General features: G+C 41.7%; 1 protein-coding gene and 1 long non-coding RNA gene across 14 annotated transcripts; one reads left to right on the top strand and one right to left on the bottom strand.

Annotated features, from left to right (window-relative positions):
* Positions 1-26,095: 26,095 nt before the first annotated feature.
* Positions 26,096-60,422, bottom strand: LOC112652480 (uncharacterized). The gene is made up of 3 exons (XR_003131496.2): positions 60,238-60,422; positions 58,512-58,609; positions 26,096-26,505 (listed from the first exon to the last, which is right to left on the bottom strand). It is a non-coding gene; the product is annotated as an uncharacterized LOC112652480 (long non-coding RNA).
* Positions 60,423-60,487: 65 nt separating this feature from the next.
* Positions 60,488-65,446, top strand: TEX51 (testis expressed 51). Of its 13 annotated transcripts, none has more exons than XM_025436000.3 (8): positions 60,488-60,734; positions 60,834-60,908; positions 61,138-61,227; positions 61,382-61,489; positions 61,584-61,667; positions 62,807-62,882; positions 62,969-63,077; positions 63,847-63,982. In XM_025436000.3, the coding sequence occupies exons 1-7, from the start codon at positions 60,533-60,535 to the stop codon at positions 63,042-63,044; spliced, it is 711 nt and encodes a 236-aa protein (XP_025291785.3). In that variant the 5' UTR covers positions 60,488-60,532; the 3' UTR covers positions 63,045-63,077; positions 63,847-63,982. The 13 variants fall into 13 exon arrangements, with proteins under 13 accessions (XP_025291785.3, XP_025291786.3, XP_025291788.3 ...); XM_025436001.3 differs by lacking the exon at positions 63,847-63,982 and adding an exon at positions 63,820-63,844; XM_025436003.3 differs by lacking the exon at positions 63,847-63,982 and adding an exon at positions 63,429-63,640 and having other exon boundaries at positions 61,472-61,489.
* Positions 65,447-72,089: the final 6,643 nt, after the last annotated feature.

Raw genomic sequence — 72,089 nt, 5'->3', positions numbered from 1 at the left:
CATTCCATAAACCCATAATCCCAGGTTTATTTATATAGAACAATGTAGATAGACCAATGTTTCTAGATCCTTCTAGAAACATTCTTATATAAGGACTTCCTTATATCTCTACAAGAAAATCCTATGAGTTCATACAGCAAAGTTTAGAAAAATTCAATGGTGCCTCTCCTGCTTCTGATGGGGGCTCAAATTAGGGAGCTGCTACCAGCACTGTCCTTCCCACAATATCACATGGAAGTTACACATCAGACTCTGGTTTCAAAGGTGAGCTCCAGTGGTTAGCTGTGTGACTTTCAGCAAGTTGCAACCCCTCAGAAAGCCTCATCTGTGACTCCTCTGTGGAGTGGGATTAAGATCTATTTCACAAGGTTGATGATGATTAAATGAGACAATGTAGGATCACTTACTACAGTATCTTTAATAAAAGCACTAAATATACAGGTACTAGCCATGAAGATACATATTTGATAATATGTAGCTATATTGGTTCTGGGATACACATAATAATTTTACAAACACAACACAAGGCTGGTTCTATTTCCTTTCCACAGATGTAATCCATCCCTTAGAATAGTGACTAGCACATGACAGACATTCAGTAAACATTCCTTGCACCTATGAATGAGTGAATGAATGAATACATATAGCTTAGGTACCATGGCTTCATTCTGATTTTCAGTATTTTTTCCCAGAAATATCCACCATCTCGAAACTAAATAACTACTATTATTTTCATACATATTTTTATATTCTGCTATAAATGTATTCATTCAAACTTTTTTCTTATGTGGTAATATGCATAACATAACATTTATCATTTTAACCATTTTAAAGTATAGTCCAGTGGCATTTAGTACATGCACAATGTTGTGAAACTATTTAATTCCAGAGTTTCTTCATCCCAAATGGAAACCCCATCCTCACTAAGCAGTCACTCCCTATTCCCCTCTCATGCCAGCCCCAGGCAACCATTAATTTGCTTTCCCTCTGTGTGATTTGTCTGTTCTGGATATTTCATATAAATAGAAGCATGCAACATGTTGTCTTTGTGTCTGACTTTTCCTTTTTTTTTTTAAATAAATGTTTCATTTATTTTTTTTTGTATTTTTTTTATTGGAGTTCAATTTGCCAACATATAGTATAACACCCAGTGCTCATCCCGTCAAGTGCCCCCCTCAGTGCCCATCACCCAGTCACCCCATCCCCCTGCCCACCTCCCCTTCCACTACCTCTTGTTTGTTTCCCAGAGTTAGGAGTCTCTCATGTTTTGTCACCCTCTCTGATTTTTCCCACTCATTTTCTCTCCTTTCCCCTATAATCCCTTTCACTATTCTTTATATTCCCCATATGAGTGAGACCATATAATGATTGTCCTTCTCCAATTGACTTACTTCACTCAGCCTAACCTCCCCTCCAGTTCCATCCATGTCAAAGCAAATGGTGGGTATTTGCTTATTCTAATGGCTGAGGAATATTCCGTTATATATATATATATATATATATATATATATATATATATATATATATACCACATCTTCTTTATCCATTCATCTTTCGTTGGACACCGAGGCTAAATGTTTTATTTTAGAACAGTTTTAGATTTACAAAACAGTTGTAAATATAGTAGAGAGTTTTTGTATACCTTACATATGGTTGTAGATGTGTTTTAAATTCATGTTTTTTTATTTTTATTTTTTTATTTAATAGACTTTAAGCCATTACAAAATTTATCCTTTATGGTACTCTAACTTTTCCATCTTTGGCCAGTGGGAGCCCATTCAAGTTGGCTTTTTGATTGATATATTCATGAACTTAAAGAAAACCAGTTTTTGGGATAGCACCCAGAATGCAGCTGATCATTAGGAAGTGTGTCTGTATAGTTTGGGTGGGGAAAGAGAGTTGAGGGCAGTAAATATTTTACAATTGTAAGAAAAAATGAGATGCTAATTTGATTTCTAGGGAAAACAGCATTTTATACAATATGCTCTAGAGTTTCAAACTCTGCCAGCATGACTCCCACTGGGAGGAGATTCTGTCCTTATTAACAGATACAGGCTGGCCTTGCACCCCCAGGCTGTGGGGAGCCAGGGCCTGCTGAGCTGCTCAGCCCATGGTGATTAAGCAGGCCTCCTGCCACCTCCCCCAGAGCTCATCAGCCTCAAGCCTTTGGGGATGATTAGAAAGGGCTGCAGGGCAAGAGGATTCCTCTGCTCAGTTGGCAAGAGCTGTTACAGTTCCTCACATGCATCCTGCATCTAAGGAAAGGCATGGGGGAAGTTGTCAGACGTGAGCTTGCCTGCCCAGTGAGCATCCTCTGCCTCATACGTGGAGGGGAGGCAGGCCAGAGGACCAACACAGAGAAGGAATCTGCCCAGGAATAGGCTTTGGGTTGTAGTTTTTCAGTTGTTTTCTCCTTTGATCCTCACAATAGCAACTTATAAGTGTTCTGTATGGTCAAAGATAGATGCTGTGGCATAAGAGGTGGTAATGACACTGTTCTTGTCCTCAAAGAATTTGCAAAGAAGCACTTGCAAGAAACTTGCAAGGAAGCAGCACTGCCAGTCTGTTTATGAATGGTTAATAGTAGGACAAGACCAGAAATCTTGTCTTAAGAGCTAGATGGTGCCATGAGAATACATGTAATATTTGTAGTAGGAAGTCAGAGATAGAGGCTGCATCTATGTTATAATCAGCAGCATCACCAGTAGCAAGACTGTTAGGCTGTGGTGTGCTCCCATGCTGGGGCTGGCTAGGAAACACCTCTATGGTACACGTATGGTCCCTGATCTCTTCCCAGAACCATCAGCAATGATGATAATGGAGATTCACAGTGGCAGAAGCCATGGGTTAGAGAGAGTGCTTAGACATTCATGTGCACAAAGCAAGGAGGTGTAATGGTTAGCACGGGGCCTGGGACCTGACAGATCTATTGTGTGACCATGGGCAGTTCTCCAAGTCCTTGACATCAGATGGAAATATCTTCTCTCTATGGGTTGTTGTGAAAGTACACTGAGAACATGCTTGAGCCTAGCTCAGGGCAGGTGCTCTGTGATGGTGGTTGACACTAGTAGAGGTTTACTGAACATACCCAAGAGTGATGATGAGAATCATTGCTAGTTCCCTTCAAAGGAAATGTGTTTCAGTGGGATAGCTATGATCACTGTGATAATATAAATGCATAGTGAGTCTAAGCATGCAACTCAAGTGTCTGCAAGACCACAGAGAAAGAGGAGAAAGGTCTGCACCCAATGACAATGTGAATTCCTAGTGCTGCAGGCTCTGGTCTCCAGCTTTGGGTATTTAGTGGTGCGGATGCTGTGTTTCCCACATATGTCTAGGGACTGGATTTTGTGCCACAGCTGACAGTGGTAATGCCAAAGGAAGGGGAATCTTTAGGTGGCCTTTCTTGGGTAGGCAGAGCACCTAGCACATGAGACTGACCCACTAATGATTCAACAGATCTATCTTGTGAGGAGGACCTGAGCAGAAGATAGGGTGAATCAAGGCTTTACCTTTAGGGGCCTTTCCAAACTTTTGGTGAAGTAGGACACAAAGATAATTCATGAAAGATGATACATGATTAGGGCATTTTAGAAGAGGAAGCTCCGAGCTGTGCCTGAGTGGACAGGTAGGATTAGTATGGAGGAAGCAGAGAGGAAAGGCATTCTAGATGAGTGACATGAAAATGTATTAGACTTGAATCAGGAGACCTGGTTCTAGTCTTGGTTCCACAACTCACTAGCTATGTGACCATGGTCAAGTCACTTAATCTCTCTGAGCCTCAGTTTATTTATAAAATGGACATGATAATACCACCCCCATAGGGTTGTCATCAGGGTTAAATGAGCTGCATTGATAAAGCCTGGCACCCAGAAAAAGTTAACTCCATGGAAAAAAAAATGAGCATGATGCAAACAGGCCTTAAGTCAGAGTCCATGGGCACAGCCCAGAAGCGGACTTCTGAAATTACATTTAAAAGTTTGTGTATTTGTTCTTTTCTTTTTGCTGGACTAAATGTTTCATAGATTTATCAGACTTTCAAGAGTCTGTAAATTATAAAATATAAAGAGTCATTGCTATAGAGATTTAGATTTTAAAAAGTATATTTGCTCATTATCTTATTTGAGCTTACATGAGCCCCATGTGATTTGTTGAGAATTATTATTATTATTTATATACGATTGTTGAAATAACATTCTCAGAGAAACCTAGGACTGTCATGGGACTCCAGACTTCTGTGGGTAGCTTCTCCAGCATGTAGTACCCCATGTGCTTCTATGGTCTGTGGGGAGCTCATGGCCTAGGCAAAGTAGGTCAGCATATTCTATCTCAGTGGCCACTTTGGTTCATGCATGAACATGCAGTCCAAGAGTCTAATCAGAGTGAATTCTCCAATTTGTCACCATGAATTCCTGGATGCATTTTCTGTGTCTTCCCATGGACTGTGTTGTAGGCAAAGGTGAAGCTTGGGATTGCCACACCCAATTTGTTCCTATAAGCAAAGAAACCTCGGGAGTAAGGTTGGCCCAGAGAAGTAAGATGGGCACAGAGAAGAGGAGGTATATTCCTGATCAAGGTGCCCAGATTAACTCTAGATTTCTTCATACATATGAATCATAAATTCCCTTCAGTAGGCCAATTTAAGTTTTCTATTATTTACAACTGAAAATCTCCCAGTCAATATAGGTGTTTTGGCCAAGATTACACAACACATTGGTGACAAAACTAGATCATGAACCCAACACCTTCTGGTTCCCATTAATGACCATTTGGCTCTACCTTCCACCAGTTGGTCATGACCATTCCTGGTTTTGTTGACAGTTCAGCCTGTCTTTGGGTGAGAAGTTCCTGTGAATTCACTTCTTGATGAACAAACAATGCTTTTAAAATCAGGTTCCTAGGTGACCTCTCTCACAAATCCAAGAGAGAACTTATGAAACTAGAATTTGGTGAACTGGTCTATTCTGGCTGGGATATCTTGATCTCTCAAAGTCTGAATGAAAGGAATAAGCAGCTGCTATTATGCCCACACTGCTCTTTCCTCCTTTCATCAAATGCATATTGAGTGCCTCTTCTGGGCAGGATCTGTGCTAATTATGGGCTGTATTAGTAATTAAAGCATATACATATCTTCTTTGTGGGCCTTACAATCCAGGGGAAGACTTTCTGGCCTTGGCGGGTATATGGAGAGGACCTAGTGGGTATATGGGTACAGGCAGGTGGGACTCATTTAGACCAGGGAGGTGTAGCATCTGGAAATCTGCCAGAGCTGAGTAACCTGGGGCTCTGTGGGGGAGCAAAGGTCCACCTTCAGCTGTGGGAAAGCCTTCATACTGTGCCTATTGCATGGCCTATGTGCTATAGTGGACTGACACTGGTTGTACTGTGGACAGGACATTGGCATAAGTGATTGGACCTTGGCAAGTATATTAAATGGTCAGAACCTTCGTTTGCCATATAATAAATGTATACATTTACTTCATAGTGTTCTCATGATTATTAAGATAATGTAGTTGAGTATATGTTCTAGTAACTAGCACATAGTAAGTGCTCTGTAGATTTATGTATCATTTTCTGTCACCCTTATAGCAACATACCCCCTCCTTCATAAAAATATCTTCCAACAAAACCCCTAGACTAAACATTATTAGGAAAGAAAATTACTATTTTCTGTATCATCTCATCCCTAAGTTACAAAGGTTAATCTCAAGGATTTATTTGCATGGTATATATCTTTTGGGTTAATGCTTTCATTTATTGCAGTACATGTGGAATGAGCCAAGGGGAGGGCTATAGAAGAATGAGCTGACCTGCACTAAACGTGGCTCTGTGTTTATTAGCTGCTGTGTGGCCTTGGGAAAGACACTTCATGACTCTGAGCCTCAGTTTCCTCTTCTGTAGAATAGAGATTATTTTTACTTACTGCTGAGAATTTGGGCATAGATTTTGCTAGACTTGGGTAGAGGTCAGTTTTTTTTGCAGAAAGGCAACCTCATTGTATCAGATGTTTGTTTCATTCTCTGTATCCTCTGTTTTCTTGGATGTAAGTGCATTTTTTCCTCCATCAGAACACTTTGGAATTAGGAGCAAAGAGTTGGAGGAGTTGGAGGCTATGAAAGAAATTCAGCCTACTTCTTGACACTGGAGTGGCCAGCATGGCTTATAAGATTTATGGAGACTTCACCTGTCAGGTAAAAGCATGATGATTTCATGACTGGATGCTTTTACAGGGCTGGTGGATGACCATAGCCTTGAATGGGACATGGCCCCTGAAGAAGCAGCAGCTCTGCTTCTGCGTAACTCTCTACATATGGCCTTACTGGAGAATTGGAGGCAGCTCAGCTTCCTGTATCCATAGGACAGTGTTATTATACAATCAAAGGAGAAATGGCTAGAAATGCATTTTAAAAATACCTTGTGTTGGGTACCTGGCTCAGTGGTTGAGTATCTGCCTCTGGCTCAGATCATGATCCCCAGGTTCTGGAATTGGATCCAGAACCCCCATCAGGGTCCCCAAAAGGAGCTTGCTTCTCCTACTGCCTATGTCTCTGCCTCTATGTGTCTATCATGAATAAATAAATAAAATATTTTTTAAAATACCAGATGTCCTCTCTTTTCATCACTTAAGATTTGACTACAGGTTAGAGATGGTGGATTCCCTTCTCCTCATATCAGATTGGAGGATAATTCACTCTCCAGTGATAAGGTAGTTTTTTTTTAATTGAATTTAGAAATCGGAACATAACAGTTTGGATGTCATATCATAACCAGAAAAAAACACAAGCATATTTCCTTCTCATTACACTGGGGCTGAGGTGTGTGTGTAGGTCAGGAAGGGTCTGATTAGTTAGAACAGAGCATGCTGTGGGATGAGCATGACCTCATCCTTGTCTCTGGACATGCCAGACTGGAGCCATAGCTCATTTCAAATGATTTTCTGAGTCAAGTGGAAGATAACACATAAGTTGGGTGTCCCATATCAAAGTGAAATTGTGTGCTTCTCCTCCAATGTCTTGGGAAATCTTTGAGATACCTAAAATGTACAGAAATAACCAAGATTTAATAGTTGTGCCAAAAGAGTGATGAGAGTGCAACTGTTTTAGTTTTGTCATGTGATGTGTGTGTGTGTGTGGAGGCTATGTCTTCTTTTGAGTCTTTTTACTTCCAGAGGAGGATTTATCCCACCTCTCTTCTTTGAGTGTGGGCAACAGGGAGGAAACAGAGAAATGGACACACAACAATGGGTCTGTGTGACAAAAAGAGAAGGCAAAGCACAGAGCCAGGGAGAAGAAGAGAGGAGAAGAAATATGAGCACAGAGAAAAAAATTCTAGCAGAAACTAGCAGAAAGAGGGAAAAGCTACCCATTAGAGTGAGGCTTTTAAGAAGATGAGTTTTCCCCATTCCTATAAGGTGACCAAAGAAGGGCCAGTGTACTCACAGTCAGGAGGCCCATAGTGGGGTGATGAATAACCAGGGAGAGCTGGGCAAAGGTAAGAAGTTGAGGACAATGGGAGAGAGCAAGAAGGAGGGAAAAGTCAATACAGGAAACTTCTGCCTCTAGCCACTGTGGAACAAGGGCAGGTGAATGACGGCGTGGGGCCAGAAGTGAAGGGACACAGAAGAAAAGAAACATCCTCACTGGCACTGTCACCCAGAGTGATGTTAACCTTGTGTCCCAGGGGAGTGATGAGAGAAGATGAGGCTTTGGTCTTCTGAAGCTACTTTTCCACCTACATGCACTGGGGTCTTAAAGGGGCAGGTAGCATCTTTACCTGGCTTCAGGTAAGTGGCTATAGCCACTCCCCAGAGGCTGGCCAGCTATGCTTGCCCTTAACACTAGTGTGTGGACAATCAACACTTGTTGTTCATTGACACTGAATCTTCTTGACTGACAGGTTATGGACTGTCCCTGGAAGACAAGGGGGTGCACAGGATACCCAGATCCACGGCATTTTTCTCTGGACTTAGACCATTCCCATGTTTTGGAGCACCTCCTTGCAAGATTTCCAGCTGTCTTATGTTTTGGAAAATGCTTTCAGTTATAAAACAAAACAAAAAAACTCTCTCATTATGTAACAAAACTTGCTGGCGCCCCAATGCTGGGAAGGTGGAGTTGCCCATTTGCCAACATTTGTCGCCCATTTTACAGATGTAAAAACTAATGCTCAGAGACCCGAAGTAACCAGCCTAGGGCACACAGCAGTTAGCAGCTGTGCAGGCTTTCAAGCCCCCAGCTGCCTGACCCTCTCTGGGCAGAGGGGCAGCGGAGGAAGGGTGTGGGTGGGGATGGCAACCTCTGTGGCTGGTCCCAGGCTGGCCCCCCGAGGCCTGAGGGGGCAGAGACACCAAGCAATGGAGGGGCACTCTGAGGGGCACTCTGAATGCCCAGTGAGGGACCAGGATGTTGGGAGAGGGCTCCAGGCTGCCCATGCTGCAGCTCCAGGACACAGCCCCATGTAACCGAGGCTTCTTCTGAACAGGGCTGCCAGGAAGAAAGAGGGTCAGTATCCGAGCCAGCGGGAGCGCAGGGCTACTGCCTTTCACAGGGAGATGACAAAGTCTGGTAACTGGGTCTGAATCCCAGTCCCACCTGCCTTTTATGGACAAGCCTACTGTATCTCACTGCAGCATTAACTAATAAAATGACATGATAAATGAAAAAAAAAAAAAAAACTGGCCTCTTTTCTGTGGCATGTCAAGGAAGCCTCAGCAGGTCTGCAGCCTCCTCTCTGAACTGGCCCTGCACCTTGTGGGATTAGCATGGCTCCTGGTAAAGTCTTCTTTCCTTTACTCATCCAGCTGGGCTCTGCCAGTTCTAGGTACACAGGGCCAGGCCACAAGGTTCCCTTTGGCTTTTTGAAACATTGGAATTTATGGCTGAGAGGCAACTCTCTATTCTTTTTCTACAGTCTTGAGTTCACTTTGCTTCTTCTGAAAACAAATTTCTTCTGAAGGCAAAGGAAGCATCAGTGATTTAATTGCTAAATACAAAGGTCCACAGTCGAAGAGTTTCTTAATAAGAAAAGAGGGTCTAGGGATCTTGGTGCTGACAACATAGGTCTCTTCTTCCACATAGACATGGCCCTGAGTTGCCTCAAATCTTAATTCTTCAGATGCTGCAAATGTGTTTTCCCCTAGGGTGTGTGTGTGTAAATGTAAGGAGGTACCAACAGCAGAGACAGTTAAGTGCTCACTAATTTCCAGGAGACACCACTGGACTACATTTTCCAACCTTGATAGATGCTGAGTGTGGCCATGCAGTTGGGTTCTAAGTAATGGAAGCCATATGTATCACCTCTAGGATTCAGCATCCCAGACTTCCCCCTGTGCCCCTCCATGACCTTTCCCCTTTCTGACAGGTGGAACAAAGGTGACCCTGAAGGTACCTCCTTTAGCTGGGTTCCCTGAACACAGACTTTGAGGAGATTGACATGTTAGGTGGTATTGCATAGAGCTCTCAGGAACCACACATGTGCAGAAGAGCATGACCAGACAGAGTTCATATGAATTCAGTCTAAATAGAGGCCTTATCTGAACCAGGGGCTGCTCTGAAGCTAGGCTGGCCTGGCCCCTTAGAAATGTCCTGCATTAGGGAAAGGAGGCTGGAACTTTGTATTCCAAGTCACCAGATGTGAGCTCTCTCTAGAGGGCAGAGGATAACCTCAGGTAAGGTAGCACCCTTTAGCTATACCTCAAGAGATCTCTGCTGTGAGCCCCCTCAAGAGAAAACACTCCTTAGCACCTAGGCCCTGAGGCACCTGGGTAATGTACCTCAGTACCCACTTCTGTGTTGAAGGTGGCAGAGCACTGTTGGTCAGAGTCCGTGAGTGCTTGTGTCTCCTTTCTTCCGTGGGAGGTGGGATAGAAGATGAAGATGTGAGAGGAGGCAACACCATTCTGGTTTCTGCTGAGATTTTCCCTTTAACTTTCTAGATGTTCAATGAAAATATGCCTGTCAGAAAGAAAAGCAATCACCATAAATATTCTGTAAAACTAGCTAAGAAGGAAGCTGCTGAAAGAACAGAAAACCTACAGTATCCAGGGCTTGACACATTGTGGCTTCCCCCCAAATAGCCAGGTTTGGCGACCTATACATGGACACCTCTTTTAATCTCTTGTTATTCACAAGTTAGATGTTAGCCTTTGCTTGGCATACTCAGCTCCTGGGTTTCTTCTGATGTTAGCTTCCATATTTTTAAATAATATACTTAACATAGCAGTTCCCTATTTAGTTTATCTAGTATCCTTTATTCATTACTATAGAGGAGAAACTTTTAGTACTCGAACTTTAGGGTCTGCATTACCTCCCTTCTCCCACCATTCAATCAGTTAAATAATAATTTTTGATTAAATCATTATTCAATGTTTACTATGATTATATAAATACTATTCATAGCTGATGCTACTTGTGTGCTATGATTACATTCCATTTTTTTTGCAGTGTTTAACTTTTCTATTAGTTGACTTTTTACTTTAAGAAATTGATTAGTTTTCTATCTACCTGTGACTAATTCTTCCCATACCTATCAGTTATGTAAAAGTCTCTCTCAATCTGGTCTGGCAATTAGGTACTCTATTAGTTCTTGGGAGCTTCCCTCTTGGAGACTTCTGCCCTCAAACTTCCATCTGGAAAGGTTGTTTCAGGCTACTCACATGGCTATTGCTCAGGGACTTCCCTTCACTGTGCTTGTCTGAGCTTTTTAAACTAAGAAAACATTTGAGATATGAAAAAATTATATATTGGCTCCAAAAATAAAATCACAAATTAGAAATAAACGAACACTTAACTAAATAGCATAATGTCATGCCATCTCATCAACTGCAGCTCAACTCAACATTCCTTGAAATGGCTCTCCAACTCTGATCCAGTCTGCATATCTGGCTGGATCCTGAAAAGTCCCTAAAGATATCCCCAGAGAAGTTCTCCAGTTTTTTCATATTGGTGGAGCTGCTATGACAAACAGAAAGATCTGGATATATGTGGCACCTATTCAAAGCTACCCTCACAGAGAAGTTGAACTCAATGGGAAGCCAAGACTTCATAGGGTTATTTTTTTGCTCTTCCTGTAACTGACTCCTTTGCTTCATCTTCTTATCTTCCACTGTTATCAGTGTTATTCATTTGGTGTGATCCACCATGTATTTTCTAAGTTTCGAGTCATTTCTTAGGTCCATCCTTTTCTCTCCTTCTTAGACAAGGGGTTCTACAAATGGTCTTTTGAGTGTTAACTTTATTGACCAAAGTGGCCTCCATCTTCTTTCTCTCCTTATGCTTAGCTCCTCTTCCAACCCCAGGAGGGAGGCAAGATTGAGAAAGCAATCTTTTAGGGGGCACATGAGTGGCTCAGTTGGTTGAGTGGCTGCCCTTAGCTTGGGTCATGATCTCAGGGTCCTGGAATCGAGCCCTATGTCAGGCTCCCCACTCAGTGGGGTGCCTGCTTCTCCCTCTCCCTCCACCTCATCCCCCCTGCTTATGCTCTGACTCTGTCTCTCTTTCAAATAGATAAATAAAATTTTTTTAAAAAGAAAGCAATCTCTCTAGTTGTTCATTCCAATAAGAGTATTGTCACATGGTGTTATGATTATCTTCCCTTTTCTCCCCAGATGCATTTTCTACCCTTCTTCACCATGCTTCCAGTGCCAAGAAGTCAACCTGAATGGATTGCATCATAGAGCCTCTTTTGCCCTCAGCTTCCAGTTCAATTTGGTCAGTGGGGGCTCTGTAGATGAGTGAGAGTATGGGACCTTCAGTCACAGTGATCCCTCAGCTAGCATTTTTGAATCTGGAAACTGCTCCCTCTCCTTGCCAGCTAGCCATGTCACTGCTTACATCATGAAAGTGAAGTCATAGGCATGAACCTTTCTGTAGATGTTTATGTAGCTGCTCAACCTCAAGAAAGAAATGCTACATTCTTTTAGTGACATCATTTTTATTTTACATTTCCTATTTTGCTGAGAATTCATGTGTTGAATTTCAGGCAAATTGGTCTTCCTTCATCCTCCTTGGGTTTAGACTTACTTTGTTGTGTTATAAGCTTGGGAGTTAAAAGTCTCAGTGTTAAAATGCTTATGACAGCTCCTAGTGATATACCTTTGATTCCACCTGGTCCCTGGTGGTCAGTCCATACAGGCCACTGCTAAGTCATCCTTGTGGTTCCCAGAATCATTTCAGGTGGCTTTGCAACCCTAAACAAACACATGACTTTTTTTGCTCTGACCTAATCCTGAGGTATGCCTAGGAAAGAAGACAGATACTATGTTCAGCTCTTGATTATCTTAATGCTAGATGAAGAGCCTATTATCTTCCCCCCAGAAGGAAGCAGTTTTGCTTTCTTAAAGAATTCCAAAATGTCAGTTCTCAAACCTTCCCCCTACAATAGGAAATCTTTCCCCAATTTGAGTAATAAGGGGTGGGAAACCCTGTTCTGTGTCCCCCTGGATGCTCCTAAATCTATTGCATATGCCCTCAGCAATTTCTCTTCCCTTTAGGGCTTATAGCCCCTTCAGGGCTTATAGATTTTAGAAACCCAAAATCCAGAAAGGGAATGGATAGTCCAGAGGTGAATTTGGAGGGATTGAGAAAACCAAAAGGAATATTAAAAGAGGAAAATAGATTACTTTAAAATTTTTCTATATTGCTCCCACTTTACACCCAACTATACCCTCTTGGGTAACATGAGGTAGAAGTGTTAAGAAATGGTGAAAAATAAATGGTTGAATGCTCCATAGCACAGAAGAGAAAAAACTAAGGGTGGATATATTGTGGAAGAGAGGCTGGGGAAGGGCCCCTTGCGGGGATGGAAGGCTGGAGCTCAGGTCTACTGAGGGGCAATGAGGCCTGGAGCCAGAAACATTCACCAGGAATGAAATCCCAGGTCAGAATTGGTTAAGACTGACATCTACTTAGAGAGGCCAGCATCGGTAGAGACAGAGAACTTGCCACCTTTATCTGAAAAAGAGAAAGGACAGCCTTATCATTTTGAAGGTTGAGCCCAAGTCCTTGGAAACGGGCAACAATATCAATAATAACTTTTATGAGGGTGCTCAGTGCTGCTCATTTAATCCTTACTATAGCCCATTGAGGTACTGTATATAATTATTCCCATTTTTTGATGAGGAAATTGTGAACAAAGAGCTTTTTGTCCTAATCAGGATTGCAGAGTTAGTAAGTGAAATTCTAGGACTTATCTGCAGTTCTCTCTCTCCTTCTAAATCTGGGTCTCAACCATATATTTGTGTTACCTGCTCTTATTTTTTTGGAGCAGAAAAATAGTGTGGTTGAGTTGATGACAGCTTCAAGAGTGAGATAATAGTGAGTAAATAGTGATAATAAATGATAGTAATGAAATATATTAAAGACCAACATCACCAGAAATCTCATGCATGCCAGAAACTTTCAAGACTTTCTATACATCCTTATTTCCCTCTACACTTTCAGAAGTAAAGTCTGAGTCACTCGGTTATGAGATTGTCTTGCAGAAAACAAATTAAACAACCCCCACTGCTCTTACTGTCCTCAATTTGAGTTCAATTAGAGTACTGGTTCTTTAGTACTTACTCATTCTTGGCTCTACTTGGACTCTATTCAAAAGTTTCTCTAGAATTTATCTCCAAAAGAATTCTGTTATGTTGGACATCAGAAAAATGGAGCAGTAGCCAGCCCCAAGCTCTTCTCTCTCCACACAAGTTCCAAAAAACAAGCAAAAATGGTCAAAACCAGTGTTGTAAAAACTCTGAAAAAACAAAAAGCTTACATCAATCAAGTGAAGGCAAAATCAAGAAAAAGTCCATTTAAAACCGGGAATTCAAGAAAGTATCTGTCAAAACACTAGGTGACTACAAGCTAAGGAACAGGGATTTTCATGACCATACACAACAAAGAATACAGTCTATGAAAAAATTGTTATGACATTAAATAAACAGATGACTACAACCTTCAACAATCAAGAAAACACAACAAACTCTGAGGTAGGGAGAGAATCTCATTTTCAGAGTTCCCATATTATAACAGTCAAATGTTCAGTTTTCAACAAGAACAACAAAAACACAAGGCATACAAAGAAATAAGAACAATGCTCCTACAAAGAAATAAAATAAGTAAAAATAAATCATCCTTGAGGGAGATTAGCATTGGACATACTAGACAAAAACTTTAAAACAACAATCTTAAATATGCTCAAAAAGTAAAAGAAAGGTATAGAGGATTAAAAGAGATCAATAAATAAAGTATGAAAAAGTGATACTATCAGTAAAGAGATAGGAATTATTTTTTAAAAACCCATAAGTTCTAGAGGTTAAGAGTACAATAACTTAAAATATAAATAAAGTGTTCAATAACAGGTTTAAGCAGAAAAGAAGTATCAATGAACTTAAAGATAGGACAACTGAAATGATCAAATCTGAAGGGCAGAAAGAGAAAGAATGAAGAAACATGACAGAGCTTAGGTGATATATATGACACCATTAGGGAGACCAATATATGTATTATGAGAGTCCCAGAAGGAGAAGACATAGAGAAAGAAACTGAAAAAAATATTTGAAAAAATAATGGCCCAAACCTTCTCAAGTTTTATGGAAGACATGAGGCTAAACATCTAAGAAGCTCAATAAATTCCAAATAGTATAAAATAGAAAAGAGACCCACACTGAGACACATTGTAATCAAACTATTGAAAGTCAAAGAGATGATCTTGAAAGCAGTAAGAGAGAAGTCACTCATTATACACAGATCTTCTATAAGACTAACATCTAATTTCTCATAAAAATCATGCAAGCCAAAAGGAGTGGAATGACATATTTAAGATGCTGAAAAAAAACAACCTGTTACTTTAGAATTTGATATTCAAAAAACTGTCCTTGAACAATGAGGGAGAAATTAAAACATTCCCAGATAAAAAAAGAAAGCTGAGACTTTGTTGCCACTACATCTGCCCTACAAAAAAAAAATACTAAAGGGAATCCTTTAGGTTGAAATGAAAAGACACTAGCTAGTCACTGGAGGTTGTATGAAGCAGTAAAGATATCCAGTAAAGGTAAAGGACAAATATAAAAGCCAATATTTCTGTATTTTTGGCTTTTAAATCAATTTTTATTCCCTACATGAATACTATGCATAATTACATGCAAAAATTAGATAACCTATTTGAAATAGCTATCTATAGATTCAATGCAATCTCTATCAAAATTCCAATATCCTTGTTTTTTTCAGAAGTGATAAAGCTGATTGTCAAGTTTCAATGGAATTGCATGGGGTCCTGAATAGCAATAACCATTTTGAAAAGATTTGAAACAAAGTTAGAAGAAAACTTTTTGGGCAAAAAAGTTTTTTGACAAAGTTAAAATATCTCATATTTTCTTTCCAATTTCAAAACTTACTACAGAGCTACAGTAAATGAAACAATGTAGCAGTGGCATTCTGATAGACATATAGACTAGTGGAATAGAATTGAGGATCCAGAAATGAGCCCATTCATCTATAGGCAATTGAATTTTGACAAGAGTTGTAAGTCTTTTCAATAGGAAAAGAATAGTCTCTTCAATAAATGAATTTGGATTTCAAGTGTAAAATAATGAAGTTAGACTTCTACCTCACATCTTATACAAAAATTAACTAAAAATAGATTATGACCTAAATGTAAGGACTGAAGCCCTTAAAATAAAACAGGGATTAATCTTCATGTCTTGCAACTGGCAAGAAATTCTTAGATATGACACTAGAATTGTAGATAATGAAGAAAATAAATTGGCCCTTGTCATAATTAAAAACACTTGTACTTCAAGGGATATTTATCAAGAAAGTGAAGTGAAAAAACACAAAATGGGAGAAAATATTTGTAAATCATATATCTGATAAAAGTTTCAACAATGAGACAGATGACCCTAGTTATTTGGTAGAATAGTTGGGAAAAATGGGTAAAGGACTTAGACATTTCTTCAGAGAAGATATACACATGGTCAACAGGCATAGGAAAACCTTCTCAGCATCATTTGTCATTAGGCAGATATAAACCAAAATCACAGTGAGGTACCACTTCATATCCACTATAATGACTATAATTTCTTAAAAAAAAAAAAGCAAAAAGGGGGTGGTGCCTGGGTGGCTCAGTTAAATGTCTACTTTGGCTCAGGTCATGATCCCAGAGTCCTGGGATCAGGGCTCCTGCATTTAACTCTCTGCTCAGTGGGGAGTCTGCTTCTCCCTCTCTTTCTGCCCCTTTCTCTGCTCATGCTCTCTTTCTCTCTCTCTTTCTCTCTCTCTCTCAAATAAGTAAATAAAATATTTTTCAAAAAGGGAAAATAACAAGGGTTGGTGAGGATGTTGAAAAAATTAGAAACCTTATACATTGCTGGTGCATTCTTTGTGGAAAATAGTTTGGCAGTTCCCCAAAAACCTAAACATATGACCTAAAATTTCTACTTCCAGCTATATACCCCCAAAGAATTGAAAACAGGAATTCATACAGATATTTGCATGCCAAAATTCATTACAGCATTATTTACAATAGCCAAAATGTAGAAACAGTGCAAATGTAGAATAACAGAGCCAGTATCTCTCTGCTTTCTGATGAATAGATAACTTAAATGTGGTATATACATACAATGGAATATCTTTCAGCCATAAAAAGGAAATTTTAATGCACGGGATATCACAGGTGAATATTGAAAACATTATGCTAAGTGCAATAAGCCAGACCAAAAAAGGACAGATATTATATGATTCCACTTAAATGAAGTATCTTGAATAGGCAAATTCATAGAGACATTCTGCCATGAACACAGTTGCTTTCACAGCATATATTCCCTCATTCTTTCTTCCTAGTACACGCCCAGTTTGGTTCAGGAACAGAACTCTCCTGGGTTTCTCTCAGTAACCAGCACCAAGAACTGGACCCAAGTAAGAGTGGCTCAATCATGCTGTCCCATCTGGATTGCCTGTGACTGGCTTAGAAAGCCAGGGTTAAGCCAATCAGTGCACAGGATTCTTTGAGGACTGTTATTTGTCCAATGTGGATGCTCACACAGCCTAAAATGGTTCAGTCAGACTGAAAGGAAAATAGATTTATTACATTATGAGAGGTTTACTTTCTCTCTTCTTTCCTCTCTATGAACACGGGAATATTTCTTGGCTAAGTACACCCCCCATGGGGTGGAGTAAAAGTAGTCCTTTGAAGGGTGAACGATCTTTTCCCTTCTATTCATCCATATCTCACTATGAATATTCTAAAAACAATTGAGGCACTTATGTTTTGGATTTATATCATATAGGTTGCACTGTATGTCCTACTCTGTCCAAGTTGGGTCGGGGCATAACTGAGGCTCCTGTCAGGGAATCAAGGACATCCTTGGGGATAGACCTATTTTTTCTTTGCTGCTGTGGAAGGTGAGCCCCCTCCTCCTCTATCTGGAGCCTTGGAGATTCTTTCCAGCACAGCTAACAGAGTCCCTGTGAAATAAGTCACAGGCACTTCCTGACTTGAAACTGATCATTTGTTATGACATTGCAGAGTATAATACAGAGAAGAAAGCAGAGAGATACTAGCTCTGTTGTTCTAACAACCTCATATTCTGAGTACGCAATATAGGTGTCTGTTGAGCTCCCTGCTGTGATTGATTCTGCCTAGTTCCCCAGTGTGTCTCCGCCATTGGACTGGCAGGGGTCTGTCTGGGCATGCTCATCTGGATATTTGTTTCTTCTTTTGTTCTACCTTCTCAGTGGATGAAATGGCAAGGGGGCTCACATCTTCACCGTTCATCCCAGTGTCTCTTACTTCATTGATGTTAGCGGTGAACAATGGAACTGCCACTCACAACCATCCTACTGACATCAATCAGATTCCCTGAGGAAAAGAGGTGTTATTGATAAATGATGTCGGGACAACTTAGTAGCCATGTGGAAAAAAAACCCAAAAAAACTAAAACCACAATTTCACTTAATTTTTTTTAACCACAATTTCACTTTACCTCAAAATAAATTCCAGATGGGTAAGAGTTTTTAAAAATAAAACAAAATAAAACTATGAGAAGAAACTATGCTGATAAGCTTGCACATCTTAAGAAAATGGACTCATTTTTTGAAATTTTATAAATTATAATTGAAGGAAGAAGAAATAGAAAATGGTAACATTTCAACAGACACTAAATAAATAGAAAGGATAAATACTCCTTCCTCCCCAAAAGACCCCGATGCAGGTAATTTGTGAGTTCCAGTAAACTATCAATGAAGAGATGTTTCCTATCTAATTCCAGTTTTTTTTTTTTTTTCAGAAAGTAGAAAAGAAAATCAAGTTGTCCAAGCTCATAGTTTAGCTGCAATTCCAAAACTGTATAAGAACAGGACAAAAAGAATTGTAGACTTATTTTACTTTTTAGAATAGACAGAAATCTTAAACAAATTCAACTTGCTTTTTTAAAAGATTTTATTTATTCATTAGAGACACAGAGAGAGAGGCAGAGACACAGGCAGAGAGAGAAGCAGGCTCCTCACCAGGAGCCCAATGTGGAACTCAATCCCAGGACCCCAGGACCACAACCTGAGCCAAAGGCAGATGCTCAACCACTGAGCCACCTAGGTGCCCCAAATCCAACTTACTTTAACAAATTCATTCAATATGCTCAAAAAAGGTTTATCTCAAGAGTGTAAATATAGTCCAACATTAAAAAAAAACTCTTTATGTAATTATGTCAATATATATGCAGAGACAAATTGATAAAGCTTAACGCTTCACTTTTTTCTAACTTAAAAAATGTACTGACAATATACTTATACAAGTCTATACAAGTGTACAAACCAAAGAATACTAGCTCAATTAATTTTCATAACCTGCAAGTGTCCATGCAACCACCACCCATAATCCTCAGTGTCACCCTGGACAAGGACAATCACTATCCTGGCTTCAAATCAGCAGAACAAATATATATTATTCAATAAATGTCAATATTGAGACAACTCAGTAGCCATGTGAAAAAATCAAAGTTGGATTCATAGTTTATCTTTGTCTTTGCATAGTAAGTGAAATCATCCCGCCTGTCCCCCTTTGTGTCTGGCTTCTTCCTCTCAGGTTGCGAGTCATCGGATCCATCAATATTGCTGAGTTCAGTTGTAGTTTATTCATCCATCATGTAAATATAAGGCATTTACTTACCAATTAGGATAATTTGATGAAAATGTAGGTTGTGTTCATTTGGGGCTATTAATAATAATGCTGCAATAAATATTTTCATACATGATTATTGCTAATTGCTAAACTTGTGTATGTATTTCTTCTGTATGTACCTTGGAGTGGGATGGGATTGTGATTTTTTTTAAGGATGTGCTCTTGGGAGAAATGAGGAAGATAGTGAGGTGAACAAGATAGAGAAGAAGAACCCAAGTAAGGGCATGATGTAAGCCAAAGTCCTGTGGAGCAGAGCTTCAGTGACCCCACAAAAGACTTTGGGGGCATAAAATATGCCTCTCAGTTGTTCCAACCTCAGATGGATTTGCTGGGATTTCATATTCCTGAACCATTTTTGGCTAAATGGCTGCCATGGGGAGCATTTCTGGCTCCTTGTCCATGGGAGCTACATGGTCTCAGCAGTATAAGACCCATCATTGCAGATGTGGGCAATTGGGGGAAAATACAGTGAAGACTGGGAAGCAAAGACAAGGGATGGAGGGGTTCTGGGAGGAGCACTGACAGTGTCTGCTATAGTGGTTGTGCCAGTCTACATTCTCAGCCAGCCACATTGTTGTTAACACTTGCTGCATCTTGTATTCTGTTCAATTTAGCCATACTAGGAAGTCAACAATCATTTAACAATGGAAAATACTTTAGAAAAGTAAAACTACAAAAAGATTTCTTTGATAGAGTTTGCAAACCAAAGCCAACAGCAAACATCATACTTAATGCAGAATTTTTAGATGCATTCCTTTTAGAATCAAGAAGAAATTATGGATGGCCTCTCTTAATGCCAGATTTTATATAATATTAAAATCTCAAAAAAAAAAATCTCAAAAATACTATCCAATTGGAAAAGGAATAAAAGTTATAAGAACTAGAAGGAGAGGATAAAACTCCCCTTACAGGTAGATGTACATATTTCCTGTGTAGATGATTTTCTATATAGGAAAGATGATTTCTGTTGAATCAACAGAAAATAATTAAATCTACTATGAACGGTCATTGGGGTTGCTGGATGCAAGGTCAACTTACAAATATCAATAGCATTTACCTTCAACATCAATAACCATAAAATATACAATATAAAATAATAATATTCACAATAGTTTTAAAGACTATAAATTATTTAGAAATTGACAGAAATTACACAAAATATCAATGGAGAAAAATGTAAAAGTTAATTAAAGAACATAAAACATCTGAATAAATACTCATGACTGGATACATTAACTTCATTCATAAGGGTCTTACTATTCTATTATTCTGTCAATTTAATACAATCTCACCCAAATTCTAGCTTGATATTCTGAGAACTTCAACAGAATTATCCCTAAATTTATAGAGAAAAATGAATATTCATAAATTTTAAAGATTTAGGGAAAAAAGAGCAAGGAGAGGGATTTATCCTACTATTTATGAAGAAGTAACAATATTACCATAATCACACCAATGTGAGATTGATGTAAAAACAGGCAAATGGACCAATGGGACAGAATAGAGATGGTTCAGGGACAAACCCACATGTATATGGTATTCTATGACAGATGAACATAAATCGGCAAGTAGATAGTACTGGGAAAACTGACTATCTACTTTAACCCATTAACAGGAGGGGAATCCAGATGGATTAAAGGTCTAAATGTTAAAAGTAAAACTATAAACTTAATAGAAGATAGAAGTAGGGGATCCCTGGGTGGCTCAGGGGTTTAGCGCCTGCCTTCAGCCCAGGGTGTGATCCTGGAGTCCCGGGATCAAATCCCACAACAGCCTCCCTGCATGGAGCCTACTTCTTCCTCTGCCTGTGTCTCTGCCTCTCTTCTGTGTCTCTCATGAATAAATAAATAAAAATCTTTAAAAAAAAAAGAAGATATAAGTATGGGAGAATAAGTATGACAAATGAGGTCATACCTTTTAAAAAAGAACAGATTATTCTCCGAAAGGGAAATTCAAATGCCTCTTAAACACAGAAGAAAGAGTTTTAAAAAAATAGAGTATTTATTTATTTTTAATTTTATTATTATTTTTTAAAACTTTTAAGTAGGCTCCATGCCCAATGTGGTGGGGCTTGGGCTCATGACCCTGACATCAAGAGTTGCATGCTCTATGGACTGACCCAGCCAGGCACCCCCAGAAAAAGACTTAACTTCACTCAAGTTGAGAAAATTAAGTTAAAATTATAATGAACACATTTTCCCCCACTGATTGGATTGGTGAAATGCTGAAGTTCAATAAGGCTGGGCCTCCTGAGTGGAGTTGAGTATCCAACTGTTGATCTTGACTGGGGTCTTGATCTCAGGTTCATGAGTTCAAGCCCCATGTTGGGGTCCATGCTGGGTATGGACCCTACTTATAAAAAAAATTAAGAGTTAAATTGCAGACAATATAATTCACCTAGCTGGTATAAACAGAAATGGTTTTGTGCAAGGAATTAGGTGCTTACAAAATAGTTAAGAATCTAAGTAATGTCCCAGAAAAATTCCCACACCCAGGGTTACTCTGTCAAGATGAAGAAGTTTGATTAAGCCACAGAAGCCATGGCATTCTGAAGATCTGTCACCATTGCTACAAAAGTTGTCAAATCAGGAGACCACTTAGTAAATTTGCATAACGAAAACTGGTGCAGCCCTCTGAAAAACAGTATGGAGTTTCCTCAAAAAGTTAAAAATAGAACTATCCTACGATCCTTTAATCCCACAACTGGGTATTTACCCAAAGAACACAAAAATACTAATTTGAAGAGATATATGCACCCGTATGTTTATTGCAGCATTATTTACAATAGACAAACTATAGGACCCCCAAGTGTCTATTGATGGACAGAGAAAAGGTGATATATATATATATATATTCACTATGGAATATTATTGTCATAAAAAAGAATGAAATCTTGCCATTTGCAGCAACACAGATGGACTTAGAAAGTATGATGCTAAGTGAAAAAAGACAAAGACAAATACCACATGATTTCACTTATATGGGGAATCTAAAATACAGTGGAATATAAAATCAAATATATACAAATCAAATACAGAATATAAAAATCAAAGCGAACAAAACAAAACAGAAATAGATTCACAGATACAGAGAACAAACTAGTGGTTGTGGGAGGTATGGGGATTGGTGAAAAAGGACAAGGGGATTAAAAGGCACAAACTTCTGATTATAAGATAAATTACAGAAAGATGCAATATAGGGAATAGAGCTAATAATATGCAATAACTTTGTATGGTGACTAACAGCAGCTAGATTTCATAATGTATATAATATTGATAATGTATGTAATATTAAATCACTATGCTGTACACTTGAAACTAATATAATATGTGTGTAATATGTATGTCAACTACTTTGGTGGAAAAAAACAAAGCTACCACTACAGCTGTTGGCTCTAATACCCCAGCCAAAAGAATGTCTCATGCTCTGCCGCTCTAATTATAGGCTCCAAACCAGTCTGTGGTACATCTGACTGGTGGCACGTGGCCATGTCTGGAGCCATGGTATGTGAAGGGTGTCATTTTCCATTGGCTCTTGCAGGCATCACTGAGGGGGGCTGCCCTTGCTAGTCTACAGGAAACTGGTGGGTTCTGGGCTTGGGTACTGTGAAGGGCCAAATGTTTCTCTTCTGATTACTCTGTCACAGATACAGAGTGAATATAAAAGTGTCTGCAGAAATCTGTCCAAATACATTTCTCTTTGCTAGTGACTTTCTGTGCTTGCTTATGAACCTGGAGAGATATAAGGGGTCAGAATAGTAGCATTGCAGAAACCTCCAAGGTGATCCCATCGAACAGAAGCACATACCTACATCTTCTGCTCTTTATGGGAAAAAAAAATAACACAGGTCAAAAGAGCCCTGTACTGTGTCAGAAGTTCTGAGTTCTAGTTTAGTCTCTGTTGTACTTCCCCAGGGCCAGGGATAACTTTTCCCTTCTGGGCCTCAGTGAGGTGGGAGACCAGAACAAGTATTTCCCCTGCATGTTAAAGTCACACAGTCTTGAGGTAAATGGACTCAGGGAAACATATTAAATGAAACATAAAAGTAGAATCGCTCTGGTCAAGTTGAGGGGAGCCCGGTGTGTGGAGGGGAGCTCTGGCTTCCTGCTCCTCTCAGCTTTTGTAGTGAGCTTGAGAAAGCTCTGCAGAGCTCAGTTTAAAAGCCATGGGACTGTCCACTTTCCAAGGTGACTTCCAATCCTAAGATATTGTCTATATGTCTTTTGCAGCTAAGATTCCAAAGGTCAATTCGATCAGAGGCAGCAGCAGAAACAACCAGGAACCAATCGACACACCAAATAGTACCTAGTTCCATGTTTGTGGCAAGGAAGACTCTGCTCTAGACCTTCAGGTACAGAAACCATCATTGTGTTTTCTCTTTGTACATTGAACTAAATCAGACTCGTGGAGATATGTATCCTTAGTCACTGCTGGAGTTCCTTGTTTCTGTCTAGGAATTCCTACAAGCACCCCAACCTTGCTGGGGTTGTTCTCTTGCTGAGGCAAGAGAACTTGCCTCTTCTCAGCTGCCTCCACTGTTCACACTGCTCTTTGCCTCCACCATCCAGGGCTTAGAAGTGTCCAGCAGGAGCATCACAGTCAATGCCTAGTGCACCACTGCCTGAGAAGCTGCATTTCTCAGAGATTTGACTCTCTGGGAATATTGCAGCTAAATGCAATGTGAATCTCTGCTCTTTCAGAAGCCTCCAAACTCCTGGGGGAAAGCTAACCCATCCCCCCTCAATTACCCACCTCCTTCTCTCCTGCCCCCCTCCATCCCTGCCTGGTCTACTGGACCTGGATTTCTCAAATAAGACATGGTACCGATTGACTTCAGGGTACCTGGAAACTTCAGTTTGAGACACCAACTGCAAAAGGCTTTCAAGACCCCAGAACATGGAACGTCAGGATTTGTTCTGTGTAAGAGAGGAGAGTTGGGGAAAAGTGGTGAATGGTGAAGCCCAGGACTTACACTTTCATTCCACAAAATATCTCATGAGAGAAAATTGGACTAAAGTATAGGGCTATATGTGCTCAAAAACATTTGTAAAATAAAAGTTTAAAGAATAAAAGAAAAATCTCTCATAATTTTCACTACCTGGAAATAACATACTTGGTAATATTTTGGTGTGTTTCCTTTCAATTTTTGTTCTAAGCATATTTTTTCATCATTAAGATCATACTTTATAAGCATTTTTTTTTCATTCTTCTCTGTATTTTAAAAATATGTACATTTTTACAACTTAGCTTCTTTCACTATCTGACAAATGTTTGTTGGGTTCTTATAGTGTAGACTCTGGGGGTTCAGTGGAGAACAGTAGCCCCCACTGTTCTTACAATGACTTACAGTCCTGAATCCAGGGGGCAGGGGCTGGGGGCACTGCCAATCGGGGGGGGGAGGGTTATCCCAAGTCAGTGCCTTCTATGAAGGGAATGCAAAATTTTGTGTGTGTATGAGCATGTGTATTTTTTTCTGAAGAAAGGCTCACAGCTCTCATTAAATTTTCACAACAACATAGATAGACCTAGAGGGTATTATGCTAACTGAAATAAGTCAGACCAAAAAAGGGAAAAGCATATGGTTTCACTTATAGGTGGAATCTAAAATAAGCCAAACCAAATAAACAAACAAAAACAGAAAAAGACTCATAAATACAGAGAACAACCTAGTGGTTGCTAGACAGGAGGAGGGTGGAGAATGGGCAATTTAGGCGAAGGGGATTAAGAGGTACAAACTTCCATTTGTAAATCAATAAATCACAGGGATTAAAAGCATAGGGAATATAGTCTACCTTGTAGTAACATGTGATGACAGATGGTGACTATGCTTATGGTGGTGGGCACTGCATAATGTATAGAATTGTCAAATCACTATGTTGTACACCTGAAGTTGATACAACACTGTATGTTGACTATACTTCAATAATAAAAATTAAACAAAAATTTCAAAGGACCTCGTAAAGCTGTAGACTGCTGATTTACAGGGCTGGAAGGTTATGGGCTGGAATAGGATGGCCCAGAGAGGATGAAAAGGGTCATGTTGAGGTGGAGAAGTTGAGGAAGCCAACTGAGAAGAACAGGTTGTTGAGGCAAGTGGAATACCACGCCTCACCCGGATCCATCATGGAAAGAGTGAAAAATAAGTGAGGGAATAAGAGAATTTCAAGAAAATTTTAATTAAATGAAGGAGTGAAAGGTGCTTGGAGTGTACCTGTGCTAATCCTAATGCAAAGAGCATTTTTCTCTTCTGGACATCCTCTGAGCCTCCTGGCTCCTCCTGGGTGCCAATGCCATTTTCCCAGGGATAGAATGATTCAGTTTCTCTAGGGACAGAAGTCCCCACTTTGGTCCCAGGGCATGCATCAGCAGAGAGTCCTGTCAGAACCTGTGATTTCACAACAGACACCTGTCCAAATGAATGTATATTTTTCCCACGATGTTTTTGTGACTTTTCCAAATTGCTATCCTTTAGCTATGGACTGCATTTTCAGTTTGGAAGCTTGTTCTGGGCAATAGACCTAGTATGCCTTCCAGTTCTCAGTGTCCCATGAAGTAGCTCTCTGTTAGCATACATATAATCAAAGCAGAAGCCTCATTTTTCTTTTCAGTTTTATGATGCTTGTAGGTCACTTTTGATCAGGGATCTGGTGCCATTCTTTGAACATGTTGATAAATGCCCATATTTAAAACGGGCTTTGGACAAAGATGCACGATAAATACTTAATTCAAGCTGGGACTCAGGCATCAACTGAGTACCTGTATTCACCCAAGCAGTGAAATATTTAATGCCATGTTGTTAAGCTGCACATTGATGTACACATGTACACATGGATGACATACTTATTCACATCTATAAAGACAAAAAAGACACAAATGAACCACTTTATTTTTTTTAAGATTTTTTTATTTATATATTCATGATAGAGAGAGAGAGAGAGGCAGAGACACAGGCAGAGGGAGAAGCAGGCTCCTGACGCGGGACTCGATCCCGGACTCCAAGATCACTTTCTGGGCCAAAGGCAGCCGCTAAACGGCTGAGCCACCCAGGGTTCCCCCAAATGAACTACTACTTTAAATTGATTGTTTACTTGAGCCTAGATGAGTGAAGACAGTTGAGCAAAATCTCTGTGAGTTTCTGGAATTGTCCATATAGATGCAATGAGGTGAGGCAGGCCATACTGTCTCTTCACCAAGTCTACCTGCCTGAGGTGTTAGGAGTACTGATGAACAGATTTCTGCATGATGAGGAAGTCACAGAAATAGCCAAGTGGCTCAGATTATTAGTGCTGGAGCTTTGAACTGGTTCAAGATTAGCTTTAATTATTAACCTTCTTTAATATTTCAGAGTGTCTATAATAAAAGAAGAATGGTACATTTAATTTATAGTTATGCAGTCAGAAACTATTAGACCTGAAAAGAACTTAGATTATTTTGGGGTATGGGAGGTTCACAGGTTTTTGCATTCTCCAGGATGCTCAAGGTACACCTCTGTTTCTCTTGACATCAGTGTTCTTGAAGGCAATAATTCTTGTGGTTGAAGGGTGAGAGTGCAAAAGGGGGTGGGGTTTGCATGCTTCAGAGTAACAAAGTCTTCCAATGTTGCCTTGAGTTTCAAAAATGCCTCATTTAGGGGATTCCAAATTAGTGAATTTCATCTGGAATAAGTTCATCATTTATTTTGTTTATTTAATCTTTCTTACTACATAAAGAAATAAGAGGCTAATGACTCCCTCTTTGATATCTTCACCATTAATCCCTTCCCTGAATTGCAAATTCATAGTGTATGTCTAACTGGCATCTCAAAAATTGCTTTGGCTGAAACAGGACTCTTCATTTATTCTCTCCACTCATTAAATCTATTCTTCTATAAGTTCTCACTACTGCAAGAAAGGATACCACATTTTGTGCTGGAGGCTGGAAGGGTGGTCCACCCAGGGGTGGTCCATGTGCCAGGTGCTGGTGAAATATTTGGTAAGAGCACCACTTATGCTGTAATAATAATAATAATAATAATAATAATAATAGCCCAGAAAATTAAAACTCCTACTTCAAAAATAAGAGTTTGTTAAGAAGAATGTTGATATTATGTGTTGGTTGATATTAGCTGAAAGTAAAAAAAGAATAGACTCAAGAAATCTGGGGACTGCTTCTTGATTTCAAACAATAATGTTGGGAAATATTTGAGGAAAAAGGCAATTAAAAGTCAGACTTGTAGCAAATACTGAACTGAGGGTCGCTTATCACATCAGAAAGAGAGACAGACAGACAAGGAGGGAGGGAGGGAGAGAGAAGCATTTCTCAAGAATTCAGGTGTGACAATGGCATATGGAGTTGATGAAAATTAAATTGGTAAGAAATGGATTATGTTTTTGGCTTTTTGAGAGAGATCTATTGCCAAAAATCTGGACAAAATGGTTTATAATGAGACTTAAAATGATCTTTGGACCTCCAACTTTCTGTAAAAAAGGAAGTAGAATGAGGGGCTCAGCCTTGAAAGGACACAACCTCTAACACCCTTTTTAGGTGTTGCCAATGAGAACAACATAAAAGGAAGGTCCTCTCCCGAGGGCAAAGGTGAGGGACCCCAGAAGCCCTGCCTGTGAAGCCCCACAGAACTAGGATTTAATTAAGGAACATTGCCCTTAGCAGGTAGGGGTTCCACTTAAGTCTACCCAGCAGGACTTCAGAATCTCAGTGGATGTTTCCTAGTGGGACAGTATGTTGTCCCACCCATGGTCCTCAACTATGTATGCAGTAGGGGAGGAGGGCAACTTTTATTTTTTGGATTATGGGTCTCAGATGAAGAGTAGACACATCTGGGCTCAATGCACAGACAAACTAGCATTATAATCTGGTGTGCAGAACTCTGCAAGAGCCTGTACTTTGAGCGTGGTGCCCTGATACTTTTTTTTTTTTTCAAAAGTAGGATTTATGTTTTATTCAGAGTTTACAATTGATATTTCAGAGAGAAAGCGTTTCACTAAAGACCTCCATGGAACCTTGCCTTCCATGACTACATGCTTACAGAGTTGGGATTTGTCCATATAAAAAGAAAATCATGTAGAGGCTCATTGCACAGGCTGTGGCCTTATCTGTTTCTTTTTTTATTTGTTTTTATTGAAGTTCGATGTGACAACATACAGTATGACACCCAGGGCTCATCCCATCAAGTGCCCTTCTCAGTGCCCATCACCCAATTACTCCAACCACTGGCCCAACACCCATTCCACAACCCTTTGTTCATTTCCCAGAGTTAGGAGTCTCTCATGTTTTGTCACCATCTCTGATTTTTCCCACTCATTTTATCTCCTTTCCCCTATAATCCCATTCACTATTTCTTATATTCCAAGTATGAGTAAAACCATATGGTGATTGTCCTTCTCTGATTGATTTATTTCACTCAGCATAATACCCTCCAGTTCCATCCATGATGAAGCAAATCGTGGGTATTCATCATTTCTGATGGCTGAGTAATATTCCATTGTATATATAGACCACATCTTCTTTATCCATTCATCTGTTGAAGGACACTGAGGCCCCTTACACAGTTTGGCTATCATGGACATTACTGCTATGAACATTGGGGTGCAGGTGCTCTAGTGTTTCACTTTATCTGTATCTTTGGGGTAAATCCCCAGTAGTGCAATTGCTGGGTCAGAGGGTACCTCTGTTTTTAACTCTTTGAGGAACCTCCACACAGTTTTCCAGAATGGCTGTATCAGTTCACATTCCCACCAACAATGCAAGAGGGTTCCCCCTTCTCCATACCCTCTTTATTTATTGTTTTATTTTTTGTTGTTGTTTCCTGTTTTATTAATTTTCACCATTTATTGTTTTCACCATTCTCACTGGTGTGAGGTGGTATCTCATTGTGGTTTTGATTTGTATTTCCCTGATGGCAAGTGATGTGGAGCATTTTCTCAGGTGCTTGTTGGCCATGTCTATGTTTTCTTTGGTGAAACTTTTGTTCATGTCTTCTGCTCTTTTCATGATTGGATTTTTTGTTTCTTGGGTGTTGAGTTTAATCAGTTCTTTATGGATCTTGGATCCTAGCCCATTATCTGATATGTCATTTGCAAATATCTTCTCCCATTCTGTAGGTTGTCTTTTAGTTTTGTTGACTGTTTCCTTTGCTGTGCAGAAGCTTTTTATACTGATCAACTCCCAATAGTCCATTTTTGCTTTTTTTTTTTTTTAGATTTTATTTATTTAATCATAGCAGACACAGAGAGAGAGAGGCAGAGACACAGGCAGAGGGAGAAGCAGGCTCCATGCAGGGAGCTGGATGTGGGACTCGATCCTGGGTCTCCAGGATCACTCCTGGGGCTGAAGGCGGTGCTAAACCACTGGGCCACCAGGGCTGCCCTCATTTTTGCTTTTGTTTCTCTTGCCATTGTAGATGGATCTTGCAAGAAGTTACTGTGGCCAAGTTCAAAAAAAGTGTTGCCTGTGTTCTCCTCTAGGATTTTTATGGATTCTTGTCTCACATTTAGATCTTTCAACCATTTGAGTTTATTTTTGTGTATGGTGTAAGAGAATGGTCTAGTTTCATTCTTCTGCATGTAGTTGTCCAATTTTCCCAGCACCATTTATTGAAGAGACTGTCCTTTTTCCAGTGGATAGTCTTTCTTGCTTTGTAGAATATTAGTTGACCATAGAGTTGGGGCCATTTCTGGGTTCTCTATTCTGTTCCATTGATCTGTGTCTGTCTTTGTGCCAATACCATACTGTCTTGATGATCACAGCTTTGTAATACAGCTTGAAATCCAGCATTGTGATGCCCCAGCATTGGTTTTCTTTTTCAATAGTCCCCTGGCAATCCGGGGTCTTTTCTGATTCCATACAAATCTTGAGATTATTTGTTCCAATTCTGTGAAGAAAGTCCACGGTATTTTGATAGGGATTCCCCTAAACATGTAAATTACCCAGGGTAGCACAGACTTTTTTTTAAGATTTTATTTATTTATTCATGAGAGACACAGAGAGAGGCAGAAACACAGGCAGAGGGAGAAGCAGGCTCCATTCAGGGAGCCCGATGTGGGACTCGATCCCGGGACTCCAGGATCATGCCTGAGCAGAAGGCAGATGTTCAACTGCTGAGCCATCCAGGTACCCCAGACATTTTCACAATATTTATTCTTCTGATCCATGAGCATGGAATGTTTTTCCATATCTTTCTCTCTTCCTCAATTTCTTTCAGAAGTGTTCTGTAGTTTTTAGGGTATAGATCCATTACCTCTTCGATTGGGTTCATTCCTAGGTATCTTATGCTTTTGGGTGCAATTGTAAATGGGATTGATGCCTTAGCCTCTTTCTTCAGGCTCATTGTTAATGCATAGAAATGCCACTGATTTCTGGGCATTGATTTTTGTATCCTGTCACATTGCTGAATTACTGTATGAGTTCTAGCAATCTTGGGGTGGAGGCTTTTGGGTTTTCTATATACAGTATGATGTCGTCTGCAAAAACGGAGAGTTTGACTACTTCTTTGCCAATTTGAATGTCTTTTATTTCTTTTTGTTGTCTGATTGCTGAGGCTAGGACTTCTAGTACTATGTTGAATAGCAGTGGTGAGAGTGGACATCCCTGTCATGCTCCAGATCTTCAGGAAAAGGCTCTCAGTTTTTCCCATTGAGAATGATATTCGCTGTGAGCTTTTCATGAATGGCTTTTACGATACTGAGGCATGTTTTCTCTATTCCTACATATTGAAGAGGGTTAATCAGGAACGGATGCTGTATTTTGTGAAATGTTCTCTCTGTATCTATTGAGAAGATCATAGAGTTCTTGTTTTTTTTCTCTTGTTGAGGTGATCTATTACGTTGATTGTTTAAGTGTTAAACTACCCTTGCATCTTGGGGATAAATCCCACTTGGTCATGGTAAATAATCTTTTTAATACACTATGGATCCTATTTGCTAGTATCTTGAAAGAATTTTTGTATCCATGTTCATCAGGGATATTGGTCTGTAATTTTCTCTTAGGTGGGGTCTTTGTCTGGTTTTAGAATCAAGGTAATGCTGCCTCATAAAACCAGTTTGGCAGTATTCTGTCCCTTTCTGTCCTTCAAACAGCTTTAGAAGAATAGGTATTATTTCTTCTTTAAACCTTTGACAGAATTCCCCTAGGAAGCCATCTAGCCCTGGAATTTTGTGTCTTGGGAGGTTTGTGATGACTGCTTCAGTTTCCTTGCTGGTTATAGACCTGTTAAGATTTTCTGTTTCTTCCTCTTCCAGTTTTGGTAATCTGTGATTTTCCAGAAATGCATCCATTTCTTCTAGGTTGCCTGATTTGTTGACATATAGCTGCTCATAATACGTTTTTTAAATCGTTTGTACTTCCTTGGTATTGGCTGTGATCTCTCCTCTTTCATTTGTGATTTTATTAATTTAGTCTTTTTTCTTTTAAATAAGACTGGCTAGTGGTTTATCTATCTTATTAATTCTTTCAAAGAACCCACTCCTGGTTTTGTTGATCTGTTCTACAGTTCTGATCTCTATTTCATAATGCCAAACACAGCCAACCACTGCACTGGTCTCACCAAATGGATGGAAAGCAAAATTGCATCTTTGGCTGCTTAGTGTCTTTGGGTGAGATTCCTTACTATGGTGAATAAGGTCTTCCTCAATCTCTCTCATTTCAGTTCCTGCAATGTGGACATCCAGGAAAGTGCTATATAAGAGTTGCCATTCCCCCAGCACAATTGAGAAATAGAAAGGGGCACTGTGTCTCGAGTGAATGAGTGAAATGAAGAGAGAGGTAAAGAGGGCAAGACCTGACCTTTTTACTCTGAATAAAATGGAGAGCCATTACATGGTTTGAACAGAAGAATCAGAGTGTCTGGTTTCCATTTTCAAAGATCCTTCTGCTACTGTGTGAAGAATGCACTGCAGAAGGACAAGGGTAGAGGCAGAGACAAGCTGGAGGGTGTTCAGTAAATGAGGTGGGAGCTGATGGTAGGATGGACCTGGTGGGAAAAGTGGATGCTGGATTTATTTGGAAGTTGGAATCCATTAGAAAGGATTAATACCCACCATTTTCTTCCATGTGGATGGAACTGAAGGGGATTATGCTGAATGAAGTAAGTCAATTAGAGAAGGACAATCGTTATATGGTTTCACTCATACGGGGAATATAAGAAATAGTGAAAGGGATTATAGGGGAAAGGAGGGATAATGAGTGGGAAAATTAGAGAGGGTGACAAACCATGAAGGACTCCTAACTCTGGGAAATGAACAAGGGATAGTGGAAGGGGAGGTGGGCAGGGGGATGGAGTGACTGGGTGATGGGCACTGAGGAGAGCACTTGACAGGACGAGCACTGGGTGTTATGCTATATGTTGGCAAATCAAACTTCAATAAAAAATAAATAAAAATAAAAAAATTTTAAAAGTTGGGATCAACTGTCAGAACCTCTTGACAGGTTGGATGAGGAATATAAAAGAAAGAATAACTTAAAAAAAAAAAGAAAGAAAGAATATGATCAAGGATGATTTCAGAATGTTTCACCTGAGCAAAGTCAAATGAATTCTTTTTTTAAGTTCTTTGCTATTAATATAAGACAAAGTTTAAATGTAATGGTCAATACAGGTTGAAGTAAAAAGTTGGAGAAATATGTGCCTTACAGACACTGATGACATAACTACAGTAATAGAATAGCTTTCAAGACATTGACAGAGATACAGAGGAACACGTCACAATGTTCAGAATATTAATTCTCCAGGAGGACATAACAATCCTAATATGTGTCCACCTAATCACATAGATTCAAAATACACAAAATGACAGTGAATGGATCAAACAGAAATACAGAGTCACAACTAGAGTTGGAGATCTTAACAATCCTCTCTCAGTGAATGATAAAAAAAATGAGATTTTAAAAATCAGTATAACATAAATGAATAGAACATCACAATTAACCAATTTTATCAAATTGGCAATTATTGGAACACTAAACCCAGGAAGTTCAGAACACACTTTCTTTTTAAGAATGTGCTCATGGAATATTCACCAAAATAGACCATGTATGTGGTGGTACATATAATATGTCCCAAGAGATGACAGAGTCCATTCTTACCTACTCTGGAATTAAATTAAAAATAAATTAGTAAGCAGTCATTTTACAAATTAACTAGAAAATACCTCTCCATCAGAATCTCTTGAAACCAAGCAATAGACTTTTATATAACCCATGAAACTAGGAAAAACTGAAAGGAAATTAGAAAATACATTTATCGAAATGGTAATGAACACCCAATATTTCAAAATGTGTGAAAAGGAGTTATCGCAGTACTTAGATATAAATTTATTATTTTAATTCCACATATTAGAAAACAAGAGTTTTAAATCAGCTTCTACCTCAGAAGTTAGCCAAAGAAAAGCAGTTTAAGTCCAAAGCAAATAGAAAAGTAAAAAAGTCATAAAGATGAGAGGGTAAGAAAAATAAATGGAATAGAAAACACAGTAGCTATTTAAAAAATCAGCAAAATCAATTTTTTCTTTTTAAAGAAAATTAATAAAAGAGCAAGAATGTCAGAAACAAAAGAAAATAAAACACAAATTACCAGTATCAGGAAGGAAATGAAAGTCTGAAATGTCCTACAGATGTTAAAAGAAGTTTAATATTTTATTTATTTATTCATGAGAGACAGAGAGAGGCAGAGACATAGGCAGAGGGAGAAGCAGCCTCCCTACCAGGAGGCTGATGGGGGACTCCATCCTGGGACCCCAGGACCCGGCCCCAAGCCAAAAGCAGATGCTCAACCACTGAGCCACCCAGGCATCTCTCACTCTCTCTCTCTCTCTTTTTTTTTTTTAACATTTCCAACTCATTTTATGAGAATAACATAACCCTAATAAAAAATCCTACAATAATATTACAAGAAAAAATATTACAGACCAATATTCCTCACGAAAAGACACAAAAATCCTTCACAACATATTAGCAAATCAAATACAGAAATACATGAAAAAAGAATATATATTGTGACCAAATGGAATCTAACATAGGGATGCAAGGTTGGCTCAGCACTGAAAAATCAGTATTATTCAATGTATTAACAGAATAAAGGAATAAAAACCATGTAATATTCTCAATAGATTCAGAAAAAGCATTTGATGAAATTTACCATCTGTTCCTAATTAAAACGCTCTGCAAAGAGGATAGAAGGCATTTCCTCAACCTAAAAAGGAGTATTCATGAGAAAAACACACAGCTAACATCATATACATGATGAAATATTAATCCTTTGTGCCCTAATAGTGGGAACAAGGCAGATATTCAGTCTCATTGTTTCTATATACTATTGTACTGGAAGCTTAGTAGTCTATTAAAGAAAAAAAAGATGGATTTTAAAGGAAGAAGTAAGGCTAATTTTACTTGCAGATGACATGACTATAGAAAAATCCATAGAAATATACACACTATTTGAATAATTATTGGATTTAACAAGGTTGTTGGATAAAAATTCAATGTAAAATAATCAGTATTGTTTCTAAGCACTAGCAACAAATGGAAAATGAAATACAGTAAAAAAATATACCATTTCCAATAGCGATGAAAAAAACAAATATGTGGGAAAATATTTAACAAAAAACGTACAAGACTTCTATACAAAAAAATATGTAACATTTCTAAAAGAAAACAAGAGCTAAATAAATAAAAAGACATCTTCTGTTCACGAATTGGAAGACTGCTGTACAGATACCAATTCTCACCCCAGTTGACATATGGATTCACTGAAGATTCAGTCAAAATCCCAACATGATTTGTTATAGAAACTGACAACTTGATTCTAAATTTATACGGAAGGAACTAGATTAGCCCAGGCAATCTAGAAAGAAAACAAAACAATCTAGAAAGAAAACAAAAAGACTTATGATACCTGATTTTAAGACTTGACTTTACAAAGCTACAGTTTTGAAGACTATGTGGTATCAACCTAAGAACAGAAAATAGATCAACAGAACCAGAAAAAAAAAGTTCAGAAACAGACCCACACAAAATAACTAGAAAAAATTAACACTGGCTTTTACTTTAAATTATTCAAAAAATTTATTCAAGATGGATCATAGACTAAAAGCTAAAACTAAAAATATTCTATAAGGAAAATATGATAATATTTTCACAAATTGCAGATTGATTAGACAAGTCATGAAAGCATCAAACATAAAAGAAAAAAATGATAATTTAGACCTTATCAAAATTAAAATCCTCTACCCATGAATAGACACTATTACAAAAAAAAAAAGAGACAAGCCACAGACTAAGAGATAATAATTGAGATATATATATCAGACAAAAAAAAAAACTTATCTACAAAATATATAAAGAATACTTGCAAATCAATAAGAAAAACAGACAACCAATTATTTTAAATGAGAAAAAAAAAGAGTCCATACAAATAGCCAATAAGCACCAACACCAAAGAAATACAGTGATGCCACCTCACATCTACTGCAGAGGCTATCACTAAAAGGATGAACAAATCCAAATGCTGATGAGGATGTTGAGCAACTGAAACTCATATATTAGTGGTCAGAGGGCAAAGACCACAAAATGCTTTGGTAAACTGATTGGCAGTATCTCTTGAAGTTAAACACATGCCTACCCACATCTAAGAATATTACTAGGAGAAATTAAAATGTAGGCCCACAAGAAAACTTGCAGAAGAATATTCATAACAGTTTTACTTATAATAGCCCAGAGCTGAAAAGAAAAATATCCACCCACAGGAGAATAGATAAATACACTTGATAAAATTTTAACAAATGAGTTCCTAGAAAAACTGAAAGGAAGAACTACTGATTCATGGATGAATCAAGTCTCAAAAACAAAGTTTAAACAAAAGAAACCAGAGCCAGCAAAACTAATCTATAGTGATAGAGATCAAAACTAGCTCCCTTAACTGGAAAGGATTAGAGACAACTTTCAGGGATGGTGGCAATAGTCTATATCCTGGTTTGGGTGGTTGTTAGCAAGAGTACTCATTTAGCAAAACTACTGACCTGCACATTGAAACTCTGTTTATTTAACTCTATGTGAAATCTGCCTCAATTTTATGATAAATATTTTAAAACGTTTTAAAGAGACAGAATAACAGAAGAAGCATTAGAGACAGGGTACACAAAGAAGTCAGTGTTTTGCTGTAAGCAGGACCATAGAAATAGGAAGGCAACTGATAAAGCCAGTGTGAGAAATACAATTTTGTTTATTTGTAAAGAAACAAAAATAACAGCACTGTCGAATACTTATAGGAATGATCCAGGAGAAAAGTAAGCGTTGCTGGACTGACTTCCTTGAGTAGACAGAGAAGGTAAAATCTCCATCACAAGAAACGGGATTGACTTTAAGAAAGTGCCCAGGTATGGAAGGAGAGCAATAGTGAGGGGATAGATGATAAGCGGAGTTCTGTTTGTTTCTCTCCTCTAAGTCCAGTAGGAAAAAGTGGGAGGAGGTGGAGGAGACCTGCAAGGTTAGCTTAGGAAATAGTCACACAAGGTATGAAGAGGGAATGGTCTACAGCAGGAGTCAACAAACAAGAGCATTCAGGCCAAATACGGCCTCCAAGAGATAAAAATGGTTTTTACATTTCTAAATGTTTGAGGGATAAGCAAAAGCAAAAACAAAAGAAAAGTAATATTTTGTAGTATGTGAAAATATTTGAAATTTAAATTTCAGTTGTAACACATAAAGTTTTATTGGAACACAGCCATGCTTATTCATTCCTGTGTTGTCTATGGCTGCTTCCAGAAGACAGCAGCACAGTTGAGTAATTGCAGCAGAGACCACACGTCCCACAAAGCCTAAAATATTCACCATCTGGTTTTTAACAGTGAAAGTTTGCCTACTAATATGATTGCTGGACAGAATTAAGCATTCAGTTGAGGATTGTTATCTGAACTTGAAATGAGACACATCACCATAGTTGTATGTCTTCCCCTGTAATGTACCAGTAATCAGACCCCTAATTAGGTGTTGAATTAAATGAGATCATACATGTGGAGCGTCTAACACAAAGCATGTACTTATTCAACACGAAACCCCCAGCCATCTGCTATCATGACCTCCTCCTGGAGTGAATATGTATGGATGATGTTGAGCACAGATTACAGCAGAAGGGCTGCCTCCTGGACCACAGGTCTCAAGCAAATCTCTCCTTATCAACTGGACTTTTTGCACCTACATCCCCCAGGAAGAATTTTCTGTGGCCCCTTAGGTAACTGATCGACTTTTCACCTACACCAACTCCAACAAAACTGTTCTGACCCAATGCTCCTAATCTATGGCAGTAGGCAAAGCATCTATGCGTTCCAGAACTGAAAGGTCAGGACCTTGTAAGGAGCATTCTGGAAAAGCTCTCTCCACCCCAACCCTAACCCACCCTACCACAGGTATTCTCTCACCAATGTAGCTTTGTAAAACAAACACAAGAAAGAATTGAGGGAGGGGAGGGAGTTGTTGGTGTAACTGTAATTTCTCATGAATGAGAATTGCCATTGTCTTCTTAAGACATTTAGAAATTTTAATCTAGTGGCAAAAAAAAATACATTATTTTCTTAAATTTAATTAATTTACTAAACTCCTCATGGTTCGTTGGATTCAATCCTGTATCTGTGATCTTTCTAGGTCCATTACACTCATGGGATTCAACTTCATCTATTCTAATACATAAAAATCTCATCCAAATGGAAATAAAATGCAGTTTTGAACTTTCTAATGAAGGCACCCATTCTGGCTTCCCAGCACTCTAAAATTAATGGCCTCTGTCCCCCACCCTCTTTGTTGAGAACTCTTTAGTTCTATGCTGACTAGATGGGAGAAGATGCCATTGTCGTGAAGGGCCCACTCCACGTCCATAGTTCCAGCCAGAGCATCACCCAGGAGGAACATTCAGGAAAGGAGTGTGCCTGTCCACAAGGCACTGCCAATTACAGCTGGCTCCCAGGGAGATATGTTTGTAATAAAAGTAAAGGAAAGCACTGTCCCAGTTAAGGAAAAGCATAAAACCATTTCTGAGTTGGCACCCACCTGCACATTACACATGCTGTAACATGCCATGTCCCTGAGGCTGCCCCATACCCACCCCTGCTTATGCTCTGCTCACACCACACACCTCCCTAGAGCCACCCACCCCTGCCTGTGCTTCACCCACACACTGTGCACCTTCCCTAGACCCACTGAGCATCTGTACAGGCCTCAGAAACTTTCTACTCTAGGGTGAAGGTATGATCATCTCCACTTTTCAGTGAGAGTTGTGCACTGAAAAAGCATTTGGTACCTGTCCATACTCCCATAGCTAGCAAAGGATAGAGCAGGCCTTGTTATGACCTAACAGGGTCAGCTGTGATGATGGCCAGCAGCAAGCATCATGGCAAGCACCTGCTCTGGCCCGGGTTTGTTGCTAACTGTTATCCAGGCATGATCTCATTCAGTTTCCACAGCTACTCAGTTGGTGGACATGACCATCAGCCCCAGTTTATAGATGAGCATATAACATGGAGTAGCTTCTCAAGACCACAGAAAAAAAATTGCTGATTGTCCAACCCTGAAGACTGTGGTGGGTTCTCTGCCTTGGCAGCCCCTACGGCCTCCCATTGCCCCTCCTACACCTGCCCCACTGGAGACATTCCCAAAGACTAACTTGTGAAATTGACTCTCTTCTCTTGGGATATATAAAATTAATGTTATTTTGAAATTGACACTTTATTTAACCCAGGCCCCTTGGAGAGTATCCAAACTTCTAGCTAAGGAGGAGAGATTGATGGCATGCATGTCCAAGACCGGTGGAATGTTCAGCCTTTCCAAACTGTGCTTCCCATACTGAATGCCTGAATCTTGGATCCTACCACTGTTCCTTGATGTTGAGAGAGAAGAGAAGGTACTTCAGTTGACCCCAAAGACTCATGTCCCCAGTGCTAACCCCCTGGACTGCTCATAGTATTCCACTCCTCACTCTTTCCGGAAGGAATGCACTACCCTTCCCACTTTGAATTAAGTGAGGCTACAGGACTTGCTCTGAACAATACAAAATGAGATAAAATAATTTCTCCTGGGCAGAAATGCTAAGAGGATGCACACAATTTATCACATTTCTTTCCATCTGTCTCTGTGGTGAAAGAACTCATGTTGAGATGGGGCTTCTATTAGCTTGGGTCCTGAGTGACTATGAAGGAGCAGAGAACCCTGCCAACCTTCATTATAAGGAGCCTTAAATTCTTGTTGTATAAGTAAAGCCACTGAGTCATGAGAGGTTGCTTGTTGATGCAGCATAACCCAGCCACACATATACATGTACTCCAACAACCCCACACACATACTCTTAAAAACCCATTCTAGGATAGTATCTATTTCTGTACTCACAACTCGTAACACAAAATATGTAGGTTTTCCACTCCAATCAATTCTCAAATTCTCTGCAGATGCCAAGTGGGTGTCTCACAATTTAATCCAATTCTAATGCTAACTACCTGAAGTCATCACAGACCCTGCAGTTTAAGGGCTCGGTTTTATAAGATTGTCCCATTTCAGGCACCAATAGCAAGTAGTGGGTCCCCAGGATACTCACAATTCTGTCTCACTTGGCTATGAATCAAGAATTTGTATGATCCCCCTTTCAGATTCAATAATTTACTGTAAGAGTTCATAAACCTCAGGAATAACACTTTACTATTACTAATGTATTATAAAGAATAGAAATGAAGAACGAGGTGAAGAGGTATTTAGAGCAAGGTCTAAATGGATCCTGAGCACAGGAATTTCTGTCTCCTTGGAGTTGGGATGTGGCATCCTCCCAGCACATGGATGCACTCACCAACCTAGAAGCTCTCCAAAGCCCTATTGCTTAGGGGGTTTAGGAGGTTTCATTACATACGCATGATTGATCAAATCATTGGCTATCAGTGATTAACTCAATCTCCAGCCAATCTCCCCTTACTGTAAGTCAGACTATGGGGCCGAAAGCTCCAAGCCTCCAATTACATGGTTGGTCCTCTGTCAGCCTCCATTCTCCAAAATCCCTTTGTTAGTGTTAACTCGAGTGTGGTTAAAAGGGGCTTGTCATGAAAAACCAAAGATGGTCCTCTCAGCCCTATCACTCAGGAAATTACAAGCATTTTAGGGGTTCTTGTGCCAGGAATGGTGGATAAAGACCAAATATACATGTCTTATTATATCACAATACCACACCGACACTCCTACACACACATTACTTCTTCCTTTTCTCTCCATTGAGAAGGAATGTCTTTAAGCATCAGCAAATTCCTGATTTTGCACTAGGCTACAGGGGACAAAGATGAATAAGGCATTGCCCTCACATTAACAAAACAGGCAATATACAGAGAGAGAGATGTAATCATATCAATGTACTTTAGCTCCTTCCATAAGGCAGAAACCACTGGGGGACTGTCTGCTTTTGTGTTTTCAGAATCTTTTTTATTAAATTTGTATAGCACTACCTCATCCATATATTAATAGTGACAGATATAACTCCACAATTCCTCCACTCATCCAATCTGCCATCTCTCTCTCCATTCGTTTCCTCTCCTCTCCCATCAAGGGCATTCTGTGTACAAGGCACTGGGCATACACAGGTCCCATCCCTCAAGGAGTTCTCCATCCTGAGGCAATGCAGTACAGTGTAGTAGGTGCCCCCAGATGAAACATGGGGTTCAGACAGTCCAGATATAGGAACAATAAAAGCAAAGGGAGGTTACAAGTGTCTCCTCTGCATCGGAGGCATACAGCAGGGCATGTGGCTGAGGGAAGGCCCGCAGGTAAACAAGGCGTGGCAGGGACTACTATTCTCCTGTGACTCGCAGCAGTAATGCACCTTGGGTCTTTTAAAGCACTTTGCCTTGAGGCAGCAGGGAGCTATTTAAGGGCTTTGAGCTGGATAGTTACATAATCCGGCTGCACCAAGAAAGATGATGGGCCATTGTCAAGACAGTGACTGAAAGTCAAGACAGCTGAGGAATGTGGTAGAGTGCTACCATCAGAGCTCTGGCAGGGGAGCTAGGGGGGTGGGGGGGGCAGGCAAGACACAACAGATATTTCAGAGTTGAGGCATAGGAGAGCTGCCTCCTCACTACTCTGTTTTCAGAGCACTTCCACTCTGACCACCCTCAGTCCTCAGCATGAGAGATATTTTTTCTAATACTATTTTGTGTCTAAGGAACTAAACCTAAAATGGTCTGAGGGCACATCAGAATTGTCTCCAGCCCCTTTGTATCCACCATCTCCCTGCCTAGACAGATGCCTTGGAAGCACAGTGATATCATCACTCCTCTGTGCAGTGTGCATTATGGACAAGGTGCTTGAGCACCCACAAGGCAATGGAGAAAGTAAACAAGAGGGTCCCTTCCATCACCAGCATGTCTAAGAACACCAGCACCAAGTGCCGCTCTGGCTCAGAGCCTTCGCACCCAGCCCACTCTTCAGTGCATATACAGCTCACCCACAATGTGGGAGCTCCAAGAGAAAGACATTTGTCTGGCTTGGCTTCCCATACTTCCAGTGTGCATCATCAGGGAAATTCAGTTCAAAACTACTTCACATCCATTAGGATAGTAGATTCCTACCATCAAAACAAAAACAAATACAGAAAATAACAATTATTGGCGAGGGTATGGAGAAATTGGAGGCCTGTTGGGAATATAACATGGTGCAGCTGCTGTGAAAAAGAGTATGGAGGTTTCTCAAACAATTAAAAATAGAATTATCATATAATCCAGCAATTCTACTTTTGAGCATATGTCCAAAAGAACAGAAGGCATAGTCTCAAAGAGATATGAGCACATCCATGTTCACAGAAGCATTACTCACAATAGCCAAAGGGAATTAACCCAAGTGTCCACTGACATATGAATGTATAAACAAAATGTGGTGATTGCATACAATATTATTGTAACCAATTATTGCAATGAATATTATTCAGCCATTAAAAAGGAAGGATATTCTGCCACATGCAAAACATGGATGAACCATGGGGATATGCTTATTGAAAGAAACTAGTCATGAGAAGACAAATACTGAACGATTCTACTTACATGAGGTACCTAGAATAGTCAAACTTATAAAAGACAGAAAGTAGAATCAGGTGATTTCCAGGAGCTGAGGGGAGGCTAATGCAGCATTGTGTGATGGGTAGAGAATTTCAATTTGGAGAAATGAAAAATCTCTGGAAATGCATAACAATGTAAATGTATTTACTGCCACTGAACTGTACACTTAAAAGTAGTTAAGATGGTAAATTTTATGTTAAGTATATTTTACTACAATTTTTAAATCTAAAATTTAAGAAAGAAAAAATCCAGATCTGCAACTTCTTAGATATGTGAATTTGGGAAAATTAATTTAATCTCTCTGAGCCTCTAGTTACTCATTATAATTCCCTCTATTATAATTTTGAGAATTCATGATAATATATGTAAAAGGCCCTACATACCGCCTGGCACACAGGAGGCATTTACAAATGGCCAGTGTAGTGAACTACCTCTTCTGTGCCCCTGATGTGTGCTGGGTGCTGAGGAGGTCACAGCAGGCAAGAGAGACCCCTACCTTGTCCTCAAGGGCACTGTGTAGAACCCAGAATGGTTGAAGACTGGGTCCAGAAGCCAGGAAAGGCACTGTCAGGTTTGATGTAGGGTCCTAGGCAAGGCTTTTTGGTTCAGAGTTGCCCCAGGGGAATGCAGGTCTGCCAGCAATGGCTTCCACTGGACACAAAGAAGGACTCTACAGAACACACCCCATTCCGACACCTTCTATCTCCATTTACACGATATGCCATGCAAACATTACCATGCGCTGTGTGCTCTGTAACAGGGGAGAGCTTGGGTAATAGAGGTCTGGCTCACCCAGAAACTACTCACATTGAGAGCACAGTAGTAAACTAGTTGTTACTAGGAGCCCTCCAGGTGCTAGAATTATTTTCTATGAAACATGTCATCAGTCCTTCATAGAAACCTCCTAGATATATATTGCCATTTTCTGTTTTACAGATGAGGAAACTGTGGTCCAGAGACATTAAGTGATATGCCCAAGGTCACACTGCACAGTGTTGACAAAAGTGGGTTATCAGCCAGGGTCTGGCTACAAAGTCTTTATTCTTTCCCTCTTGACCAAAGACTACACACCTGCTGGAACAGAAGAGGTTCTCCTTACACAGCTGTTCACAAAAGCCACCCAAAGCCTTGTCCCCTACCCATCACCAAAACAAGTGACCTAGGCAGGACTCAGCACTTAAATCCCTGACACTAGGGAGAGGGAAGGAGCACCCAGTCCACCATGTGTAATAGGCCCACAAAGCCTCTTAGTTCCCACAGGAAACTAGGAGACTGACAGGCTTTGGGAGGAAGAAGGGCAGGCCAGGAGACCCTCACACTTTAGCAGCCTGTTGTCTTCTGGATCTCATGGGGAATGAGACAGGCCAGGAAGGCCTTCCCTAGCCTGCAAATCAAAAGCCAAAATGCATGGCCTCTGTGAGTTTATTCCCATATTCTGTCTCCAGCTTCCTATACTGACTTTGAAGACCTTCTCCCCACACTACATTGCACTCACTGGGAACTGGGGGCCCCATGCTCAACTGCCCTGGGCCTGCCATGGCACAAACGGGTGGAATATGGGGATTCCAGTTTACTTGTTGATAAATTGAACACCACAGTATGAAAGGAATCTCATCTAAATTACTCAGTATGCCACCACCACCCCAGCCCCGTATAACCAAGAATCTGCCTGATTTCAGCCTTTCAGAGATGGAAAACAAAGGATTCCCAGTACCAGACAAGCCCTAGAGGAGAGAGAGCCTCTACCCCACAGAAGGAAAGTCACGTTCCACTCACTGACATGGCACCCACCCACCACCCACCCACTCACCCAACTACCCATCCATCCATCTATCCACCCACCCATCCATTCAACAAATGGTCTTTCCCACCTACCTACACTGCACCAGGCTCTGGTGCTTGGGTCCCAGAATGGTCAACCAGTGGGATAGGGACTATGTTGGAAGTAGGTAAATAAATATAGCACAGGATGACCCTGGCTGTCTGGACCTCAGAACCACCCAGGAAGCTGGCCTCCAGCTGCCTATAGTTAAAATTCTGCTCTGTGTGCATGGCTTTGTCTCTTAGAATTGCCCCCTATGTACATGTCCCAACTCCCAAGAAGACCCCAGGAGAGGAATATGGCTTATATACATTTGTGCCCCACCCAGTGGGAAAACTGTAGTCTGGAGATGGTCATATGGACAAAAAGCTTCCTGTCCAGGATGACAACATCCAGCACATTCACAGGGCCCTGAAACTCATCTGATTCCCCAATGTGTCATCTATCTTGTTGGCACAGATGAATGTGAACAAAGGATACTATGAAATCTGATCCCAATTACTTGTTTCCTTTGCCAATTTGACATTTATTCCCTTCTGACAGCTTCATGTAGTTGGTTTTCAAATTACTTTATATCTTGCCACATAATTAAGAAGCCTGGCGTTCTTCCACTTAATTTGGTTTTAGGAACACATCAGGACATGAGACTGGAATCACCTCCCTAACCAGCTCAGAGGCCTGGGGGTAGGATACTGAGTCCTGACTGGCACATATCAAAATAAAGGGGAGGTTAGCACCCCCAGCTCTCTCTCCACACAGTAAATGCCAGTGTTTTGAGCCCCACTTATAACTCTCACTAGCTTTTCTGCCCTTAGATAGTCAGCCTCTGGGGAACTGAGTAATGAGGGAGGTCACAGAGATCTCAGAGAACCACAGACTTGTGGCTCTGTGGCCCCAAGAAGAACCAGAGTGTATCATCCTAGCTTGCAGACACCAGCTACAGGTAGGTTTGCAGTAATCATGGCCAAGGAGAAGAGGGTGAGTGCTTGGGGACACTACTACCATCACCTGTGTGGGCCCTTCTGGGAGGGACAATTGAGACTGACCAGCATGGGTCTGACAGAAAGATCCCATGAGCTAAGCATATCATGGGGTTATGAGTGGCACCAATCCAGTAACTTCTGTTATGTTCACAGCATGCCCTACAGAGATGATGTGTCTTTGAGCCTCATGACCAGATACCTGCAGTGGCTATACCACTGCTCCCTGCCCCTGCCAAAACATACTCCACCCATGATGGTTCATTTCATATGTCAACTTGCCCATAGGGTGTCTAAATATTTGAGCCAACATTTTCTGGGTGTTTCTTTGAGAGTGTTTCCAGATGAGATTAACATTTATATCTGTACACTGAGGAAAACAGATTGTTCTCCTTAATGTGGGTGAATCTAGTCCAATTAGTTGATGGCCTGAATAGAACAAAAGGCTGACTGACCCTGAGTAGAAGAGAATTCTTCCTGCCTATAGACATTCAAACTGCAACATTGACTCTCCCTAGCTCTACAGTAGCTTCTGGCCTTCAGGCTCAAATAGGAATATTAGCTCTATGGATCTGGGACTTGCAAACCTCCATAGCCATGTGAGTTAATTTCTTGTAGTACATATAGATATCCTACTGGTTCTGTTTCTTCAGAGAACTTTAATACACCATCTCTAGGAAGCCCCCAACCTCACACCTCCAGCCTCCAAGTGGGGAGAGGCTATAAAGAGGAGGTGGGAAGGGGCCAAGGAGGCAGTGGGTACAGGCAAGACAGCAGGCCTGGCAGGTCCATCCTACCTCCAGTCCTCAATAGTTGTCATGGGTTTCTGTTAGTTCTCAGATTCCTCATATGAGAATTGGAAAACATAAATCCCAGAATTAACATGGGCCAACCATCAGATGCCTAGTAGGCCATCAACAAACACTTGCTCCTTGGCCTAAAGCATGTTTGTTCTGCTGCTCATTTTCCAGGCAGTGACAGTTCGATGCTCCCCAGAAAAGCATACAGTGCCTTGCAGGGGATCTCTGGCTAGGACTTGGTTGGGGTTGTGAGCTCATGCCCTACCTGGATCCTCAAGCCTGGAGCTTCTCTACCCCATGTGCCCCTCTTAAACCTGACTCCTTCCTTATATCCTGCACTATCAGATTGGCCCATGGGACTCACATTTTCTTCTCTTAGAAACATTTCTACCTGGGCAGCTTTCCCTGTGCTAAGTCAGCAGGGAAGGCAGCTGTCTAGCCCTTGGAATAGAAGCTCATTCATCAGCCCCCTGTTGCTTCAGTTTTTCATGGGGTATGGTGTATACTACAGGACTCCAAACACTGCCTCTCCTGGACAGAGTGTCTGTGCTGGAAGGTACTTATGTGGTCTTGCAATTCATGGACCTTTTGTATGTACTAAGGAGCAATGCCAGGTCCAGAGAAGCTAACTGACCTCCTGATGTCCCAGAGTAGCTTGTCCTGGCTTCAGCTACCCTGCCCCAGTCCAGAGGCAAGTAGGTGTGCACCAGGAGAGGGCCTGCACACAGGGTCCTCAGGACCAGTCCTGCCACATGCCAGTGCCCCTCTTCAGCCACCACCCACATGCTAGGCCTGCCAGATTCATCACCAGAGCCTCTCTTGCTCCTCCCAACTTGACCCTGGTGGTTGTAGCTTGGCAGAACATGCCACTCCGTCCACATATGCCCCTATCAGGCTGGGTCTCAACTCAGGTCCTCCACCCTTGCCTGGGCCATGGGCTGCAGGAGGCTCCTGCTGGCCCCTATCACAGCAGACACTAGGCCTCTCCCCTGAGCTTCCCTTTCAGTGACTCTCCTGCTGGCAGTAGACTCTGCCTGAGGTCCGACATTTGACTGCCAGCCTACCCTTTCTCACCTCCCACTCTCCTCCTTTTCCTCAAGAACCTTGAGCTCCTCATCAGGATCTGTACATCAGGATCTGACCCCTGTAGGTCTCTGATCTTCCCCATTCTGCTTTCCCTGACTTCCCCCTTCCTTGCCTAATTCCTCCATGGCCCAGAGCCACAGCTCATCTCCCCTTGGCCAAAATGGTACAGGGGTATGGTCACAGTTAGCTGGAAAAAAAAAATATTTATTTACAGGCTCCTGATATTTGGCCTTTGGCTCTACTTTAGGTTCCCAGTCATCTCAAGAACCACAGGAGGGGCCCCTCAACCCAAGCACCAATAGTGGTACACTCTGCTTTGGACCTGAGCACCCACACATGTGCCTCCTCCCTGGGCTCCTTCAGCTCCTCCTTCATAGGTGAGGCCAACTCCTGAGAATGACTCCAAGGCACACTTTCCTCCTAAGTAGGCTCACAGCCCAACTAAGTGTTTACCTTCAGGGTCCACCCCATGTGCACAAGGCATAGGAAACCCAGCATTACCCTGCATAATGATGGTCTAATGGAGTGACAAAGGTCTATGTGCATGTTTTCTGGGGCTATATGGGGAGAGGAGTGAGGGAGAGGCTGCCTTAGATGAGAAAATAATTTATTCTCATCACTGCTTCCTGAAACCACAGAAGTGAAACTGGGAAGGTGAGGTTGCAGGGCAGAAGTGAGACATCTGAAGACCCCTCCATGGAAGATAGAAGAGCTTTTCTTCTTAGAGCCACGATTTCTTAACTGTGTTGCTTTAGGCAACTTAGCCTCTCTGAGGCTGTTTTCTCATCTGTAAAATGGCAATAAGCACACGGACCTCACAGGATCATCCTAAGGGTTAAGGAAGATGCTGAGTGTGAAGAATCTGGACAGTGCCCTGCCCCAGGAGGGCTCAGTCCCCACACAGCCCAGCCCTGAGCCCATGGTCCATGAAGAGAAGGGAAATTAAAGAAACACCCAGGGAGGAGAAACAGAAAATGGGGCTTGAGGAAAATGCCCCACCCAGAGAGCAAGAGCCCTGCCAGGCTTGGCTCAGATCTGGGAAATTGTAAGTGCGGCTTTATTATGTAAAGTGTATAAGTGATTTTCAGTATAATTAAGATGGATGGCTCTAATAAGCCTGCAGGGCCCAATTCCAAGGCATATTACCAGGCATTTACAGGGAGTTTTGTGCACTTTGCTTCAATGAGCACAGGGCCCATTAAAGGAATGTGTGGAAGACCAAGTTCTCAAGCCAACTGCCCTGGGCCTAAGCCAGTGGAGGGGCCTTACCTCAAAGACCCAGAGGAAATGTGCAGAAGCACCATGTCCCAGGAAAGTCATCCTTAGCCCTTAGCTCTGCAGACAGAGCCATTCCTCTTTCTCCCACTCAGACATGGTACTTCATCACCCACAGGAGTCTGTTTGGGGCAAATTGTCATCTCATCACTCAGGTCAGAGATAAGAGCTTACTAAAGAAAAAACTGAGATATCAAAGGGGCAGGTATCTCTGTCCAAGATCACTCAGCTCATCAAAGCCAGAATCAAAGTCAGGTGGAAGTACCTACAGGCAACCAGGTTCAGTCTCCCTCCACCACAGGGCCTCTTCTGTAGCAGCCAGCTCACGTCCCACCAAGTCATGGCTTGATGTGTGGTGGTGTGAGCAGCTCTCGAGGCACCACTTCGTGCAATCATATCAGTCATGCTAGCAGCTGAAATCGTTATTATTCTTATTATTATCATCATTATTATTTACGGTGCTTACTATGCGCTGGACACTTTATTTTAAATAATTCCCATGAAGTCTCTATGAAATAGGCATCATTATTTTTACCCCTAGGGGGTAGATGACTTGCCCAAGCCCACATGGCTGGTTGGGGACTATTCTGAGATTCTGCCTGAATGTCTCTGACCATGGAACCCACTCAGAGCAGGGGACTCTGTGTGTTATAAAGGTGTCCTTATTTATGAAGATATGAATGATCCAAAACTACCTGGCAGACAGCCGTGTTCCCTTAAGCTAGAGGAGCCCCTCTCCTCCCCTGCAGCATGTTTCCTCATGCTGTCCATTTTGGGAGCCCCCCACCCCCTCCCAGAGCCTAGCCCCACTCTTACCAAAAGGCAGGCTTGTAGATCTTCTATCCCTACTTGTGAAGGCCTCAGCTCCTCAGCCTCAGACAAACCACTCTGATCTCCCTAACCCTTGGTCCCTCTATCCTTAAAATGGACATAGCAGTGCCTACCATCCACAGCTACCAGGAGGACTGAGAGCCATGGTGTCTACAAAGCTTGATCGTTTTCTATTGCTAACCTCTCCTCCAGATCAAAATGCCAGAGAAGAGAGAAAATGTAGGAAAGAAAAGTTCAGCAGCAGACGCTTGGTCCCTTGGAAACTGACTGACGGGGCCCCCTTGCTGCACGGGGGCCTTCCAGGATGGCTACCCCAGACTTAAGCAGGGCCTAGAGGTTCCAAACTCCAGCTCCTGGGAACTGGACAGCCCACAGAGAGGGACATGGAGGGGCCAGGCTCCCGTGATACCCTGCACCCCCACACTGGGCTATGACCCACAGTGCTTGGGGAACTTATAATCTTCCTCTTTGTCCTGGCTTCTACCTCCCTGAGACCCAGAGTCACACCAAGCCCCACAGTTGTTGAACCAGGAACTGTCAGACACAGCCAGCAGCCCTCACTGTCACCTAATGCCTCCTATGGACTTAAATACCTTCAAATGTCCCCAGCCAGGATCACTTGATCAGCCTAGCGTTCCTGAGCAAGTGGAGTGTCTTAACAGGTTGTGTGGGACCATACTCAGAGAGAGCTCAAGACAAGGTTCAGATGGCCTCACCTTGCAGCTCCTCTCTGTGTGGCACCAGCAGGTCCCTCACCCTCTCTGAGCCCTCCTTTCTGCATGTATAAAATCAGGATAGCCACGCCCCATCACATGAGCTCACTCATGCATGAAGCTCTACCCAGACATCCTTCCTTTCCCTGCCTTGGTGTCTTCTGATTGAGCTACAGGGCCCTGCTGGAGGGACAGCAAGGGACAGGACAGTTACCGATATTAATTGCCCCCAAACGTTTCCTCTTTGGGGTTCCTGAGGACATGACAATTTTCTTTTTAATTGGAGAGTAATTGAATTGACAACAATTTTTGCATTAGTTTCAAGTGCACAACATAGCAATCCAACTTTTATATATTACAGAATGGTCACCACAGAAAGTCAAGTTACCATCTGTCACCCTACAAAGTCATTCCAATATTGATGGATTCCCCATGCAGTACATTACCTCCCTGTGACTTATTTATTTTATAACTGGAAGTCTGTAGCTCTGTATCAGTTTACATTCCCACCAATAGTGAACAAGTTTTCTTTTCTCCACATTTTCACCAAAACTTGTTATTTCTTGTCTTTTGGATACTAACCATTCTGACAGGTATGAGGTGATATCTCATTGTGGTTCTGATTTATATTTCCCTAATCAGTGATGATGATCAACTTTCCATGTGTCTGTTGACCACCTAGATGTCTTCTTTGAAAAAATATCTATTCAGTTTCTCTGCCCATTTTTAAATTATATTTCTTTTTTTAATCATATTTCTTTAAATACTGAGTTAAGTTCTTTATATATCATGCATCTTAACCTCTTATCAGATATATCATTTGCAAATATCTTCTCCCATTCATTAGATTGCCTTTTGATTGTTTCATTTTGATTGTTTCCTTTACTCTGCAAAACCTCTTTAGTTTGATGTAGTACCATTTGTTTATTTTTGTTTTTGTTGCCCTTGCTTGAGAAAGCAGATACAAAAAAATATATCTCTAAGACCAATGTCAAAGAGCTTACTGACTATGTGTTCTTCTAAGAGTTTTACAGTTTCAGGTCTTCCATTTAAGTCTTTAGCTCACTTTGAGTTGATTTTTGTGTATGGTATGAGATAGTGATCCAGTTGCATTCTTTTGCATGTAGCTGGCATGACAATTTTCTAGGCTAGGGCCCTGTGTGAGTTTAAAACACTTTTAAAATTCTATAAATGACTTTTGGAAATAAAGATTAACAAGCTGAAAAAGTAAAACTATTCACCCTAAGCATGGATCTTTGAGGCAGAGCAATCTGGGTTTTTATCTGCTGCCTCATCACATTGCCCATGGAAGTGACTCATAGCAAGTGCGTGTCCAATGGAGATGTTCTCCTTTGCCTTCCAGCTACTGTGGTGATCACTGGTCACCAAGCATTGTTGCTTCCCCTCTGGGATGGGGAGACAGGTGTTGGAGAGGAGGTATTCTTAGTGGGAAAGCTGTTTCCAGCCACTTATAAAATGCCATGTTTGTAAAGTAACTACAACTTTTTAAGTGACTACATCACTGAGGTTGGAAGAAGCCATATGACTAGACTTACTTATGACTTGTGAATGGAAGCAAACTCTACAGTTTGCACTGCTAGAGCCTTTAAGTGCCCACATAAGACTTTTCTCCCTTTGGTAGGGTACCCCACAGGCCCAAAAGAGAGGCTGCTTTATCCTTCCAAAATCTGAGAGGCTATGATGAGCAGGGACCCAGTCAACCCATATGTATAAGTAACATAAAGGACAAATAAGTCTTTGTTGTTTCTTTAGGCCACTGAAAGGTGAGGGTGTGTGGTTAGAGTCCAACCTTCCTGACCTGAAGTGATATCATTACTGTAAAGATTAAATGTGATTATGTGGAAAAAGCACCTGGCTCATAGCAGAATGATAGCTGTGTCCACTTTAACCTTAAAATACAGAGGACAAAACCCCTCCTTCCATAGCAAAGAAGTCAAATACTCCCAACAGAAAGGACATTCTGATACATACTGAAATGTAGGTGAGAAGGAGCAGATTTTTTTTCCCCAAAAAGCAGCAGTGGTTGGGAAGAGAGTGAGAACATGCAGGCTCCAGGTGTGGAAAGGAGCAGGAAGGCATGAGAGCATCCTATCTCACCCTCTCCTCCATGGAGACACTTGTCTACCAACTTATAGCAACTTCATACCAGAAGATAAATCCCAAGGCTCTGGGGAATCCCTGGCTGCAGTTATGGCTAGAGAGGATGAAAAGTGGAAGGAAGAGTTTACTAGAAGCACAGGAGCACAGAGCAGGACCTGGTAGGTGGCCAACAACACTGCCCAGCTCCCAATAAGAAAAGGCAGAACTCTCCAGGCCCAGGCCCCTCCTATCCCCTCCAACTGGCTGTTGAGCCAGGTCCAGATCTGCCCCCTAACAACCAGCCCTACTGAGAATCCACTCCAGGCTAGACTTCATGTCCTATGGAACATATCTACTACTGCCTAATCTTTAGTCTCCCAGGAACATAAAAATCCCAGAGGAAATAATCACCCACCTCCACCCATGAATGGTGGAAGACTCTTCATTCTATCATTTCTGTGGAGCTCCTGGCACAGCCCTCAGAAGCTGCAGGCACAGTAAATGATGTTTCCTAGACCAATGGGCAAGGCCCACAGCACCTGACAACAAGAGGAGGCTGTGAAAGGTCACCCAGCAGCTGGAAACTTGGATTCCTCTGTTGCAAGGCTCTCCCTGGTCTTAAGAAGTCTTGTCCAGCACCCACCCACAATGGCCCCACCATGCACAGCCTTCAGTGCTGGCTAGATCCTTTGCTCTGGTCCCAGAGGAATCATTTTTTCAGTGTCCTGCAGGCATGAGTGCTTAAATGACTACTTCTCAGATGCAAATGTCAATGGCAGTCAGCTATTGATCTGTACTGGCTAACCCTTAGGTAAGAAACATACCCAAGTATGTACAAACGCTGTGTGCGTGTGTGTGTGCATAAGCGCGCCTGGGTTGCCACATGGCTATGCAGTTCCCAACTGGACAAAGCCTATCCTCTGGTACCTTAGCACACTGTTCTCTAGCAGAGGGATACCCATTGATTGTGCATGTCTTAAGGTGTCTGTTATGATTAAGTGCCATTCCTAGTATGCAGCACACACTTCACAGTGCTTAGTTATTATTATTTGGCAACAAGATCCATTTGCATTCAGGTTCATCCAAAGAGAAGGGTAAGGACTTAAAAGATATTGAACAGCTACATTATGTTAAGCACTTGACATACATATTCACAAAAGCCCCAGGAGATGGTGCTTTAATTATCCCCATTTTAGGATACCAAGGATCAGGGATGTGAAGAAACCATCCCAAAATACTACAACAGGGAAATGTCAAAGCAAGATATCAAACCCAGATCCAGCTCAGGAAAAGACTGCATGCACATTTATTCCCCCTGTTTTCTCATTTCCACAAGGAGGAAATACCACAGTAAACCCAGTTGATCCCCCTTCACCCCATGTCTACTGCTTCTTAGATGGTAGTGAATGGCAGTGGCCATGATGTCCATCTATTCAGGAACCTAAGCTTGTGACCCTCAGTGGGCTGACAGGGTTTGCATAATGAGTCCATTTGGAGACCCAAAACTCCTCTGTATTGAAGTTCCCAGGACTAAGGACTTTCAGGCAGGAGCAGGCCACCACCACTCTGGTTTCCTGCTCCGACTGACCCCTCTAATTCCTTCTTACAGATCCCTTAGTTATGTGTACCCACCTTTGGTCTTATGGCTATATTGTTCCCCTATTGATGAATAAGTCTGTGTTTAGTGCTCTTTGCATAGACCTGTGATACCAGAATCTCTTGTTGACATGGATTCTCCATGTCTTTCAAAGATGTCCAACATTCCTGGCATTAGCCCATGCTCCTGATTTCAGGTGTACACCATAACAGCCTCAATGGCCACCTTATCAGATAGAAGACATTCTAGTCCTCAGGATAGCCATGGCCTTCCAACAGCCAAAGGCTTTATTCTGCTCTATGCAAGCACCAAAAACCACAGAGCCATGGAGGCTGTAGTCATCCCATACCTGGAGATCCTCTATCTCTTCTCCTGCTTCCCCAGAGAAAACAAATACCCCATTTAGGAACTGGAGACTTGTCCCATCAAGACCCTTTATGACTAGCATAAATGCAGCCATTGTTTCTACCTGTCACATTTACCTTAGAATTCAGATCTATCTTTGAGACTTCTGGAAAGACCCCATTCTTTTTTTCAAAGAGCCTTATAAGAAAGAACTTACTGAAAGGAACAAAGAGAGGAGATGAGCAAGCTTGTATCAAGGGCTACTACATATAAGCATTAGAAGAAAGCAAGGAATATCAGAATTATTCCCAGAGCTTTAAACACAGACATTCTGCTTTGAACTCACGGCTGAATAAGAGCCATTTCCCCTTCTTCTATGGAGCAGTAGTTGGGGTCTTATAAGGGCAATCAGGAGAGTTCTAGGATCTCAGCAAGGAGTCAGAACCCAGTGCATCCAAAGTAAGGAAGAAGAAGCTGAGAACACTGTGTGTAGAGAGTGGCAATGGGGAGCTCACTTCCAGAGAAAGGAGCAGACACTTCATGCCAGCTGCATGAACTGTGCTTGAAGCCATGGGGGGACATCCTGAGGACTGTCCAAACTACTGACAGCAGGAGAGCCATCAGAGTTAAGACCTTGTGAAAAGGAGATGACCTGGAGAAATATTATTGTGATTGTGACCCTATATTTAAAGCAGACTGGTAAGTAAGTAAGTAAGTAAGTAAATAAATAAATAAATAAATAAATAAATAAATAAAAGCAGGCTGGTAAGGTCTGGTGGAGCATGGCTTATGCTGAATTTTAATACCATTTTAAATAAATAGCAAAAAATGTGTCCCAAATCAGCACACAACTAATTACCTAATGAAAAACTTAGACATGGCCCTCAGAGGGATCAGATGATGTGGAAATCACTGTGAGATGGAGAACCCTGAATAGGCTTTATGGATACAGGAGTTCAGTGAGCATAAAATGAAAACTTGAGAGATAGATGGTGTGAGTGTAGGGTGGTAATATTGATCTGGAAAGCACAGGGCTACACTTGAAGCTTTGTCAGTTCCCATCCTGGGCCTCCACTCACTCCTCCTGGGAAGAACACATGGGTCACTAAGCCCCATTAAGCCCATGCCCATCTCTAGCTCTGAATGATTTTCTAGAAGCAGTAAGAAGATGATCAGGAGTGCTTGTCTTGCAGACCCTCTTTTCTTGATGCTTGATTGTGCAGCTACTGTCTCTAATCAGAAACAGTGGTGGATGGGGAAATGTCCTGTAGATGCTTGACCCTGCCTCCTTGAATGGAAGGACCATGGCCTCAGCCTTTCCCAGAAGAAACATCTTACTTTAAATTCCTCTCAATTCTAATCAAAATTCTTTTGATGGTCATTAAAATTACATGAGAGGCTTCATGTAATTTTAATGTTCTCTACCAACAAGTTCTGCAGGAGAAATCCCCCTAGGCATCACCATTGATCATTCTAAGTAGATACAACAAAGCATTTCAAGACATGAGTTTTAACCAGAAAGAAAATGAAATGAATATTTCATTTATGATGGGTCATCTAGTGAGAATTTTTTTCTAATTTTTTTCATTAAAAAAATCAAACAACGAAATCCAACCTTTTGTAAAGGCATTGACCATGCAGACACCAACCTCATGGATTTATCAAACACCCTTCAATCAAGCTTCCCTGTAACAACTGCACTGGATTTATAAGCCAATAACCTCTAAGATAGTTTTGCTGACCAACTGAGCTAATCTGGTTGTGCACTTTATGAAAATAGATGCCCTTATAATGTCCCACTTGTGCCTAGATCTCTCACTGCTACTATCCCCACAACTCAGTACCTGTGAATAAAAAGCTTGTTGGAACCGACCTCTTAGTCGGTTCCAACAGACCTCAGAACATTACAAAGCCTAGATTCAGGTCTATTCAAGCTAAAATATTAATTAGTAATGTGCTATTTTTGTATAGTAAAGAATGGGGCTGGCCTTTCTCCCTGGTTCCCAGGAGGTAACCTCTAAATCCTTGTAATTTCTGAGTGATAGGAGTGTCTTTGCTACTTATGGTGGGCTTACAGCTGACTTTATGCTAAAGTGATGATTTAGGATATGGTCTGGCCCGGCCAGAAAGACCATGTGTTTAGAGTGCTAGGATTTTGACCCAGGTAATATCAACCCAAACTCTGGGAGGATGAGGGAGATAGATGTTGAATTCAACTACAAGCCAATGATTCAATGTCTATATAATGAAACTCCAATAAAAATTGTGGACACTGAAACTCAAGTGAGGTTCCTGGAGGAGGAATGTACCAGGGTGGGTGATGTGTCCTGAAGACACAGAGGCTTTGTGTTTGTGACCTTCCTATTTGTCTCTTCATTTGGCTGTTCCCTATTTGCATCTTTTATAATAAAGCTATAATCATAAGTATAGCACTTTCCTGAGTTTTGTGAGTCTTTCTAGCAAATTATGAAACCAGGGTTGATAGTGGGAACCCCCTTATTTGTAACCAAGTCGTTAGAAGCTAAGACAGCCTGGGACCCAGAACCCGTGACTGGTGTCTGAAGTGAGGTCAGTCTAATGAAGGATGGTGCCCTTAACCCATGGTGCCCTTAACTAACTGCATTGCAGCTATGCTTCCAACTAATTTATTTTAAAAGTAAGGGGCTCTGGAAAGGCATAGTTTCATAACCCAAGTTGGTGACTAATTATGTGAAGGGAGGGGCAGGTGACATCATCATAGTTCCAAAGAGTAAATATTTGGGATTTAGAGGTGTAGTAGGCAGAATTCTGTGATGATACCCAGTATTCTTATCCCCTGGTGTCCATAACATAAGGCAGTGCTGTGAAAATAAAGGATTTCACTCCTGTGATTAGGTTATGATATACATTTGACCCTTGAACAATACAGAGATTAGAGTCACTGCCCCCTTCCAAACAATGGAAAATCCACACGTAACTTTTATCTCCCCAAAAATATAACTACTAGTACCCTACTGTTGACCTGAAGCCTGACCAATAATATAAATAGTTGGTTAACACATACTTTGTATACTATATGTATTACATACCTTATTCTTACAATAAGTTATAGAAAAGAAAATGTTAAGAAATCATAAAGAAGAGAAAGTACATTATATACATTATATATAGTATATAATACTATATATAATGTATATAAATTATATATATAGTATATAATATATAATGTAGTTCAATAATATAATTGAAAAAAATTATGTTTATATATTCAAACACAGTTCAAACCCGTGTTGTCCAAGGGTCAACTCTGCAACATCAGCATTTCAGCCTTGAGAGACCCAGAGTAAAAAATCCAGGTGAGCTGTGCCCAAATTTCTGACCTATAAGACACCATGAAATGATAAATGGGTATTGTTTTAGGCCACTAATATTATGGCAATTTGTTATGAAGCAATATGTGGGGAAATCTATAGTGTAATGGAAATAGGAGGGTATCAAACAAATTTTACGAATGTCAAAGATGATCCAGTTGCAAATTCTATCCTGCCAAAGTCAGAGAATAATAGTTTAAAAGGAAAGTAATCAGAATGAGGAGGAGACATATAATCATATTCTAAGATGGGAACCTAAAAAAAAATTGTTGGGCCAAAGAAAAGATGTTTGGCCTCAAAAGAAGCAGCTTGATTTCTGTCTTCAAAAACTGGATGAGCTGTTCTGTATCCTGTCTCAGGGTTATGAAACATGCCCACATTGTAGGAAGCACAAGATAAAGGTGATCTCAGAATACAGAAGGTTCTGATACCCCCAAGATGCCTAGCAATGGAAAAGACTGCCTTTATTATTTGGACTTCTAATTCAGCTCAAGTTCCTAATTCATTCCAGGTATACAACATATTATTGAATTAAATTAGAAGTAAGAGGAGAGGGGACCCCTGGGTGGCTCAGTGGTTTAGCGCCTGCCTTTGACCCAAGGCGTGATCCTGGAGTCCCGGAATTGAGTACCGCATCGGGCTCCCTGCATGGAGCCTGCTTCTCCCTCTGCCTGTGTCTCTGCCTCTGTGTGTGTGTCTCTCATGAATAAATAAATAAAATCTTAAAAAAAAAAAAGTTTTAAAAAAGAAAAGGAGAAATCAAGGCAAAATGAATAGGCAAAGAGTTGCCAGCCATAGGCAGTGGGTTGGATTAAAAGCTCCCAAATCTGTGGTCTCTGAGATTCTACGTTTAACACCATTCCAAAATGTTGGTACCACTTTAGTTGACCGACACTGGGATGTGAGGATGAATTGAGATGGTATTGGGCCAAGAACAAAGTGACACCTGAATCTTACCCTCAAGTTTCCCAGAGGACAAGCATAAACTAAGGGAAAGAAAGATGCAGCACACTCTAGGGCTTTAGTCCCAAACCTCAGGGTAGAACTCCACCAAGTATGGCTGCATCTTACAGAATGTTCCCTTTATGTAAGCAGGGGTTTCCTGATAGCCTGATGACAAAGCACTCTAAAGACCTACTCTGATTATTTTATCTTCAAAATAAAAGCCTGAGTATTAAACATCACCACCTCTATTTTGAGAAAAGACTATTTCTGCAAGGGAAAAGCAGAAGAGGGCAAATGAGACCTAAGCAAATCAGAAAAGAAACCCAGTGCCTAGAGGAGGCTGACCAAAGCAACCTGCTCCAGGCCCTTCTTCACCCAAGGAGAGCCAAATAGTTTAGACTGCTTATCATTCTGGGGTGTCCCTCAACAGTCACTACAGAAGTTCTCCTCACCTCTCTGCAAGGCTAGATTCTCCGTTTCCTGAATTCCGTGTTATTATCTTGCTTGCTTGCTTTGCTCATTTAGTTGGAGCACATCCTCCAATAGTTTTCTGAGAAGAGGTAATAGAAGTTAATTTTAAACATTCATTATCTAGCTGAAATAGTCTTCTTCCTCCTTGACTGATGTTTTCCCTCAGTATGGAGTTCTAAAATGGATATATTTTTCTCAGAATATGAAAGTATTTCTCCATTGTCTACTACTTTCCTATATTGCTCTCATGAGAAGCCTGAAGTCATTCTGATTATTGTACATGGTGTATTTTTGCTCTGTGCTTTGGTGTGTTTTTTCTTATTCCTAGCCCTGGTTACCAACTCAGTGGGCCCCTTCAATATGGAAACTCAGGTCTTTATAAAATGTCTTCCTTGTATCATTCCTGTCAATCCTCTGTTCTCATACAGGCTGGGCAGAGCTCCCTCACAAGTGATGACAAGCATTGGAAGCTTCTGGCTTGCATGCTATCCAGGGTATCAGGGGAGGGACCACTGCTTTTCCCAGCCCTGATTCCAGAGAATCAGGGCCTTCCTTTCCAGAGCCAGAGCATGCCCTGAGTAGAAAAAAGTATGCTAATTCCTTAACCCTGAAACTATCCCAAATCATTGGGAAAGGAACAGCTGTACAGTACTCAGAATCACACTCTCATCTCAGAGCCCATCTGACAGAATTTACCAATTCAACTGCTATTTCTTCGGGCAAATCTTGATGCCCATCCTCCAAACACCTCTCCCGATAAGATAAAATTCTTCTCTGTATACACTTCCTACTCAATTTCTATCATAAATAATTTCCCCTTGATTTTCTCTGTCCTTTCTTTCTGAAATTTGTATTAGCTAAATATTGGACTTCATGGATTGGTTCTTTAATGTTAACTTTTCATTCTTATTTCTTGTCTCTTTCTTTCTTTCTGTACCTCTGTCTGGGAGATATCTGAAACTTTGTCTTCTATGGAATTTTTTAAATTCCTGCTATCATATTTTTAATCTCCAATAACTCTTTCTTATTCTATTTTTCCTTTACATAGCAGCCTCTTCTTGTCTGGAGAAAGCAATAATTTATTTAAGTTCTAAGTTTTCTTCTGCTTCCCCCCCATATCTTTGTACCCTTTCTTTTTCCTGCTATTTTTAATCACTTTTGTTTTGAATTCCTGCTATTGTTTTGTGTTTGTGGTGGGGGGGGGGGGTGTTTAGTTTATTATTCATGTAAGAAGTATTCTTCAAATGCCTGGTGGCTTTCAGCTGCTCATAATCCAGCCCAAGGTATTCAGAAGCTGGTTGGAAGCATGGCATGGAAGGACAAAGCTTACCAGCTAAGCAGTGACAAATATCCCACTGGCTTTTTCTTTACTCAAGCGTAAGGAGTTTGCTTTTCTTCAATGCACATTGCACATAAGAACTACTGACCCAAAGATGACTTCTCTCTCTGTACATCCAAGCACAGGCTGGAATTCTGTCTACAGCCTGTCTATACTGTGATAAGAATAGCTAAGTCCCTCTGGCCTGGACAGGCACAAGACAGTGGCTAGTTTATATGTGCCACAAAAAAGATGTATGTTCCATAAGCTCCCCCTTGGCTGACCATCTCTATGTGGAAAAGTGATTCAGGTTCTTTACACAACTAATCCTCTCTCTGTGCTACTCCCTCCTAACCTCTCAAATTTCAGCCTGTTGAACTATTTCTTACATGGTAAATGCTATCAGGAGAGCTGACCATCAGCCACAACACTGCACAGCCATTTCTCTGATCCTCACATCCTCCCTGAGTACATCAGTGACCTCATCTTCAGAGGAAGATATTGAAGCCTTGAATTGGGTCTGACACCAAAGACTAGTTTTGTACCATAACTGGCCTTCACTTTACCCTGCAGAATTTACTTTGTTCTGTAAAGAGAATGTGGTTTCCAGGGGGAAGGAGTATCATCATTCCGTGTGGAACTGCTAGGCAGGGTGTTAAGGACACAGAGGGAAGACCCCAGAAGATGCTGCTTCTCCTGCTTGGGTGTCTCCTGCCCCCCACCAATGGGAAAAGCTGCCTCCACTGCTGGCCAGAACTGCCCCCATTGATAGACTATGATCTGCAGATCCTTTGGGGCACCCCAGGGCCACCTGCAGAGCTCTCCCAAAGTGTCCACTCCCTATTCCTGAAGAGAGATCGTGTCTTCCTAGAACCCCAATATCTTGGTGAGGCACAGCCTAGACACCAGGGATCAAGGCTGGCCCCTTTACCAAGGCTGGGATCTTATACCTCCAACTGCCCTTCACCCCACATCCCATTCTCAGATCAGGACCATATGGAGGAAGCAACAGCCAAATTATTCAATCATATAGATGAAACCATCAAGAAGTTTCGAGATGGTGAGGAAGCCCCAGGCCTGTGTTGACAAAGTCCAGTTCCCCAAGGCACTCCCAGAGGGCTTGCTGTCTTGGGGTGGGGATGTGTGGGGAAGAGTGGCAAGAGACCCAGCATCTGTATTCTCTATGCAGCTTCTGTTTGAAGAACTGGCTTGGATTCCCTACCTTGAGTTACATAATTGTTTCCACCTCTAAAATGTGGGTGATGAGAGTACCCTTCTCTTCTACTCAGATAAACCATCACTTCTGGAAGAGATTGGTATCCAGAAACAGGTGTTTACTGACAGGCTGAATAAGATATCTGAAGAGCTGAAGGAGAGGGGTGAGAGATGGAGCTGGCCCCTGCCCACCACCCATCCCTTCACCTCACCCAGGACTGAGGGGAGCAGAGTGCAGTCTGCAGTCCCTGTCATGTCCCTCCCCAGGAATCCTTACCCTTGCCCACATACTGGGTGTCTGTTCGTACCTTTTCCCAGCTCCCTTTCTTGATGATACCCCAACCCTTCCTAGCTCTGTCTGCCTCCCCCAGCACCTCAGTTTCTCTACCATCTCACCCTCCTGGGCAGCCTGCAACAAGACCTGTGGTGAGTATGTATGGGGACATGGGAGCAGGGGGAGGGGATGAGAGGTTAGGGGCACATGGCCTTGGCTAAGGCTGCTGCCGATCTCTTCTCACAGACCTACACTCCACACTAGAAGTTATCAACTGTGCCAACTGCAAGATACATTCCCTTATCTGCAAAGACCCCACTCTCTGCCCAGGTCAGTGGCAGCCAGCCATCCTGCCTCCAGCCTGCACCCATTCCTTGCTGGGTCATTGCTGTCTCTCTCTGGATTATCTTCCTCCTCTGCCAAACCCCAAGCTCTCCTTGCTCTCCATCCTCACCAGAGAACATAGCACCTCCTGGGATTTCTTAATGCTGTATGTCCATCTTCAGTGATATAAAGCCACCTGCCCCTAGGACATCTCCCTTGGAAGTCCCCCTGGTCCTCAAAGCCAACATGCTTGTAAGCATATTTCAAACTCAACTCTCCCATCCCCAATCTGCTCTTCCATCAGGGCCTCTCTCAGCAAATGGCAACCTTAAGCCCTAAGCCTCCTAAACTAGGAAATTTCCTCCCTCATATGCAATACATGCAATCACCAAATCTTCTTAAACAATTCTTAAATGTGTTGCCATATTTTCATTGCAATATCCACCACTATTCTTCAGACATCCTCACTTCTCATCTAGATTATGCCAGCATCTCTCAACTGGCTTCTGTGCCCCTTCTTGGCCACATCTTACTCAACAACCAAAGAACTTCCTCAAGGAGAAAATCTACTTATGACACTTACTATTTGTAGCCCAATTGCCCACCAGATAAAGCCCACCTCTTCAGAAGGCCTTGTGTGAATAGCTCCTGATCACTTGCCCCCTGACTCTTCCCCAGCCACACTGAGCTTCTGACATGCTGCACATACATACATACAGCTTCATGCTTCTATCCTTAAACATTCGGTGTCCTCTGCCTGGAGCACAGTTTTGTGCTTGACTGTGGGACTGGAATTGAATTTATACTTGTCTTTCAAAGTCCAGCCAGAAGTCTCTTTCCTAAGAAGGTTTCCCTGACCAGCTCTCACCCCATGAGGCTCATCAGCCTTCCTCCTGGCAACTTTTCCTCTGTTCTCTCCTGCTCTTCTTCCCTTGGACACCACACCATAATTGTTTGTCGACCTCCTAGGGAGCAGGGACCATGTTTCACTTGTCTCTAAATATATGCCAGGCACACAGTAGGTAATCAGTGTTTGCAAACAAATGACTGAATGGACAAATAAAAGGAGGAAAGAATGTAGCCTCTCTGGGCTCAGATGGCTCTCATTACTCCCCAAAAACCTGGCTACCCCTTTTACACCCCAGACAGGACCAGGAGTACCGTCACGTGGGTTGTAAGCCTTGGCATTATTCTGCTTCTGGCAGCCATAGCTGGAAGTGGGTGAGTGACTCTCCAAGCCCCAGTATCCCCAAGGAAGACACACCTACTCCTTAACTGATCCATCTCCACCCTGTTTCCTGGCCCAGATGGTACATTTTCTGGCGTGAGAAGAGAAAGGAAGCAGAAAAGGTGCTGGGAACGGAGACCCCTGCCAGAATGTAGGTCTCCCGAGGAGGAAAAGCTGCAAGTAGCAAGGTTAGAGGCCCCAACTCTGATTCCCAGGGTCTGACATCCAGAGCAGAGTGGATTCAAGGCTGGGGCTCAGGAGACCCCAACCCCCCTTAATGTGAGCACACACCCAGGAACAGGGGCCCAGGACATAGTGGCAGCAAAGCTCCACAAGGTGGCCTCCACCCATAGCTCTACTTGTCTCTCTGTAGACCTTCTCCCCACCATGGGCCACTATGCTCCCTGATCTGTATAGACAGCCAACATGGCCCTCCTGCTCTCTGCTCCTGGTTAGGTTCAGCCAACAGGAGTTCAGAGGGACAGACACAAGGGCATACAGAAGGTCCGGGTTGAAATGCCCTGCTTCTTCTCTCTCAGCAGGAACTCAGCAGTTCAGTGTTCTGAACAGAGATCACCCAGTTGCTGTCAGGAAGCTATCTCATCTCTGAGTTCCAGTAACTGTCCTTTCCCTGACCCCCTCCAATCTGGGGTGGTAGCAGTTATGTGGCAAAGAGACCACACTCTGTCTTGTGGTTTCCCTATACCCATGCCTTGCAAATACTTTTCAGTAAAACACCTTCCTCCCATTCTGATGGGCTGTAGCATCTGCTTCCTGCCTGGAAAGACACAGCTGGCACTGAGATCCTCCCGATACTGTCATAAAGGGGCTCATTCCCTCTTTTCACCCTCCCTCTGCTGGCCCACCACCCTTCCTGTCCTGAAGTGCCCCTCTCCTACTGCTCTGGCTCCAGCAGTGGTATCTCCACAGGCTCAGTCTGGCCTCATCTACTTCCAGCACCAGAGATGAAGACAGAGATGGCTTGGGTCCCTATGTCCAGGTATTGAACAGAGACGATGAGAGGCCAGCTCATAGCTCAGGGACTGGCAGAGGAACAGACATCAGAAAACAGACTTCAAATCACATTAACAGCAGACCTTTCTCCATCCTGGCCAAGATGCCCACCCTAGGAACACCCAGGTCCCCGGTGAATCTGGTACTGCTAGCAATGACACTTCCTTGACTCTGCCTCTGGTAGTGGAGTGGAGGAGGGGAGGGAGGGCAGGGGTTTGCCTCCTCCTCCTCCATCCCTATGTCCTTTTCCTTGTCTGAACCCAAGGCTGCCAGATTAAATGGAACTTCTGAGTCCTCCAGGCACAGCTCTTCCCTTTCCCCTCAACCTTGTGCCCTTCCTCACTGGTACTCCCAGACTCTTGTCCTTGGATCAGGCTCTGCTCTGATGGGACCTATCCAACAGCTTTTCAGCCACTGCCAGCACCAGAGCCCTGGTCAGCAGGTCAAACCCTGGGTGCTGAAAAGAAGCAAGTCTGGGACCAGAGCTAAGGACCAGTATCCCAGAACCTGGACTCGAGTCCTGGTTCTGATGCTAAGGTTGTAGGCTCCCCCTTGTGAATCTGTTCCCCCATCTGAGCATGCAGGGAGGATGTCAAACTTCAACCAGGTTGTTGTGCCCTGACCCTGGAGCCCACTAGGCTCACATTTGCCATCTTACATTTGCTCATGCTATAGGTCAAAATGTAATGTTCTCATCTCTTTCCCTCACCTCCAGTCCCTTGAAATCCTGCCAGGACCCACAGCCCACCTCCTGAAATAAGACATCTTGTCTCTGTAGGTCTTGCCAGTACCCCTTCTTCCAGAGCTAGCACCTAGGCTGGAAGTGAGCTGACTCTATAGAACCACCCTGCCATAAGGGCCACTCCTTTGGTGGTGGTGGTGGTGGGTGAGGGTGGGGACTGCAAGAGACTGAGGCAAGATGCATATAGGCCATAAACCAACCAGGACAGGGAGCACAATGGCTAAGGGCAGCTGTGGGACCCCAGCCATAAGTATCTCCATCCCCAGCCAGAGGGATCCAGGAAGCCCCCCACCCCATAAGGTGGGGTCTTCAACTGTGAGAAGTCATGGAAGGTAGGAAGGGAGGGAGAACTGTTTTCATTAAGAGTTCAGTGTTGCAGAAGAGCAGAGATATGAGAGGCTTTGATAGGTTCAGGCAACTTCAAGAAATGTGATACGGCTGGATGGGGCCCACAGAGGTACCCAGGCTCAAAGGGAACAAGGCGGGCTAGGGGGAAGTAGTGGATGGTTTTGCCAGTGGCAGACCTGAGTCCCAGGGAGAGGACAGGGATCCAGAGAGGGGTAGGGTATCTGTGCCCAGGCAGATGTGGCTCCACATGTTGGAAATTGAGATATCCCCGCATCCAGCCCCACAGACACTCCTTGCTTCACAAAACTGAGGAAGGGACGCCTGGGTGGCTCAGAAGTTGAGTGTCTGCCTTTGACTCAGGGCGTGATCCTGGGATTCAGGATCAAGTCCCACAACGGGCTCCCTGCATGGAGCCTGCTTCTCCCTCTGCCTGTGTCTCTGCCTCTCTCTCTGTGTCTCTCATGAATAAATAAATAAAATCTTAAAAAAGAAAAAAAAAACTGAGGAAGTGTCCATAGATGTAAAGTTTCTGGAGAAAGCATAAAGACATAGCTATAGAAGCAGTAGAAATGGACCAGGCAGTAGAAATAGACCTCCAGGAAACTGTGATTCTGTGTCTGTGAAAGCTGGCTGCCACCCACAACAGAGGAAAAGCCGGGCTTTCATGGTGGTGATATTGTTTTCCTATTTATATTTAAATTGGGACTTAAACCATTACTTCAAAAGTATCCAGAGCAACTATTTTCTGATGCATACAGTGAAAATAGAAAATCCTGAGTATAATTTATGAGTTTGTGTGTCTGTATGTGTATATCTCTTATCAACAGATTTTTTTTTTAATAATTTGAGGGTATATTTGCATGAAAAGTAGATACTGAGTTCCGCTAGAGTAGAAAAATTAAGGAATTTTAAGTCAGGTCAAAATATAGACTCTGGAGGACTTTATGCTTCCAGCTATGACAGAGCAGCTTTTAACACACCAGCGCTGCCACCAAGGGCAACCAAAAATAAAATACATCAAAAGAGCAAAACAAAACATAAAGTCTGTTTAAGGCATCAGATCCCTAATTTGTCCGAGGTCCCAAAGGGAAGTAGAGCTCTCTGTGGTGAGCTGCTGCCCTGCAGTGAGCTTCCCCTCTGCACTTCTGGGCTTCAGCAGCAGAGGTTAAGAAGCTTAGGGGAGCTGTCAGATGCCTCTGTTGGCTTCTGCCAACACAGCTTTTAGCAATATCATGGGCCGAAGAGACAAAATGTGAAGTTCTACCTTGCCAAGATAAAACGTGAGAGAAACCTGAAAGTACAGAAGTACAGAAAAGGACACAAATGGATTGCACTCTCAGGAGTGTTCCTGTTCTTAACCAGCACAGACCCAAAGACAAAGAAATCAAACAGGAAATTTCTGAAATCAATTTATCAGAGATTTGCATGCTAGGGAAATAAAAATTAGAGTTGGTGACCTACATACGAACACAAGTTTTAATAAATACCCCAAGGTAGTGGTTGGTGATAACCTAGTACACCAGAGGCAGACAAATCCTTATAGAGCATGGAGCCCAGCCTCAAGGTAACACAGCCTCTGACAAAATTAAAGAGACCTATTCTTATTCTGTATCTATCACTGCTGGAGGATAGAGTAAACATTTTCTAAAGGAAAATTATATCTAAAGTCACTACCATGTTTCATTTACAATATTCAGTATTCAAATATATATTATTAAGCATGCCAAAACAGAATCAAGAGAAAAATCAGACAATAAAAAAAAAACCTACAACCGATCCAGATATCAGTTATCTGATAAAAATTTTAAAATATGTGTGATTAATGCATCAAAAAATATTCTTTGCAGCTTTATTGATAAAAATGACACAATTAACATTGTGTTAGTTTAAGGAGGTAAAATGTGTTGATTTGATATACTTACAAAATTGCAGAATGCCTACCTATAGCATTAACTACCATCTCCATCACATCACATAATTACCATCTTTTTGTTTTCTGGTGAGAATATTAAAGATTTGCTCTGTCAGGAACTGTCAAGTATATAATATAGTATTATTAATACCACCATGCTATACATTATGTCTCCAGAATTTATTTGTCTTATAACTAGAAATTTATACCCATTGATCAATATCTCCCATTTCCCCCACCCACCCACAACCCCTGGCAACTTGCATTCTATTCTGTTTCTATGAGTTTGGGTTTTTTAGATTTCATACATAAGGTATTCATATGGTATTTGTCTTTCTCTGACTTATTTCCCTTAGCATAATGCCTTCAAGACTCATCCGTGTTGTTGGAAATGGCAGGTTTCCTTCTTTCTCATGGTTGCATAACATGAATATTCATGTTATATATACATATATATTATTATATTTTAACATATTTTATTATTATGTTACATTATATTATCATCATTTATCCATTCATCCGTTGACATTTAGGTTGATTCCATGTTTTGGTTGTTGTGAATAATGCTGCAATGAACAGAAAGGGTAGATATCTTCTCAAAAGCTTGTTTTCATTCCCTTTAGATATATATTCAACTCCAAAATCTCTGTCTGGTTCTTTTACATGTTTTCCTATCTCTTTGTTGAATTTCTTGTTCTGTTCTCATATTGTTTTCCTAAGGGTGGGGGATGACTTCGTCACAGCACCAACATGTATGTAATCTTTGGTGACCACACCAGAAGTCCACAGAGGCTGCATGTGCTTTGGCACCTTCAGTGTACCTCCACATCCAGCGCTTCCAGGTCCAGATGATGTTACTCATTCAGAATTAATTATTTATTTATTTATTTATTTATTTATTTATTTATTTATTTTTATTCATGACAGAGACAGAGAGAGAGGCAGAGAGAGAAGCAGGCTCCACGCAGGGAGCCTGATGTGGGGCTCGATCCTGGGACTCCAGGATCAGGCCCTGGGCTGAAGGCAGCGCTGAGCCACCTGGACTGCCCCTGAGAACTATTTAATACCCAGCCATAGGGCAGCCCCAGTGGCTCAGAGGTTTAGCACCGCCTTTGGCCCAGGATGTGATCCTGGAGACCCTGGGATCGAGTCCCATGTCGGGCTCCTGCATGGAGTCTGCTTTTCTCTCTGCCTCTCTCTCTCTCTCTCTCTCTCTTTCTCTGTGTGTGTGTGTCTAATAAGTAAATAAAATAAAATCTTAAAAAAAAAAACCCAGCCATAAAAAAGAATGAAATTTTGCCATTTGCAACAACATGGATTTATCTAGAGAACATAATCTAAGTGAAATAAGTCAGAGAAAAACAAGTACATATGATCTCATTCATACGAGGAATTTAAGAAACAAAACAAACAAGGAAAAAAGACAATCCAAGAAATAGACTCTTAACTCTAGAGAATAAACTGATGGTTACCAGGGGGGAGGTCGGTGGGAGGATGAATGAAATAGATGATGGGAGTCAAGGAGGGCACTTGTGATGAGCACCAGATGTTGAATGAAATTGTTGAATCACTATATGCTACATCTGAAACTAATATCACACTGTATGTTAACCACTCTGGAATTATGATAAAAGAAGATTTCACTTAATCATTTAAAAATAAGTAAATAGGGACAGCCCGGGTGGCTCCGTGGCTTAGCGCTGCCTTTGGCCCAGGGCATGATCCTGGAGACCCAGGATCAAGTCCCATGTCAGGCTCCCTGCATGGAGCTTGCTTCCCCCTCTGCCTGCGTCTCTGCCTCTCTCTCTCCCTGTGTATCTCTCATGGATGAATAAATAAAATCTTTAAATAAATAAATAAATAGATGTCAGAAGTAATAGAGAGAGAGAGATTTAATATGTGTTTTTCAACAAATGCTGCTGAGCAATTGGTCACCCATAGGCAAAAATGAGCCTGGACTTAAGTCTCACACATTATAAAGAATATGAACTCAAAGTGTATCAAAGGATTAAATGTAAAACATAAAACATAAAATAGGGGGAAGTCTCCAGAATCTGGAATTGGACAAAGAATCCTTGGATAACATCAAAAGCACAATGTATGAGAGGAAAAAAAACATAAATTGAACTTTATCAAAATGAAAACTGTCACCCGTAAAAGACCTTGTGAAAAGGGTGAAACAAGCTACAAACTGGAAGGAAATATGTGCAAACTACACATCTGACACAGGGCTAATGTCTAGAATATATAAAGAATTCTTAAAACTCAGCAGTAAACATCAATGCTATTAGAAACTGTCCAAAGACATGGAAAGATTTTTCATGGAGGATAAATAAGGGCCAAATAAGCATGTGAAAAGATACTCAGCATCATTAAGCACAAAGAAAACACCAGCAATAGTGGCAGTGGGGTATCAGGGGACACACTGATACCAACAGTACCAGGTGCCGGGGGGCGGTGGCGGGGAGGCAGGGGGCAAGTGGATCTCATAGGATCTGGTAGAGAAGATGTGACTGTGCTGCCACTCCACATGGGGCAGGGAGGACAGGGGTGTACACACCACCACCCCAGAATCCACAGGTTTCTGAGCTGTTCCCCTGTCAGGACTCCAGAGTGGCATTCCTTCTGGCCAGTGGACAGAATCTTACAGGCATTCCTGCCAACAAGTAGCGGAGTCATGGTCGAAGGGCTTTTTCAGAATCTGCCTGTGTTCTTAACGTATTTTGGAGCCTGACTGGTCAGTCCAGAGCAAACCAGACAAGAGCCTGAGCTCCTAGCATGGTTGCCTTCCACTCTTCTCTCAGTCACCAGCAACACCTGCTGTCACTGCCCTGGCTGAAGTTCCCATAAAAGCTCCTGGTTTTCCAAATCTGCCACATGCTCCCATACCTCCTATCTGTGGTCACACTGAGCCTCTCCCTCAAGAAAACACATCTCCCATATGCCCTGGCTCTATCACACACCTGCCAGAGACTCTGCTGGGCAGGACGAAGCTGTCTGACATTTTTCTCATTTCTAGTCTATGCAAAGCTTATCACTTTATCTCATTTGCCTGTACCAACATGGAGTAAGCATTATAATCCTCTCTTTGCAGATAAAGAAACTGAGCCTCGGTGAGGTTGTTACTTACCCAGGCACATCTTTTTTCCAAAGAGCATTTCAGACTTTTCCACACATTCCTGAAACTGAAAAGTAAATCTGAGGACCTGAGGACTAAGGAGAAGTGTTACCCTCCTCCCCCACATTTCCACCACTGTAGTCATAGTGCACTGCCTCTGTAGGTGGTCATTTTTATGAACACTTTCATAAGAATGAAATCTGGCCATCCCCTATGTTCCCTTTCTTCTGTCATTGCTTGGTCTGCAATGGAATATGCCACTTAAGCATGTCATATTCTCTTCTAAATCAATTTTCCCATGTCTTTTTTAATCATTTATTGAGCACCTTCAATTTCCAGGCACTATGCTGCATTGTATAAATCATTCCTGGCCTTCAACATAACCCATAGAAAAGGTTATTTTCCCTTTAGATGCCAGACCCCAGCTTTGTTCCTGTCAGCTAGCACACTATAGTGTGGACATGTGTGGGTGGCATGTATTGGCATATACACCCTCAGAATGCACAAGATTCAGAGATGTCATATCTCAGGCCCAGACCCAGAAAGATTAAAAAGCCAAAGGTGTCCCAGTTGGCTCATGAGCCAAGATTTGAACCCAGGCCCATCCACCTTCAAAGGTCCCATACCAAAATTTCCTCCTCCTGTCCTCACTTCAGGGTAAAGCAGCTGCATGCAAGGAGGCTAGGAAGAGAACCAAACAGACGCAGAGGCAATTTGAAAGAAGAGAATCTTAACATAAAAGAGGTGACTTACTGGGAAATGAATATATAGGGCCAATCCTTTTTTTTTTTTTTTAAGATTTTATTTATTTATTCATGAGAGACAAAGAGAGATTGAGGCAGAAACACAGTCAGAGGGAGAAGCAGGCTCCATGCAGGACTCAATCTGGGACTCCAGGATCGCTCCCTGACGGGAAGGCAGATGCTTAACCACTGAAACAGCCAGGCTTCCCACAGGGCCAATCCTGTCAGAGGAAAGCCATTAGCACCTATGGTGTTAACTGATAACAGGTTTTTTACAAGGATCCCATTTCCTTTATAAAAGAGATGCCTAAACAGAAACTTCGCATTTGTTTGAGGTTAAGGATTAACATTCTTTGCCTCAGGAAGTCCAGAAGGCTTTCAAAATGATTGCTGTGATGATGAAGACCAACAGACACTTCTGGAGACTGAGCCCATATCCTGTAAATACAAAGGTTCTGCCAGAAGAGTGAACTGCCTGGGCCACTCCACAGAGGGAGAGGCCATGGAGGTAGGAGAGATGGATCACTGCACTGCCTCCCCTCCCTGTTGCTGGCCATGGGAACAGTGTCCTCCACATCGCCTACTGGCTTCACATCACTGTCATCCTCATGACTTTACTTGTCAAAAGGAAAGAAGAAAGAGAAAGAAGAAAGAAAGAAAGAAAGAAAGAAAGAAAGAAAGAAAGAAAGAAAGAAAGAAAGAAAGAAAGAAAGAAAGAAAGAAAGAAAGAGGGCAGTCCTGGTGGCACAGCGGTTTAACGCCGCCTGCAGCCCAGGGCGTGATCCTGGGGACCCTGGATCGAGTCCCACGTCGGGCTGCCTGCATGGAGCCTGCTTCCCCCTCTGCCTATGTCTCTGCTTCTCTCTCTCTCTGAATAAATAAATAAATCTTTAAAAAATAATAAATAAATAAATAAATAAATAAAAAGAAAGAAAGAAAGAAAGAAAGAAAGAAAGAAAGAAAGAAGAAAGAAAAGATAGATGTAGAGGAGGGATCAGAACACAGCTGGTGGACAAATACTTTGTCCTGTGCTCTTTGCACTGAGCCACACACCCTTCTTCTGGAGTGTTCATTTCCACCTCTAAGCTACAGAAACAAAGAGCCCTAGGTCTAGAAGGGTTCAAGAGGTGCTTCTCTTTGGAGTTACCACCCCAGTTCCACCAACTCTAGGATGAAAGTGAAAGGAATAAAAAGGCTCTGGGAAGAGGGATTTGCTTGAAGTCTAGAACTTTCTAACATCAGGGGACCTGTCTATGCTTTGTCAAAACAGCAAGCTGAGTGGTGGGGGGAGGGAGGAGGCAATCTGGGAAGCAAACATCAACT

This window comes from Canis lupus, chromosome 19 (genome assembly GCF_003254725.2).
Source record: "Canis lupus dingo isolate Sandy chromosome 19, ASM325472v2, whole genome shotgun sequence".
Taxonomy (NCBI): Eukaryota; Metazoa; Chordata; class Mammalia; order Carnivora; family Canidae; genus Canis; species Canis lupus.
The sequence above is the reverse complement of the archived record's forward strand: the minus strand, read 5'-3'. Positions and strand labels throughout refer to the sequence as shown.

Excerpts from the sequence above, each read along its gene's own strand:
- TEX51 (XM_025435995.3), top strand. The coding sequence starts at position 60,533 with ATGCTGCTTCTCCTGCTTGGGTGTCTCCTGCCCCCCACCAATGGGAAA. Across the intron at positions 61,228-61,381 it reads TGAAGAGCTGAAGGAGAGGG|CTCCCTTTCTTGATGATACC; the intron begins GTGAGAGATGGA and ends ACCTTTTCCCAG. Across the intron at positions 61,668-62,968 it reads AGACCCCACTCTCTGCCCAG|ATGGTACATTTTCTGGCGTG; the intron begins GTCAGTGGCAGC and ends TTCCTGGCCCAG.